Below are 72,089 nucleotides of genomic sequence, written 5' to 3'. Positions count from 1 at the left end.
TATCATGATTCAAAACAGCTTCTAATTTCTCTGGTAGCGAATCAATTTTAACGATTTCAATTATTTATTATTTAGAGTTGAATGAATTAAATTTCTCTCTTTATCTCTCATCAAAATGTTAGGCTTTATTCACGGGGATGTATCAGTTGAATAGAAAATTAAATAGTATTATTAAAAACCGACAAAGATATACCTATAAAAGTGCATAATGTTATGTGATTTATAGAGCTAAAATATAATTGTGTGTACTTTTGTCTAAATGATAAACTGGTGAGTGACCCTAGGTCACTTTAGAAGAATGAAATTTTTAAATTTGTATTTTAACAGTTGAAGGTAGAATCATTTACTGTTTTGGTAGAACTTGTACCTGTCAACTTATAATACAATAACAGGAGAAACACTTTATATAGATTATGAGAAATGCAAATACATTATTGTAACTACTTCATGAGACGAGGTGCCCTAAAGTTTTATGCAACACACAAGTACAGGCTATAGAGGCGCGAGAATGGTGAGCCTGATCGTAAACGACTAATAGACACAAATACGAGACCTCCGCCTCATTGAAATTGCAGAATAATAAACATGCAGTACTTTATGTATACATTTGTAGCAGCTGGAAATTAATGATCATTGTAATGTATTAAATGTAATTACTGTCATGCATATTCATTACTGCGTTGATTTTGAAATGTTGTTTCTACCAAGCAAATACATTACTAAACATTACAGTTTTTATATTACTTTACATTTATTAAAGGCTTCGAACCTTTCGAACTGCCTAACTCTTCTACTAACACGTAATTTAATGAAAATAAGTTAAATTCAATTGAGTTGATAAAATATTAAATTAGATACGTGAGATAGAAGTTAAAAAATGTGAGAAGGAACTAATCAGTTACGTGTTATGTTCACTTTGTTTTTAGTTATTTTGCAGACGTATGTTTTCAGGACGGTAAGAATAATAATAATTAAAAGAACAGTATGCATGACTAAGAGTCAATAAAAAATATATAAACCAAACAAACACAAAATAAAAAATAATAACAGATTAGTTTAATAGGGTGTTTAACGGTTTGCAAATCAATAAAAACTTTAAATTTTATCAACTCATGGTAGCTTAATCCTATTCCATATCCCATACTAAACTTTCTTCTCATAAAATGACTAGTATTAAAAAAATGTTTCTATTATTTAAACTGTGTCAACATTGGTATCATAACCAATAATTTGAGTAGAATTTTATTGAACTGAGGTGCACTTTAAGTAAGAGCTCCCATCCTCCATATTTGGTCAGAATGATCGTTTATACATTACTTACACCTGTAAACGTAGGATACTATTTAGTAAAGAGATAATAAAACTTATGCAATCGTTTTACTTTGAATTAAAAGTTAAGTTATTTTTCATCTCCAGAGTAAGCCTTCATCTCTGTATGAGTTAAACACGAGATAAATCATTCACATGGACGAGGTGAGCCGAGGTCCAGAGCATTATTTCAGACAGTTATGAGGTCCAACGTTAGAGCAGCGCCACGTATAGTAGGGAAGTTATAGCATGACCGGTGGGATGCGCGTGAGGAATGGAGGAGCTGAGCGCGTGAGGGCACAATCTAGAGTAGGGGAGTGAATACGGTGCTACTACCCCTACTGAGAGTTTTCGGCTCCCGGCTCATAGTGGTGGCGGGAGCCGAATATTGTAGTGTTTGCCAACATTTCTAGACCCTTATGTTCTTACCACGGTGGTCTTTTATGATGAGCAATTTAGTATAGGAGACCTTGAGAATATTTGAACATTTCTAGACTCTTTTGTAGTTACGGCGACGGACTTTTATGATGGGGAATTCAATACAGGAAATCTTGGAAATATTGGGACCGGATGTACGTGATCTTAACAATGACTATGTTCTGCAAATTGTGTTCATAGCTCACCTTTCTTAATGAGTTCGCAGTAGAGATATCTGGTGGTAAGAAAGGGTTCTCATAAATTGGGAAGGGGTAGGAATTTATATTATTCTTGATCTCCAACGACGACAACAGTTCAGAATTGTAATTGTTACGCTTTGTTAGCCATTAAAATTCAATGTATCATATACTAACCGTGTAAGCTTCAGGATTTACGATAGTAGATACAATTATACACTACAAAATTTTCAACTGACATAGCCTAGCTGCTAAAATAAAAAATAATATAAAACTGGTTAAAACTAATTTGTCAATATACACAGTAGAATAATAAAAAACTCAGTTTTATCTACCAACTTGTATCAAGTTAATTTAATGATGTATACTTAAAATAACAATAACGCCAACGATCCACACGCAATAGTTAACATAACAAAACCCCGTTGTCGATGAAAATTATTTATTGTTCTTCGAACTACACCCAAATCAAAATTGTCTAGATCATTTTTAGTATGTTTGCGTTTTCTTACTTTGTTGGGCGTACTAAAAGAATTGCCAATTGGACTTATGTTTTTTCCTCCTTCAAAATTCGTCTCAGCGTACTTTCAGAAATTCCAGTTGCAGCTACGACACGCTGTTGAAATTTCTTCAAATGTATAAGTGTGTTGGTTTCTGCTTCCCGTTTCATAAAATGGTAAACATTTGCAATCACTTCTCTTGTTTGGCCGTGTATAACCTTTCTACCTCCAATTTTACTTTTTACATTACGATCCATCACAAACTCTTTACTTAAAACGTAATGAGCACAACGCAATTAATTCACAAATTATATTACAACTCGTGAATTGGCACAAGCGAATGTTTTTTGGGCGGCACGTATAGAAGACTGGTGACCGAAGTTCACAAGGCTAAATACGGCAAACAGCTGAGCCGCTCCACCCCCCCACCACTTTAGTTCCGTCTTTGCCTACGGCGCATCTCGAAGTCACCGGTCATGCTATAACTTCTCTACAATAACTTTGATTGTTGCTGTTCAAGTGTTTTACTGCCTGACCTTTAGCTCAGATGGCAGTGAGGAGTGCAATTTTTCCGTTCCTCAAGTTATAGCATTAGATGAGTTATTATGCAACGGATACATTCAAAGCTTCAACATTATCAATTTACTTTTTCTCCTATAACCTTTCTAGTTTAAAAATAAAAGCAAGAAGTGTGGTTGTATTGTATTGTTGTCATTGGTGCCCATTTAACTATGAAGCTTTCTAAGTCAGTCTAATAGAAGTTTACTTGCATAATTATGAATATAGTGGATAAAAATGTGAAATCGATGTAAGAAGACAAATCACAGCAGGACAAAGTAACAAAAAAAAAACATAGTTTTCCTACTCTGAGCACGACTCTCTGTAAAAAGTAAGACTAATAAACATTTTCCCAAGTACATTTTAAATGCCCATGAACTCATAAGAACTATAAAAATTGAACGTTAAGGAAAAGGAATGAGATCTTTTAATTGGCACGTACTCAATGTGATTGGTACTTTAAGAAATCGTTAAATGTGAAAATTTATATCTCTGCTTATAAAGGCCAATGGGTATGTTTATCAGTTTTCCTAGCAAATTTATACAATATTTCTCCTGCTTTCTACGTTGACTGGTTATTTTTTTTAATGAGATATGAGATAATGATTTATTTTCGATAAATATTTACAATGTAATCATAAATTACTCATTTGAAAATACTAAACCATCTTTTACCAGTTGCGATGGTTTAGCAATACATAAAAAACATAACTTAGAGTCTACCTTTACAAAATAAATAGTGCGACGAGCTCGTGCAACATCTTAACCTGATTTCAGGAGTCAAGTCTGTGATGGTGTTAGATTTAAGACACTGCGGAAGGTAAAGTGGGACTCTATAACATATCGTAGGCGAATTCACTGTAAAAATTAAACGAATAAGTTTAAAATCAGTTAATATACAATACAAATTCAATTTTCCTAATATATTTGCACAAGCATATTTTTGATACAGTATTTTTTGAGCACACATATGATAAGAAGTTGAAGAAACCCCTTATTAAACTTGGTTATAAAAGGACCACCTTACTTATGGAGATTGGATGCAGCTTGTTAAGGTATTGCAATCATATATATATATATATATATATATATATATATATATATATATATATATATATATATATATGTAAAACACTGAGATTCAGTAGGTTCAACGAAGAAGTTGCGTTTCTTAATTCTTATTTTATAATATACTGAGGAAAATGTTTACAAAACTTCGTTATAAACAATATATTAAACCACTCTACAAATCAAGAATATTTTCAAATACACTGCTGACTCTAATACTCTGCCAACAATAACGCTATCAATACACTGTTCAAATGTACTCCAATTCTATGTACAATATATGCACAATCTCTGCTATAAACAATATACTTAAGTACTCAAATATCGTAATTTTTAAGCGAGTTTAATTCTTACATAGTTTTATAAGAACTTAAGGAGTAGTTTTGTTTCAATATAATTGGTCTATAAGTGTTAAAATTGTATCAAAATAGTTTAAACTGATTATATAGAATGTGCAATTTGTTGACTGCATGATTTTGAGGTGATTAGTTATAAAAAATTGTGTATTTTTCTATCCCACAACCAGTGCCTCTTTTCCAAATGGCTACTGCTTGAATGGATGACCGGTGAGCGATTCTGTCCTTGCCTGCCTGCTAGGCTATTGGTGGTGGTTCGTAAGTCACCTCTCTGCCATTGATCCCCAGGTTATGTTAGAGAGGGGTTAAAGTTTAGTAAAATAAGACGTGCTTTAACTTTTTTTAGTTTTACTTTTATTTGATGAATGGTATCCTACGGGTTATCAATCAGCCACTAATATATTAAAATCAATTAATTAAACATGAACGTGAGATTATGGTAAGTCTGAACATATGCTACAAATCTAGTAAGATATACCTCACTTACAGAAAAACCCCTGACAATAATATTTGTTATTTAAGATATTGAGTAATACTTACTTTTAAAAATAAAACTTTCCGTGACTAACGTATCAATAGAGATGGTAGTTTATGAGCGGTGAAGTGGTAAAAATGCAAAACAGCCTAAGCAAACATCACTTTCAAAAGCTAACCAAATCTGCGGGAGCGTGGGTTTGAATTAATATGACGGTTAAAACATCGGCTCAGTCTACAACATTATACACCTGACTGTACTCGGTACGTTTTTATTGTAATTAACAAACAGATCATGTATTTCATGCCAATTCAATCAATCTATGAAAAACTGTCTGTGTCCAGTTGAGCAGAAATAATCGTGAATTCCAAATAATCGACACTTAATTAACACAATAATATCTTTCATAACACACTATCTTAATCCTTTACTGAAGTGCAAGTAGTATCGGCGAAAAGGATCTCAGGTAAGCAACACACAGTATTGGAGTATATAAATTTAATTGAAGTCGGGAAATCGCGGTACTATTAATATTACCTACTGAGTTTAATAGGTTATATAATGAGTAAGCAGAGACAACTGGATCACAGTAATCGCTCCTATATTTTTGTGTGGCTGGTAAAACTGCTTCACTTCCGGTATAAAGACCATCCATTAGACATTAAAAGATGGAATATCTGCCGTATTTGACTCCAGCGAGCTCTTACGTGGGTATACTGTTTGAGTAAAATTAAATTTGTAAGCCTTAGGGTGCCTATTTAAATTAATGTAATGTTACAATAGTGAATAATAAAGTTCTGTTATAATGACCCTTTGTAAGTAATGCAACAACAAAAAGTCAGGACTTTCATCACGTAAGTGTCTAACTCATCTGGTTAATCACTTTTATTTAAAATATAAATATCTCCGCTCGGATTCGCGAAAAAGCGCACTGCGAAGCGCACAGTTAACCCTTTTGGACAAAAGGAGTCCAGCTCCTATATTCTTATAAATAAGAAAATGTTACGCACACAGAGAACTCACGTGATCTGAGCTTGAATTTTGATTCTATCTCGAGGGTTGATTTTCTTTTTTCGTGAAAAGTGGGGTGGGGGGGCGAAGTCCGTACCGATGGCCTGGTGAATGTCCGGTCAGTACTTTTCCTCCTTTCTTAAACGTGATCTTCCGTCAAAAAAGTTGGACAATCACCTTGTGTGATTTCTTCGAATGATATCTGTAAGGGCACTATTTTCGCAAAATCCTCCACTTAATGATGATACCGTGAAATCTGTTAAAATGCAGATGCGTATTGGACTATATGGTTTTGGCTACAAAAACGGATGCTGAATTTTACTTCGTGCATCCTGCGTCAACAGTCATGACCAGTTCTTTATAGATTACGTCGGATTTCGAAGGGTCAGAAGAATGGAATTCGAACCCGTGAGGAGAGCATGAGTGTGAAGAACAGACAATCCAAACCCAGCATGTCACAACGAGCAATAATCGGGGTCTGTCAACAGAACTTGCTTGTTATTATCTTATCACTGGTAGTCCCTAGATCTGGCCGTCGAATTTGGATATGAACAATGTCGAAGTTAAGTATCTGAATTTTACCCTCCATCTACTGAAATGTAAAGAATTAAGTATTTAAGGGAGGTGATAGTAACTCTCACCACCCCTAGACAGTTTACGGGGGTATTTGTACAATATATCAGAATGTTTATTACACAGTTTGCACATGGTTACATGTACTCCATAATTGCCACTTTGTTATAATGTTTCCAGTCGTGACCAACTTCGCGTGTATAAACAACCAACACATTTGCAGCAAAGTAATATCAATCACTATTCTCAGACATTATAACTGAGAAGAGTGTGAAGAACTGCAAAGTGTAGAAGAATGTGAGGAATCTGCCTTGTAAGGAGCACAGACTGCCAAAGCTTGCATGACTGCACACAATGATCGGTTTAATTTCCGAGAATTATTAGATTAAAACAATATCTTTTTATTAAATAATAGCGGTTTAACTCGTGTTATGCTTTCGTTCGTTTTATTGAATAACACAGATGAATTTAATTTTACTGCTATGTACGAGTATGTTTGTTACAGATTTTTATATTAGCGTTTTAGTAATGGATTTTACCTATTGTATGTCTGCGCTATGGTAACATATTATGTTACTTACTACAATAAAATACGGTAATATGGTAATAGAAATTTCTACTATTAAGTGATACAGTACAAATTATTGGTTCCACCAGGGTCCTAGTTTAGAACTTTAACTGCAGTGTGAATATGCTAAACAAGGGTCTTGACTTGTTTTAAGCAATTATTTCCAGTTGCATGTTCGCGTTTAATTAAATAACTCACATCTCACAGGGTAACAAGGTTTCGGACTTTTGACATCATTATTGGCAGAAATTCGTTAATCCTTTCAAACCATTACCATAATTCTAGACCTCATTTGTAATCCGATTTGATATCAAAAGCTGTTTGGAATCAAAGCGTCCTCTTTCAGGACACACAGCTATAAAATAGCTGACCTGTGACATAAAGCTGACAGGAGAACGGTTTATAACGCAATGACCTTTGCTGTGTGCCGGCCTGTCGTGATGTAATACCTGAAATACAAAAATATTTCCACAACTGCGACATAATAAAAAAATATTTTTAACTATTTCCTTTTGACGTTCAGGTGAACGTAAATAGAATTAAAGTAGAATGTAGTTAGTAAAATCAAGCGATGCAAGATATTTATTGAAGGCTAATTTATAGATTGTTATCTACCATCTAATAAATTGTTTCCGTTAGTGATCAACTGTTAATGTTTTAAGAACTCCTTTACTAAAAATAGATGAATATACGAAATAGTTACGTATTTAATGAAGACTTCAATTGCAATACATCCTAATCAAAAGGGCTGTACCTACATAAATTGTTGGCTTTAATTTAAGTTAATTTTTCCACGTGCTATTATATATAATTATATATGTTATAATGCCATTTTAATGCTGATGATAAAAATTAATAAAAACGCATATAAATTCCGTTTCCATTTGTTTAATATATATATATATATATATTAAAAAATAAAATATATACCTAAATAATATTTTTCTGTGTTTTTTCGCATAACGTAAAAAGGCAATTCACTATTATTTAGTAATTAATCTCTAACTGGCACTTCGAAGTTCATTAATATTTGTGAAAATATTAATTGAAACATAAACTAATCATAACTTCGTTCTTCAATCTGTTTACAATATTTAATATTTTATCACTAAAATCTTCATTAGGTTTCGTAATTACATCGAACAAATACATGACAGTACAGGAGTTGTACACTAACACATAAAACTTAGCCCTTCACAGTAAGTCTTGCCTGACATCTGGTCTGGGGAAAATAACGCTGACTGATATATTGAACTTACATAGCCTTACAAAACAGAAATATAATCCTAATCATGAACACAGTGTTTATTACATCGCAGACTTCCCCAAAATTTTTCTAATAAAAATGGATGCTGATCACCACAATCTAGACAACCACGAGTTTCGACCACGAGATCACTAACCACAAAATGTTGACCATGAACCTACCTAAAATAACCAAAAAATATTTATAATAAAACCATTGCTGGTTTAATTTATAGTCAATTAATATAATAAAAACTGTTTCAGAAGAAGGATTCAGAATATGTTACTCATTACTCACTTTAACCGTAAAAAAATGTAAAAATCTAAATTTCTTACTAATTTAGTCTAAAATACATTAGTATTAATATGCTACGTTTACGGAACCGTGAAATTGTAAACAATATGTATAGAAGAATAAATACTTCCAAAGAGTGTAATGCAAATTTTGCCGTAGTGATTGAAGAAAATTAGAATCTCGAAAAAATACATCAAATTTTTCAAAACGTTTCTTGAGAAGGAGCTCTTTTAAAAAGAATATAACATTTTAAAATTTATATCTTCTAATTCAATTCTACAGGATTGTAATATAAATTATCTGCATAGGTAAATTGTGAATTTTGAGATTTTCAATATGCTTAGGAAATAGTAATATAATGGTTTGTTAAAATCAAAGGATATAGAAACCAATGCAGTAATAATATGAATGACTGTAATTGCTGATAATAAATTTATTAATGGGGCATTGTAATGAGTTACTCGGCGAAATTCGCGTAGTTGTGTCCAATACGGTTATGGAAAGAGTAAAGCTCCCAGTCGTGTACAATGTGGCCCACCGTTCTCGCACCGCTATAGTTTGTAGTTGTGTGTTGTATAAAACTTTAGGACACGCCTCTCTTGAGGTAGTTAAACTAACGAGAAATAGCATTTTAAATTAAAATAAAACATATCGACAAAGCCTTTGTGTTAGAAGAGGTAAAATGAAAATAAGGAAAAGTAAACATAATTGTCACTGTAGTGTGCTTTATAAAATATAGCTAACATTGCTTTGTTTATATAACTAGAGTAGCCTGCACGAAAATAGGCTGATGGTCACGTAGATATGAATTCCCCCTCTACACCCCACGTCAAACAGTGTTGCCAGTTTTACGTGTATTGAAAAGTAGTAATCTGTATCAAAGTTTGATGCAATAAACAAATGGATAATTTTATTCATCTGTTATGCATTCATCTAAATTAAGCAGACAATGATTGACTATAGCCACATCATAGTGGATATAGTTGGTGGTCGTAGGATTTCGGACATTTGCCAATGCTATAAAATGTATAGTTTTATACACATTTTTTATACTAGACGAAGGGGAAAGATACTAATCCTTGAAACTTAGTGTTTTACATTATGTAACATATAATGATGGCAAATGTCCGAAATCCTAGTGTCCTGTTAAACCTTCTATCGCCAAACAAACAAAGAGCTGACAATAATCAGTGATATGGCAACACCGAATCAAACATTACTGGACTATTTTCGTGTCAGCTGTAGCAGGATACGATTACCAACATCCTTAAAAATCCGTTGATTTACATACTAGATTAAGTGGTTTTAAAACTTCACTAAGGCTTAATCCTGAGTGATGATAATTATTCTAATAGGACAACAAGCACTATAGGGTGTCTGCCACAGTCAAGTGTTAATCTATAATACAATAACTGTTCAGCTATAATACTTGTAGGACTAAGGAACAACTTGCTTATAAGAACAAATCACAATTAGTATTATTCATATTATCTTGACGTATAATCCTTTTAAACCACTTAGGAGTGAATAAAAATTCCTATTTTTTAATGAATCACTTAAAATTAATTTATAGAGTTAATTGATAAAGCCTCCTCATACCTACTCTGTACCACAACGAAAATATTCAAATATAATAATTTAAACAGATAATAACTTATATTGAAATTTAACGATTTCAACATTTCTGGAGATGATAAAAAAGAATGATAAAATAAAAATATTTAATACTTAATAATAGTAATATATTCATTGGACAGACACTATATTATCTAGAATTTTACAATAAGTGGGGTATGAAAAAGAAGAAAGGTGCAGGAACGTAGTTGATGGTTGTCTTAGACACAAGTCAGTGTATTTAGCTACTCCCGAAGCTTATACTAGCTATGATGAACAGCTAAATACTTTATGTGTCAGCCTTATGTGCGGGTCAACATAATAAAATGAATAGTTCATGGATTATTGCATTCATTATTACGTATTATACTGATTTGTAAAAATATAGCCGTAGAAGTAATTTACTTTATGCGGACAGCTGTTAACAAAAAAGTTGACATTTAGCGTACTCTGAATTATATTAAACCATTAAAAGCTTGAGTAATAAAACATTAACACACAAGTTTGACTCATTACTAAGAGTAACATAGTTAAATATAACAAAAACTTATGAGGGCTGGTGTCTTTCGCCATATTTAAATCCCACATTATGGTATAAAGTTTAAGAAAATAAAACATGAATATCATGAAGTGTAAGAATAATTGTGGATATTTGTAAAAGTGATAGTGGCCTCTTCTCTCCTCCACATATATCAGAATGCTGTACTTTCTTCGGATGCAAACGATGGTCTATAACCCTTTATTTTCGGACGGACCTCCTTTATATCAATCTCAGCTTTCTTTTTCTTCACCCTCCTCCCTCTTCGCTCTTGCCTTTTTTCGTTTTGCAGTGCTGACTGTGTTTATCTTTTGCGTCGTACTATGTAAAACTGGCTAGGTTAGGTGCCAGTCGAAGTGACAGTTATCTTACTTTAGCTCCAAAAAGACTATGTTAAACCTCGAACACTTTACATCATTATTTGTGGAAATAAAGTTATGGAATATGTCCCAAAAGATGTCTAATACTAATCCAAACAATTTTAGTTTTTTCTTTGATTTTTTGTAATTTAGTGAAAATTCAAGCCTTATCATAAGTTAAAGCTTTGCAAAATTTATTAGAAATAAATATTAGTTTATGGAGTATTGCAAATCAATGATGTGTAATGATTTTATGGTAAATTACTATATTCTCGTCAAAGCAAGCGACTAGGTATTGAATTTAAAACAAAACAGCAGTAGTTATTGCAATGGTTGCAGTATAAATAAATGGGTTGTTTCAATTTATATATATATATATATATCTTATATATAATATTTACATATGAGACTTAAGGATATTCCAGTCTCCAGTATTATTGACCTGATACTGGAATTGACACGGCAAGTTAACAGTTATAAATTATGTCAGCATCGCATGAACCTGCCGCCAGCTTTCAACCAATTAGAGCTAATTGGTACTCAATTATTCATCCCAGTCTGGTCTGATCTGTCACAACTACAGTACAATGTTGTTTATGAGATATATATATTTTTGCTTGCTAAAATACTTTACAAAAAAATTGAAAGTATGCAAGTACGTACCAAATTTTGTGTTTAATGTAGACAATCTGTACTAAGCTTTATTAGGGGCGGATAGAGTCATACATTTAAAAGTTGGAAGATTCGTGGTGAATAGCGACCCTTTGCACATCTTCATTCTTTCTGAATTCAAATAATTTTACTACATTTTTATTATTTGTCGTATATTTCGCAATTTACATATATGAAATATCCAACAGTTTTTTGCGTAACAAATAATGTGATAGGCTGTATCTGATAGGATTACATGTTTACGGATACAAGTAACAAACTATGTTTCAAGGAATATAATCTATTCTCTTTTCAGTCGTCTAAAATGTTTAAGTTAAGCACTGTTGATCACTCTAACCAACCTTTACCACATGAAAATGCTTAAAAATATGTTACGTTGAACTTGATTAAATGTTAACTGTGACTGAGGCTTGCAACTAAGAATTGGTCAAAAGAACTATTCTAGTCACAAGATATATATATATATATATATTTTTTTTTTTGTTTGAAAATATAAAAATTCAGATTTAGGTTTTTTTAGTAATACGTTTAGACATAGAACGTAGAACTCTGCTTTGATGCTTTTTCGAATGTTAGACTTCTATGCGCCGCATAGTGGGTCTGATAGATTTGTTGGGAAATCGATGTTCATTTCGTGCTATTGGTATTTTGCAATAAACCGTTATTGTTTGACCATTCACATCAACACTATTCATAAAAACTACCACTCATTTTTGTTATATACAATAAAAACAATTACACAATATTCAGTAACATAACAGTATGTAGTTAGTATATGTAATATAATAATATAATATTATTTTTAATAAATATGTAATAAAACATGCAAATACTTAAAAAAACGTAATGTATTTAGTTGAAGTTCCATGAAATACAGCGATAGGTACTAATATGTAGTAGGTAATTACCTTAGCATTCTGTTATTGCATTCTGTAGTACTAAGAATTTTTTACGTTGTTGACATCCATTGGAGAACGTTCTTTATTGAAAATTATTTTTATATTTTGTTTATAGAATATTATATTTAAAGCTTTGTTAGGTGGAGAGTATTTACAGAGTATACATTCAGGCTTCTAAAATTAGTAGGAAAGTATAGGGAAATATATAGTAGATAAAAAAACATGAAGGGAACGTACCTATGGTGGGAAGAGTTCATTCAATATGAATGTTGAATTTACAAGTCGAGTTCGTCTTCCGCTTTGTGCAGCGTCTGGAATTCGACGTCACACACTCAACTACTGGAATCTGGATGGAAACGATGTAAAGAGTTCGTTTTGAGCTTTTTTGTTCAGACGAACTTGACCAGACGCTGACTAATAGGAAGATGAACTGGGGCTAAAATCAACCTTCTCAAAATGTTGAGCTTATAGTATATTGTGTAAATTTAGTAGTTGAATATATATAAAAGTATACTGTAAAGTACAAATATGTATATATAACAATACATTTACCTATAACTGAATTTGTTTTCAGTAAAGGTATTTGTAATTTTTGAAAGAATACAAATACAACAAATTATCTCCATTGTTCCTTTCTTACCAACTACGTGACAATAAAATATGGATCTATTATGATCAATTTGTATGCCTTATTTTATACAGTGAACATAAGTACTATATTTTAATGAACAGGCAAATGTATCAACAGAAACTCAAGAATGTCTAGAACTATTTGTGTTTTAATTTTATAATATAAATAAAAGGCTCGTCATAGAACTGTATAAAATTTCAAATATCTTCGCATACTTTACACGCTTAACGGATTAAGTTATTATTTCAATGACTGATCATTACCTGTTTTCCGAGGGTATAAAATTAGCGCGTAAATAAAATGATAATGTTCTTATTCAGCGTATTAAAGAATTACAATAAACTCAACAACTTCTCGAAGAAAACTGATCAAAGAGTCTATTTATCTTTGATTCAAAACAGTTTCTATTATCTCTGGTAGCCAATTAGTTGTAATGACATCAATTTTTTTTTATTTGGAATGAATGAAAATAAATTGCTCTCCTTATCTCAAATCAAAATGTTAGGCTTTATTCACGGGGATGTATCAGTTGAATAGAAATTTACAAAATTATTATTAAAAACCGTTACAGGTATACATGTGAAGGGCATAATGTTATGTGATTTATATAGCTAAAATATAATTTCATGTAATTTTGTCTAAATTATAAACTGATCAGTGACCCTAGATCACTTTAGAAGAATGAATTTTTAAATTTCTAATTTAATAGGTGAAGTTCCATAATTTACTGTTTTGGAACTTGTACCTGTCAACGTTTAATACAGTAACAAGAGAAATACTTGATATCAGCGATGAGAAATGCAAATACATTATTGTAACTACCTCAGGAGATGAGGCTCTAAAGTTTTATACAACAGGCAACTACAAGCAACAGCGCTGTGAGAACGGTGAGCCACATTGTAGACGACTGGGAGCTTTACTCTTTCCATAAACGTTAATAAACTCAACTACGCGACCTCTGCCATGTAACTCATTGAAATTGTAATTGTTACATAGTTTTGTAAGAAATAAAAGAGTAGTTTTTGTTTCAATATACAGTATCACTTGTATATAATTATAATTGTGTTTTGTCTGTGGTTGTAATAAATTGTATAAAATAAATTAAACTAGTTACAGATGATGTGCAATTTGTAGACTGGGTGATATTTTTTAAGAAAATTAGTTTTAAAGAATTGAGTGTTTTAATCTATCTCACAAACAGTGCCATTTTTCCAAATGGCGCAGTGTAGCGGGTACGGCGTTAGTCGCAAGGTAGATAGATAGATAGATAGATAAATATCTTTATTGATCTTTAAAACATTTACATGCAATGGATCTCGTCTCAATATGATGCAATTACAATTTGCAAGTTAAAACAGATCAAGAATTACATTCAAATATATATACATTACATATAAACAATGGTAATCAATCGTGCAGTAAATTCATAGTTAAATCACGGGCATAATACCGTTGAATCAAAGTGATAGCTAAAAGCAATAGTTAATAAGTTAAAAATTGGTTTTTAATAATATTAAGTTAAAAAGTTAAGTAGACTAATAGCAATGTAAAAAAACAAACAAAACATGCACCCAGTGCAAGAAATTAATTTAACTTAACATGCGAACGTAACATGGAAATATAATACTTTTAAAATGGTAACATAGGCAAAAAATAATCAAAATAAGCTACAGTTTAGGTAAAAATTTAAATACACTTGTAACTTATATCTCCTCAAACATTAACATGCTAATATAACCGAAGCAAGCAACTTCGAACGTGGCTGCTGCTTGAATGGGTGACCGGTGAGCGATTCCGTCCTGCCTGTCTGCCAGGCCATTGGTTCGTAAGTCACCTCTTAGCCATTGGTCCCCAGGTTATGTTAGAGAGGACTTAAATTCTGGTAAAATAAGACGTGCTTTGACTTTTTTACTTTTACTTTTATTTGACGATTGGTATCCATACGAGTTATCAATCAGCCTCTAATCTCATTACAATTAGTTAATTCAATTAAACATGAACGTGAGATTATTTCCCGGAAAGTCTGACCATATGCTAAATGCCTAGTCAAGTAAAACCTCACTTACATAAAAACCCCCTGGCAATAGTATTTGTTATTTAGGATATTAAGTAATATTTATCTTTACACTTATATTCGCTGTGAGTAACGTATTAATAGAGATGGTAGTTCATAAGCGGTGAAATGATAAAAATGCAAAACAGCCTAAGCAAACATCACTTTCAAAAGCTAACCAAATCTGCAGAAGCGTGGGTTTGAATTAATATGATGGTTTAAAACATCGGCTCGGTATACACAAATTTGTCTCATTATTAAGAGTAACATAGTTAAATGTGACAAATACTTATGAGAGCTAGTATCTTTCGCCATATTTAAATCCCACATTTTACGGTATAAAGTTAAAGAGAAATATACAAACATTATGAAGTGTAACACTAATTGTGGATACTTGTAAAAGTGATTTAGGCCTCTCCTCTCCTCCACACACACATCAGAATGATGTTCTTTCTTCGGATTCAGACGACCAGAGAGGCTCATGGTTAATAAAAGGGATAGCGTTTTGCTGCCACCACCCTAGCTCGTAGGGAAATTTAGAATAGTGGTTGAGAAGGGTCTTGAAATAATTACTCACGTTTCTCCTTTGTTTGAGTCCAATCTATATTCAAAATGCACTAAAACACTCGTAGGCGCACCCAAACTACTATATGTGTACCGGTGTGTTCGCATCTCACTCCACCAAAATAGACTTACTTCACACACTCTACATTGCCAATCCCTCCGCCTACCTCCGAGCCCTCAACTCGACTGCCGACCCGTGCTGACGAGTGCTGACCCTTGCATTTCCTCAGCACGGCCAGTCACCTCACATCACGCGGCTAAAGGGACTTGGGTTAGTCCAGTTAATTTACACACTGTGTAATTACTAAAATACCATCTAAAAATTACTATATTAAAATAGTAGTGTGCGTGCGCGCTACATCACTCTCCCTTTCAGGAAAGATGGATCATACAGAATTTTCATGGTGATACATCTTAGATTCTCAGAATATAACAAACATTTACAATACTTCAAAAAAAAATGTATAGGATAACATTTTACATTACATCATTTTTTCACAACTTAAAAGGACAAAATAATATTTTAGGCTGCGTAAGTTCTTATAATCTACAATTTAATTCTACTTGACATTGACAATCACTTAAGATATACGTCCTCCTAACTACATTACATTTCTTGAGCTTGGCAAGTCCCCACATATTTATAACAAATATAGTCTTTGCAACACTGACCTGACTGGTTCAGCACTACAATGAATTTCACAATACCGTACTTCAAGGCGGGCTTGGTGTATTGAATTGAACAAAGGAAGACTCCTGAATAATTTCTGCGAGCGGAGTTCCATGTTCTACTCGAATGGTTGGGGCTTGCCGCTCAGCAACTGAGGACATCCTCGCACAGGTTGGCATTTTCCTGTGACAAAACAAAACTACGCAAAGTACACTATTCAAAATGAACAAAATAAACATTGAAACTATGATAATGTAGAAATAGTTCAGTGGGGTTTCTATACTTTCTTTGATACTAGGGTACAAAACATGTGTATCATTTAAAAGCTTGTTAAGGTCTAGTTCTATGTGATTATCTTTAAGATTGTCCTTGACTTTTTGCATTGTTTCAAATAACAAGCTACTGTTTTTAAAGATTAGATTTTCTTCGTGAGATAGCAACAGATTAATCTTTGGGATGTGCAAATGGTTAATGTCAAATTTATATTTTATATTTCCTTGAGTCCTCGAGAATAACTTATTATATTTACCAAAGATAGCGCAACTTGAAGCCTGTTTTAATATTCCAGACTTGTTTAAAGTTAATTCTAAATAACCTAGATGTGGTGGAGAGATAACTGAGTTTTCTCCATCAGAACTCCTCATACAGTTAAGTATGACTTTATATGGTTCCTTTAGGCTATAGATCCAATCATTGCCGTTTTGGATCCATACAGGTGAAGTTACATTTATGGTTAAGGTTCGTGAACATTTTTTCTGTGACTAGGTTAGATCCCATGAATAGAGCGAATATACAATCATTAACGCTATGATGCAATACATTTATAGAGTTAGGACACAAATAAAAATGACTTAGTCTACACTGACTTAGTGTGTTAAAATCGATAGGTGCATAATACTGTCTCTCTTTGGAGATCAACAAATAATCAACTTGTACATTCCATTTTAACCAATGTTGAAGGTTTGTTTTGGTACAATGGAATAACTTCTACTTTATAAAGTTCAAGACGTCTGTCTTGCGAACTTAAAGGTACAGTTACGATCAATCTAATTCCTGTCTTGGTGGCTAAAGCATGAGCAGTGCAAAAGGTGTAATACATAAATACGTCCTCTTCATTAACTGGTATAATTAGTTTCAAATGACGAGGTATGACTTTTCCTATGTCAAGCAATATGTTTACAAACTCATGGGGTGGTAGTAATTTGCTGCTTATTCTACCTGTGTTTACTAATTCTAAAGCTTGCCTAAACTCAACAATTCTTAACTTTGCTTCATCTATGGTTTGACCTAAATGACGTGCTAGACTGACAGATTTTAAATGTTTTGTTAATGAACGATGTAGCATAATGTTTTCTTGTTCGAATCCTTGGAGTGAAGTGATTAACATGCTATTTGAATGAGTAAGTTTAGTCATTATCTCTGATATGGCTTTAGTATTTGTTACCATCTTTTCATTCATGTCTTTCATTAAGGTGATTTGGTTTTCTCTAGAACTCAACAGTGATCCGCTAATCTTTTTTATCTCTTCAACTTTACTATTAACTTGTTCCATATCTTCGCTAGTGGGCACACCAAAACAACCATTTCAATGCATATCCTCCTGCATCAACTAGTCCTCGCTTGGAGCGTTCTGTAGGTAGAAGTCTAAATAAGTCACTTACATCGGATTCATACTGGTCTATCCCGGTCTTAATTCTACTATATTCGAAAGCAAAGTCCTCATCCCACACATTTACACTAGTGTTCGTATAATAAACTAAGTCTGTGCACAATGTCTTAAGTGACTCAAGTTCGTCTCTTATTTCTATCATATTAAAATCTAATACAATCTTCCATTCATCCTCGGAAATAATTGTGTCATGAAGTTTCTTGAAAACGATTCCCTGTGTCATTTCATTCTCTGCCATTCCTGTCTCGACAAAGAGTACAAGTATTCCTGAAATCATCATTTAGATCCTAATAATTGTTTACTTCATGAATATCCTGACTTATTCGAATTTATTTTATTACGTACAGCTTGATCTTATGTTTCTTATCTTAACCTGCGTAGATATAACTTCTTTCCTTATAGTGTACTCAATCACACATTTGAATTGTTTGGATCCTTTAATTTGGCTTTTATTCACACACCTTGCATACCCATTCATCAACATTCGTTTCACAGTCATACAACATTCATACTCACGCATACAACCCATTCAATTCGGAGTAACTATTGCATTCTACTTTGTACGTGGTACTCTAAAACATCTTTTACTTACACATCAGACAAGAAGCATAACATACTAACGAGGAATATTTTAGTGTATCATATAACATCCTCAAATAACAAACAATACATAATTATTCAATACATTGCGTTTACTTTTAACTACTAAATAAACGATGCAATACACGTTCACTGTCATAACAATATGTATATACATTCCTATTATTTAATAAACTTCATAGTCTTTGAATCTACACGGTTTTCTTCTATCTCTTATGGATCTAAAAGGGCCTGGTCGCTCTTCTGCGGTTCCTGGGCTTGGTTCTCTCCTGTCTTGTTCTTCATTTTGTCCGGCTACTCTATTGAATGCCTCTTCATGGTCTTCGGTCTCTTCAATGATTTCTTCCTGTTCTTCTTCTTCTGCTACCTGAGCAGCTTTTGGATCATTTTGGCTACTTCCTTGTTCTTGCAACTTAAACTCGGTGACAGGTTTTACTCGATTCACATGTACAGTTACATTCTTCCTTTTAATTCGGAGTACGACATTCAAATCTGATATAACCTTGACAATTGTGTATGGACCTTTCCATGGTCTAGACAACTTCTTCACTCTTCCTTTTTTCACTTGGGGCACGTGAAGGTATACTCGTTGGCCCTCTTCAAATTTATTTAGCTTAGAATTCTTGTCGTATTGTCTCTTTTGCTGGGTTCTTGCATGGTCTTGGCATTGTTGAGACAAATTCCTTACGGCATTCAACTTCATCTTAAGATCTTCGACATAATCAGGGTAACCATCATCTTCTTCTGTGATCAATAGATCATCTTCTAAGGGAGTCTTCATCTCTCTTCCAAAGACTAGCTCAAAAGGAGAAAATCCTGTTGAATCATGCACTTGAGAGTTATAAGCCATATTTACCATTGGTAGGAGCTCGTCCCAGTCTGTTTGATTTCGGTTGACATAATGACTTAGCATTTTGGGTATGGATCTATGAACTCTTTCTGTTCTACCATTGCTCATGGGATGATATGCGGTGGTTTGAAGTTTCTTTATTCTTAGTAGAGCACACATGCTTTTCATTATTTCGGATGTGAAATTTGAGCCTTGATCAGTAATTAATTCACAGGGTACTCCCATCTTCGTAATGACTCTCTGCACAAGTGCTCGGGCTATTGTTTCTGCAGTTTGGTCTGGCAATGCAATAAACTCTCCGTACCTTGTAAAATGATCTATAACTGTCAGTATGTATTTGTTTTTGGAGCTTGTTAGGGGTAATGGGCCAACAATGTCACACGAAATCCGGTATCCAAATTCTGTACTTTCTTGAAATTTACCTAAAGGTGCTTTAGTTTTTCCGTAATCCATTCTTTTATTGCATGGATCACATGCTCTGATAAAGGAGACAACATCTAATTTCATTTTCGGCCAATAAAACTTTTCTTGGATTCTTAACATCGTCTTCTTGATACCTCCATGACCTGCTGTCGGGATATCATGGTGTAAACGAATAACCTTCTCTCTTAACCGTCTTGGAACGACTATCAGTTGTCTGTCCTGCCTCTTTATATAGATGACTCCTTGTGGACTTGTTTTGAACTGAGGGTATTTTTTCAATCTCTGGCACTCTTCATCCTTACATTGATTTTCTTTAATGCTGTCCACATCCAATATAGGTAGACTTTCCACAGTATTCTTGCACACAATTCTGCTCAGACAATCAGCGTTTTGATTTTTTATCCCTGGTTTATGGAATACCTTGTAGTCATATTCAGCCAATTTCAGTGCCCATCTAGTGAGTCTACTCGAAGGATCTTTTAGCGACAGCAGCCATCTGATTGCGCTGTGATCAGTATACAAGGAGAATGATCGTCCGTACAGGTAGCATCGGAAATACTTTACTGCCCATACAACTGCTAAAAGTTCTTTTTCTGTTACTGTATAATTCTGCTCAGCAGAGTTTAACTGTCTTGACGCATAGGCGATAGGGTGTTCTATTCCATTAATCACTTGTCCTAATACTGCGCCAAGTGCAACATTACTTGCATCAGTGCTTAAGACGAATTCCTTGGAGAAATTTGGATACACTAATAAAGGTTCAGTTACAAGGATGGTCTTCAATTTTTCAAATGATGTTTCCGCTTCTTCGTTCCACTCAAACTTTTGGTCTTTTTTGGTTAATTTTGTCAGAGGTTTAGCGATGTCGGCAAATTTCGGTACATGCCTCCTATAGTAACTACATAGTCCTACAAATCCACGAAGTTCCTTTTCATTCTTGGGTCTTGGAAAATTTTTGACAGCTTCAATCTTATTCTGACATGGTTTGATTCCATCTCTCGATACAACATGGCCTAGGAAGTTAATTTCAGACTTTGCTATTTGGCATTTCTTCAACTGGATACTCAAATTTACCTCTTGAAATCTCTCTAGAACTTCACTAAGATCTTTAGCGTGCTGATCAATACTCGAACTGAAGATTAGGATATCATCCATGTAGGGCAAACATGCTTTTCCTTTCAGACCTGTGAGAGTAGTATCAACCAATCGTTGAAATACAGAAGGAGAATTGATCAATCCCATTGGCATGCGTGTATATTCATAATGACCATCAGGAGTACTGAAGGCCGTCTTCTCTTGACTTTCAGGGTGCATTTTTACCTGATAGAAACCTGAATTCAGATCCAGTGCCGAGAAGTACTGACTGCCTCCTAACATGTCTAAAGTTTCATGTATATCTGGAAGGGGATATATTTCCGGAACTGTAATTTTATTGAGTTCCCGATAGTCTACACATAGACGATAACTGATGGTACCATCAGAGCCTGCTTTCTTGGGGACAATGATTACCGGTGCTGACCATGGGGAAATACTGGGTACAATTACACCTTTATCTAATTGTTCTTGTATCAAATTTTGTAGAGTACCTCTCTGTAATTGTGGCACTCTGTAAGGTTTCTTATTGATCGGAGGATGTTGGCTCGTGTTGATTTTGTGAGTAACTAAAGAAGTACACCCCAAATTCTCTATTCCTCCTAAGCTAAATAGACGCTTGTAGCGTTGGAGAACATTTTTTAATTTATTTTGGTCTTCAGTTGGGAGGTGCTTTAATTTTTCTTCAAGTTTTCCATTGAATTCCTCTGTCCTATTTTGTGTTAGATTTACTCGTTTCCATGCTCCTTTATTTGCTTCACTGTGTGGCTCTTCTATTTTGCAGAGCAGCGTATTCTTGTATATCACTAAATTTTCAGAGGTGATATTTATGATTTTGGTCCAACACATTCCTTTATTCACTTTTGAAAGGCTTCTAGCGACATTGATGCCATGAACTTTTACTAACGCTGGTTCTGTAATTACTGTTTTTCCTTCCATTTGTTCCATTTGATCCTTTTTGTTTTTGCTTAATTTTACTTGAATAAGCATTTCTGAACGGGCAGGCACGTTGATGTTTGTGCGACTATACGCTAAAATGTCAGGTATTTCTTCCTTCAGGATTTGTTTTGGTGGATTAAGGTTTGTTGAACTTGTTTCGTGGGAACATTGAACAATGCCAATGCCACTTCTCCTGCTTCGAGTTACAGGGGATTCTCTTTCATGGAAACTGCATGCTATCTTGTTTCCAATACTCAGAGACTTATTCTCAAGGTCAATCACAGCCTTTTTTCGTTTCAAAACATCGTATCCTAGGATAGCAATATAATCTTCAGGGAGATCTGTTGCTACGAAGTCACATTTTAAATCAAGTAACTCCAGTTGCAAGGTCTCTGTTACAGTGCCGTAAACGTTCATAACAGCACCAGTGATACCTCGTATTTGGATTTCAGTTGGAGTTAGCTTGTTCTGAGCCATTGTCCTATCGATCAGTGATACTTGTGCTCCTGTATCGATTACAATGAGACCGTTCACTCCTCCTATGCACCCTTGTACAATTAATTCACTCACATTTTCTTGTGTCAAAGTGGCAACAGCTTTGAAATTCAACTTCGCCTGTCTGAGTCCCGTGTGGTTCAGATTTAATGATTTCTGAGGTTCCCAGCGGCGTGCCTGGGTCCCTCGTTGTGGTTTAACGTGTTCGAAGCTGATCCACGTCCTCCATGCTGATACCCTCTGCTCCTGAAGGTTCCTCCTCTAGCTGCGCCTCTTCCTAATGCTGTATTTCTCATACCCCAACAATTGTTTGCTGTGTGTCCAGGTTTTCGGCAATTTTCACAATAATAGGTAGTTGTTTCACTTTTACTTCTACAATCCCTCTCTTTGTGGCCTTTCTTCTTACATGTATAACATACAATATCTACTCGCCTGGATTGGCATTCTCTGGCTTTATGGCCTGGTTTCCCACAAGTGTAACACGTAGTATCGGTGATCGTTCCAAAAACTCGCCTTGTCTTCTCCTCAAATTCGGATGGTCTTTTCTCTAAGTTGTTTAGAGCTATCGCCGTGGTTACAGCTTCTCTGAATGTTTTAGGGAACTTGATCCTGGTCTGCCGTCCTATTTCACCATTTAATCCTCTTACAAAGGCATCCATGGCTCTTCTATCGGCCTCTTCTCTCAGAATTTGGTTTGCTTCAGCGTTGTTTGTAACTCTTAGAGTTTTATCACTGACCCTTTTTACTCGGTCAGAGAACTGCTCAATAGTTTCTCCTCTGTTTTGTCGTATGCTAGCCAATTGCTCGAAGTAGTAATGATCTGGTAGGCTATCGCCGAATCTTTCCATAAAAGCAGCTTTTATTTCTTCTAAAGTTGTTGAGTTTTTACATTTTTCGTCTGACTTTGCAAACTGTAGAGCACTGCCTGTTAGTTTAAGTTTTAAAACTTGAAGTTTTTGAGCTTCACTCCAATTGCTGAGCTCTCCAATTCCTTCGATGTTGTCAAAGAAGGGGGCGACTAGATCTGCTTTCTCTCCATCGTAATGGGCTATACTTGAGACAAGCTCAAATGACGGCTTGCTGTCTGCAAGGGTCATGTCCATCGGGTACGGAGATGTTTCAGTTTTGTTCACCGCGGAGGTAGAAGCGTTGGCTAACGTTTCATCTAGTGTTACTTGAAGCGACCTCACTTTATTCGATATGGCATCAAAGGCGTCTTGGACCTCAACGGTCTTCCCTTCTAGGTGTACAGTGCCCATCGTTAATAATTTAAAAAAATTTGGTTTTCCTCTTTGGAATACAGTAGCTATACAATTCTCTAGGTTATCAGTGATATTCAATAGTTAAACTTAAACGCTCTAAATGAAATCCCTAAAAGACGTTGACAGCAACAATGTGAATAACTAGTTTCCCTATTTTTCAGTAAAATAACTTTCCCCTTTTTTTTTCAATTTTCGATAATGGATCAATCAAACAATAAAGTTTTTCGATTTCCAAATGATACCAATCACTAATCGGTAGTATTGAGTTATCAATGGATCAATAGTCTAACAATGCCTCGATATACAAGTATATCAATACTGTAATGTGACTCAATACAGCTGCAATAATATTAAATAATCGTATTTGTTATATGATATACTATGTGCTATTACTTATATACTCTAATAGTTAATCACATTAACTGATATCACTTTGTTTTCAGTATAATTCGAAATTTACCCTTTTTATAAGTCAGCAACAAGTTACTTCCAACAATTATTGCTATTATACTCTTTTACACTTATATTAAAATTTCTACGGGTTTCTTTTTGTATACAGATATTAATGAATTATCAATCAAATTGAACAGTAAGCTAATATAGAATCATTGGCATATCCCTATTTCCAAGCAAATGATTTTAATCAACACGTTATTCTGCTTATATTTACGCTGAAAAACATGATGGACTGAATGCCCTGGAGGTGACGACCTGACATGGAGGCTTTGGCAAAATAAAATACTAGGATGTTATCCTTTTAATTTCTCTTATTTAAATAATTCTGAATCTGTTTGTCAATAAAGAAGTTTAATGCTTAAAGCCTGGCCTCAATGCTGCATTCACCATTTATTTCCAAAGCATTTTGAACCATATTATTTAACCAACTATTTACTAATAATACGTAGTCTAATCTTAGGTTTCGCCAATGATTTAATTTAATTTAATTTAACAAAGTTCCCACTGCTCACCAAATAGTGACAGGGCTGCCATCTCGAAGGCTGTGGATGATCGTGACTGCGTTGACGGAGATGACAACATCTGCGTAGACAGTGGTCGGCAGTTGGTAGTTCCGGTCTGGATCACTGGATGTCCGGTGACGTATGCCCTCCTTGTTCCTTTCTATGTTCTATGATGACGTATGATGATGGCGTCCAACTTCCGCTTCATAGTGTAATGGCGTTGCACATGGTGTAATAAGCACACAGAACTAATCCAAGTCCATCTTCGTTCATATAAGTTGAATTTACTCGAAATTTAGAAATATAACATTGCAATTAATTTGTAAATGAATTTAGAATAGTAGTTATTTGGATAATGGAGTGTAAACTGAAATGTTCTAATAATTTTCTCAACCACGTGGTACACTTCTTTATTTCTTTTAGAGTTCTTTTAAAGTTTTGAAATCATTTTGAAATAATTTGCTGGTTTAATTATCGTATCCCACCGCTGCCACCACTGTAAGCCCTCCGATATTAGCCAGAGAGGCTCATGGTTAATAAAAGGGATAGCGTTTTGCTGCCACCACCCTAGCTCGTAGGGAAATTTAGAATAGTGGTTGAGAAGGGTCTTGAAATAATTACTCACGTTTCTCCTTTGTTTGAGTCCAATCTATATTCAAAATGCACTAAAAACACTCGTAGGCGCACCCAAACTACTATATGTGTACCGGTGTGTTCGCATCTCACTCCACCAAAATAGACTTACTTCACACACTCTACATTGCCAATCCCTCCGCCTACCTCCGAGCCCTCAACTCGACTGCCGACCCGTGCTGACGAGTGCTGACCCTTGCATTTCCTCAGCACGGCCAGTCACCTCACATCACGCGGCTAAAGGGACTTGGGTTAGTCCAGTTAATTTACACACTGTGTAATTACTAAAATACCATCTAAAAATTACTATATTAAAATAGTAGTGTGCGTGCGCGCTACATAACCCTTTTTTACGACGGACTTCCTTTCTTTTAAACTAATCCTTCTTTTTCCTCGCACTCCTCACTCTTCCGCTTTTGCGTTTCTTTCGATTTGCAGTGCTGACTGTGTCTATTTTTTACGTTAAAACTGGCTTACCTTATGTGCCAAACGAAGTGACAGTTACCTTAATTTAGCTTTATTAAGACAATGTTAAACCTCGAACACTTGCCATCATCATTTGTAGAAATAAAGTTATGGAATATGTCAAAAATACATAATAATAATCCAAACGCTTTTAAGTTTTTTCTTGGATTTGTTTATTATTAAGGAAAAACTCAAGCCTTATCATACGTTGCCTTGGCCAAACTATTTATAGATAAATATCAGATTATGAAGTATTAGAATTCAGCGATTTGTACTTAATTTTATAATTATATTGTAAATTTGTATATTCTCATCAAAGCAACCGTCGAGATATTTAATTTTAAACAAAACAGCAATAGTTGTTGCAATGTTGTAGTATAAATAAATGAATTGTTTCGATAGATATAAAATACTGAAACCCTCCCTCCACTAACATAAAATCAGACCATTACCTTAACGTTTGACAAACAACAGATAAAGAGGTAAGATAATTATTCTATAACAAAAGCATGGACTTATGGACTTTCCAATTTTTATTCATTATTATTATTTTATCAATTATTATTCTATTCCAATCGAATAAAAAAAGATTAAATAAAAGTGCAAGAATATTTAAAGTAATTATTAAAGATGTATGATGAATAATTACGTAGAATATCTAAATATCGTAGAATTATTTTAATAACTCCAATGTGGAAGTATTGTATTAATTGTTAAATTTAAACAAATTAAATAACCAATATTCAACTCAAACTCACTATAACCGTGCCACGATTACACTGATACTACAAACAAACTAACTTCATGTTATGACGGGATATTTATAATTCTGCAAACTTTCTTTGTTAACCGAAATGTTTAAAACTATACTTTGAAAAATGGAACATATATCTAAAACTAAGCCTTACAGAAAATTATTTGAGAAGCTCACCAAGTCCTATTTATATACTGGTAAAATACAGTATTTTCCATTTTCTTATATTCAAAAACGACTTTTCTTTTCTTACAACAAAGACAAACACAATATGTTTTGTGGGTTTATAAGTAGGTAGGTACAAATTTAAATTTAATGTTTAAAAATACTAAGGAAAGAAAGCAAAATAGCATTGACACTGATCAACAGTACTGTCATCATAAGGAAAACATGTAAAACGTGGAGAAGTCTCGAGTGTCCTTCATCACTATGAGATGGAGGGAGAAGCTCGTAACTTGTTTGTTTGTTTGTTTGAGAAACATTGCGACTAAAGTGTCGTGTTGCCCGCATACAAATGAAAGCGAATGTTCACTTATCCACTACGGGTGATATTCCCATCCAACTCTCTGTTATATTTAACTAGTAGTTTTCCGACGCAATTTCGTAGGCTTCGCACGTATACCTTGTGTATCAAATACATACACGTATACGAGTACATATCCTTTATCGGTGAAAGAAGGAAAAATCCACTATGGTACAAAAAATACCAAGACCGGAATGTGCATAAGTATACTCTATAAAATAAACCCAACATTGACGTCGGAAATATATTTAATTCGAACCAGAAGCCCTTACATACGCGTGTAGCCCTGGAGAACTGCTAGTGTATGTAGGAACAGGATGACATTGAAGTCTTAGAACGACTTAATAACTTTTAACAGATAAGAGATATCACAACCACATTTGACATACCGTTACTGGTATTAGTAAGCTACTTTTCTGTGTACAAGGTAATCGGATGTCATCTTTAGGGGACGACCCGTCGAGGGTAAGATGAAAATCTTTTATTACAGTCTATGCTGAGTTGTATATCATTTAAAATATCTAGTTGAACTGAGAACAGTGCAGTAAACCAGACTTTAAAAGGTTGATCCAGTTAGAAGAACTAAACCTTGTACTTGTTATACGTATACATATCCTTTATGGAGAAACAAGGCAAAATCAACTATGGCACAAAACATACCAAGACCGGAGTACATTAAAATGGCCATTAACATACTCTACAAATAAAGCCAAAATTGTCGTCGGAAATAAAATTCACTGGCACCAGAAGCGCTCATACACGTCATATTGCCAACGACCACATGGGAACATCTACTTTGAAATTAGTTCACTCAAATAAGAATTCAAATTTTAGCAAGTAAAGCATTAGTTATTTTCTAAGTACAATGTAAAAAACATTTTTAAAACATCAAACAAATTTCGTACACAGGTCTGGAATGTCTACTTCGGTCAATAACCAACAAATTTGAATGTTACAATCTTTTTAACATATAGCAAAAGCCAGATAGTTACTTTGTCTTTGGTATCTGCATTAGGATATTGGTCATATTAATATTGGATCAAATGTACAGTTAAAAGTACTCTACTTATTTGATGTTTCTTATCTGGATATTTGTTTACATTGTGCTCAACGGCAGTTTAGAAAAGGTTGAAATAATAAATGTTGTTACTATCAAGCTTTTTCTATACTTTGGGATTATAAATACCGTATAAAAATGGAAAATATTGGTTGAATTAATTAAACATTAGGTTGTGCTGTGCCAAAAAACGTTTAAACAGAATAGATTTTTTGACAGGTTCTTCCAATTAATAATACTTGCAACTTTAGGATCAAGGTGAGAAAATGTAGATATTAGTGGAGCGTAACTCAGAGGAGTTTCGAAATAAGGATAGGCCTATATGTTACCCAGAGACCGTAAGAAAGTCCACGTAAAAGTAAAAGTCAGTACAATCTGTACAGTAGTTTTACGTGATTGAGTAACAAACAAAAATACGGGTACTTTCACATTTATAATATTAGTTAGGGTTGTCAGACTATCAATCGAATTATATTGTTACTAGGATGTTTTTAATTAATTGCTACAGGAATGAGATAATGGTTCATGTATGAGGACTGCACAGTAGGACTTCACATATTCGCGTACGATATTTTCACAAACCGACATTACTAATCCATATGAAACTCGTTTATCACCGTTAAATGACGGCCATTTTCTCAGGCTCGCTTAAATGAATTTTACTCTAATGGAAATGTGCTGTCAACAATAGAATGAATACTATGGCTACTATGGTTTTTGGCTAATAAATCCCGCTTTCATTCGCCCATTTGAAAATTTAGAAACTTGTTTCTATAGGACAGCTCTTACTTTTGTCTGCCAAAAGGTGCTCTAAATACATCTAAAACATCAAAAGAATTATAGAAGAAGGCAGTAGATTTAGGGAGAAACTAAAAAAATATAAATTTTAATTTTAAAACTAAGCCAAAAATTTGAAACATGCAATGTTTATATTTTTTTCAATTTGAATATAAACTAACGTTTCTTCTTAGGAGGGTTCACTTCTTGCTGGTTTATACTTTTCAGTTGAACTTACACTAGGTCCAGCAAAAACCCATGTAACATCTGGGGGAACCTGGATAAATGCAGGGTCTACTCCTGGGAATGACATTTCTTTGATGAATCTCCATAGGCTTTAAGGCTGTTGCTAACCTAGAGTTAAGGGCGTGCAACCTCTGATCGCTTTGACTAGGAGGATGCTACAGAGGCGAATCCCCTTCTTCCAAGGAGGCTTGACTGAGCTTAATGCCCGAAGTTCTTCCTTATGAATCATCAGGGCGGTCCCTACCACCAACCTTATCCATCCAGAATATACTTTCACTCTAGAAGCAACGCAAAGGTCCTAAGTGCAATTTCTCAGTTTGTTGTCATAAAAGAACAAACAAATAATAAATAATAATTGACAGCATTTTAACTTACTAGTACAATGGCGGCACGTGAATAAAAATGACGTGTGAAAAGGGTATATTGCCAATCTTGCCTTGTTTGTCAGCTATGGTGATCATTTTATTCTTACTATTAAGTTGGTTATACTTGGGCCAGCAGTTCATCAATATTCCACATAGGTTTACTAAAATTGGACACCGTACTACCAGTAAACTTGGTAAAACAGTAGCGTCATTCAATTTTATACTAAATTTTAATTTAAACTACACTCTTAATAAGGCTATACATTTATTTGTAAAACCTATTTTAACAAGGTTGTAGCTTATAAACCAGTAAGTTAAAAAATTACCCCAAGTAAAAACGTTTCAAATCATTTTAAAGATGCAGCTAAATATTGGGTCTCGCAATGTTTTGTAACTAGCCACAATATTCAAACATGACGAAACAACTTTTAATTTATATTTTTAATAGGCACTGAAAAATAGGGAGAAAGTCCCCAATCATGATTTTCTTCACGTTTAGCGTTTTAGATATACCAATGATAGCACAGTTATTATAAAACAATATACAGTATCCAGAAATATATTTGATAAGGCGTGTCAGATATTATATTGGTTAACAAAAATGTACGTTTATTTACATTGAATTACATATGGTAAGGTAATCACCAAACTATTACAATAATAATAACATTCATATTTAGAGTAATATGTGAAAAAGCTGACTACTTAATACCTCTAATACAGCAATCGATTTGTTGTAGCTGGGAGCTAAGTAATTAGTGAGATTCTGTTATTATTAAACTCTGTGCCAATTAATATTAGAAAACAGATACTAAATTATTCATGTTAACAACTGGATCACTTTGAATTATTCAAGAGGTTCTCGTCACCAAATGTACATGGAATAAACGTCTACACATTACATTGAAAGTTATTTTAACCAGCTATTTAAATATAATTTTACTTGAAATGTTTTCGTTGTGGTCCACATAAACTTATTAGGTATAAAATTTAAAAGTTTTACGCAAGCATTAATTTGTTATCTTTACAGCAACTGTCCGTGGGGAGACTATAATTAAGTTTGTCTTATTACCCCAATAAAAAAACTATATATGCATGTAGCTCTCGGAAATCTACTTCGACCAAAAAGTGTCTATTTCCGACTCTTGTAATCTACTTTCAGTACTTCCAATGCAGTACCTAGTTCAGTTTGTCTTGTTGACCCGATGAAGAAAATATACATACACACATACGGCTGACAAGCCTATTGCGGGTTAGGGGAAATCTTATTTACTTCCGGTATATACACCGGAAGCTTAATAAGGGGGAAATCCTTATTAAGTTTATGCCATATTAAAAAATAATCTTTTATAAGGTTTTAGATAAATAAATCAAGTTTTCGGACTTTTGTCTGGGAAAGAATGGATTGTTGAAGCGATTGTTGAAGCATGTTATGTCTTTGTTTTGATCATAAGCCACATCACATATCACAATGTCAAGAAACCCACTAGTTTAGAGTACTTTATGTTTTTACACTCACAGCTTTGTTCATTAATTTTGGTTTTATAACAATGTTTAAATAGTATTTATAATGAACTTGTTATTTGCTAATCGCATGACACTACTGATGAAGCGCTTTATGCTTAATATTTTATATAATTTAGAGTAAACAGATGTTTCAGTCAATTTGTTGAACTTATCTATTCAGCTTACTAGCTGAAAGTGTTAACTTAGTATCAGTAAAATTTGGATTCAGAACATAAATGCTAAACTTTTTTTCAAATTCCACAATAAGTCACATAACTTTTCTAATCTTTCTCTTCATATAAACCTTCCAGGACCTCAATGAATATTTTACACAAAAAAATTAGCTGAATTTGTAAAGCATTTCTCGAGGTTAAATATTACTTTTTATTTATAACACTTACTAAAATCTAATCCGATCATGAAAAAAAGTTTTTTTCAACAGGGAATTGCGTGCGAAGCCGCGGGTAACTGCTAATATTTTTGTTAGTACTTATAAAAACTTTTTATCTCTTGAAAAATTATACCTATACGAAATAAGTAATGTATTTAATTCCTATTTATTTCCTTGAACTCTGTCTACTATAAACATAGACAGAAAGCTATAATTGTGCTTATAATCTGTATCAGGTTAAATTTATCAATATTATACTATTAATTCAACCATATAATAAAAAATATAACTATGTCCAATATTAAGTGCATGAATATTTAATCTATAAAACTGGCGGTCACATATGTATATTTTCATACATTGCAGTGGATATAGTGTATAGTTAGTCATTTAACGGTGAGTGCAACCCAGATTGTTAATCAGAATTCCAATTTAATAAAAGCAAGACTTAATTAGGTCAAATGAAGTAATTTTCTCTAATATATCAAGTGCCCTCAACACTGCAGAAACACGTTACAGTTTCTCAGTTTATATCCACCAGTCCTCCATAAAACGCATATTTGCTGACGAACAATCAGTTTTATAATTTAATCTAATTTACAATCCATCACAACTGTACTTAAGTTTCTTTACATTCACCAATAACACAGTATCTCAGAGTGGAGTAATTTTAATATTGTATAAAATGCTTGAAGATTTAAATTATAATAAATGAACCAAATCTAACTTTGTACTGTCCAAGTTTGAGTGAGTGGTTTTAATATTTCATAACAGTAACTTTGTCATTTCATCATAAACTACCGGGAACTTTTAATGGTTGTTTCAATATTAGCAATAAGAAAATAAAGAAACAAGAATTTATGTAAGACTTAGGGTAAATTAATTAAAAGTTTACGCCAGAATTGTTTTATTTGCTCTACTCTGATTCAGGTTGTGAACAACTTTAATCTTCTTATAAATTTAACAAACACTTATCCTTTATTATAAATAAAGCGTAAATTCTTCTCAGATGAATTTTTATTTCTTTTACTGTTGAACATCTCAATCTGTGACAAGGAAATGGAAGAGAGAATTTTAAAGTCCTAAATTATCCTCTATAATAATGATATACTTCATTTCACTTTTTGCAAGGAATTTGTAAATTGATATTGGTAATCTTAAACTGAAAATATCTACTGTTATTATTGGTACTGTCCTTTAGGCCAGTCTCCCTCATGTTTTCGGAGTAAAATAGATACCGATCCTAATCCATAGGATACATTTTCAGTAGCTGCTTACATCGTGAACATGTTTATTTAGTTGTTATGGTAATATTCTTGATCTGATAAACCAAATATATCCAATATTATCCCCACATTAGTTTCACCCTAATCAGGAACTAACCAAGACGAAAATAAATATCATGTAAAAATATTCCGAATTAAAAAAAGTTCGTTAAGTTCGTTTTGATTTCTTTTATTTTCTTTTATTCAAAAGGGAAGACATTTTTATCTTACAAATAAAAATGAATCGCAAAATGGGTTTCTAAGCGCTAATCTTGAAAACAGCTGTATCAATTTGGCTAATTCATTTGGAAAATATTTGTTGAAATGCGAGGAAGGTTTATAATATAAGAAAAATCAAATATGCCATCTGGAGTATATTGAAATTCAGGAAAAACTGTATTATTTATGTTTCATAATCCAAATTTAGCTAATACTAAACAGCTGTAGATACTTTCAGTTCAAGTTCTAATTTAAATATTTATAAAACCAACCTTAATGAACATAGCTGTGAATGTTTCCACATACGGTATTCTAAATTGGTGGGCTTCCTTGATATTTTGATATGACATTTTAACAGTGGGTCAAGGAAAACAGAAATGAACACTAACATGCCTCAGTGATCCATGCTTTCCAAAAATATAGTCCATAAACAACAATTTGGTTACAACTCATCTGTAGTAAAGAAAGAACTAACCATATTAGATTTCTAGCATGAGCTCCTTTGTCCAAAACAAATGTGGGAGAGAATGTTTATTATTTTTGGCTGCCTGTTTGAGATTTTATACCACACATGTTCTTATTTTACCTGGAAAAGAGAGGGCTAAGGAACATTCTTTAATACTTTGCCTAGTTAAGATCGGCTTGAATGTTGGGTAATGGTTGGGTATTCGGGCTCCTTCTGGTTTGAGACAGGATCGCTAGACGGACACTTATCTGATGTGCAGCCACTCTCAACATAGTTTTAGTTGGTTGGGCTTGATCTTGTAACAACCGCCTCAACAACCAGTCTCCACCATTGGTAACGTCAATATTATCATAGTTTATTCTAGTCTATTCGTACTTAACGGTATTTATTTCCCGTACTAAAAATTCAGCTGTGGAATTCATTAGAATGGGCTAACTATTTCACTTCACAAATAAAACATCGGAATATTTAAAAATCTACGGCAGCGTTCTCAATCCACTAATAATGTAATTTTATATGTTGATTCTATACGTTAAAATCGCAATTTTATGAATACTCAAAGCTGTTTCCAACTTCAAATCCACAATATAATTATTTAAAATTTAATTCCCGTTGTATACAAGTTCAGTTGGTATCCCTGTTTGAGCGAATCTCGGTACCAACAAAGCCGGGATTACATGGATTAAGGTTGTAAGCTACTTACGTGGTTACTCGCGTTGTTGGGCTCATTTCGCTCGTAATGTTTTTCAATGTTCTTTGGTTTTCTGTATCAGATGTAATATCCGGTGTGTCCGAGGGACCAACTCAACTCCCTTCAATTTATAAGTTATACTTGGAAATCTCATTACCTCCCAGAACATTTCCTGTAGAGATTTACTATTATGTCACTTCATGTACCGCAATGGCGCAGAAGTGTAGGTGATTACTTTTTCTTCGACCTCATGGAAATTTCCGCCCTTGTTTGGAACCCGTGGGAAAAGAACTGTCTTGTCGAGCTGTGGCTAACCTTTTTTCAAGAGATATGTATAATAATAATCCACTTGTATAAAATGTCAGTCTCGATTAAGTGTTTTCTATAAGGAAGAATATGAAGAGCTTTAATATTTTGTGAAATATTAACAGTTTGGATTTTTATTGACCATCTTAGCAAATTCGTAGTAGGAGCAACAGATTAATAACAGGAATTATAAATATGAAAAACGTTTATACAAGTTTTGAAATTTTTTAAAAATTTTTTAGAGACTACTATACTTTGACAGCACTTTCTCCATAAAACATGACCCAGATACATTGGTTTTGTTTGTGTGTGTCGAGTGAAGCATTCTCCTGATCAACAAACTTATCCCCCGCATGTTTCCACCCCCTTTCTAATAAAGCGACACTATAACAACTTTACTAGTAATTATTTTGTACCCACAATCAATTACAGCTTAATGAAATAATATTAATAAATGCTTATGTGCTTATTTATTAACTTGAATTTTTTAACTGTCCAGTACATGAAACAGAACTATTTTGATTTCAATAATATAATAAATAAATATCAATAATATTGTCAAGGAGCTAGTTTTTGAGGATTTAAATCATGTCTGGTATCAAATATTGACAAGAATTTAAGATAGCACAAACGGATATATGACCATATAATGTCAAATGTAAAGAGTGAAACAATTGTACGTGAAAAACCAAGCATACACCTGAAAATATTAAGCAGTTTAGAGAAACACAAAACTTAAAGGAACACGAACTTGAAAAATTTGTAAGATGAAGTTTTTAATAATCTGGGACAACCATGTATAGAAAGTAACGACCATGTATCAATTAATTTAATGTTTACAGTCAAATTTTTCGAAATATCTTGGAATACATTTTACAATTATTTAATATAGCTTATTACATAGTTTTATACATTTACTGATGCTACACTGTTATAATTTCTTTTAGCGTTTATTCAGTCAGTTACAGAAATAATTATCGCAATATCAGTAAATATATTTGTCTGTTAATAAGCTAACCTAATAAAAAATTCATAACATCAAATCTTATCAATAAAACCGTCATTTACAGATTTAAAAAGCATAACAAAAGCTGAATCATCACAAATATGCCCAGATCAGTATTGTTTTCTAGACGAATCTTGCGGTATAAAGCGCAGCAATCTTAGAACAGAAACATGAACTAGGATTTAGAGATAAACAATAACTGTCCTGGTGTTATCAAAAACTGCAGTAGCCGAAAAACAAAGTTATAAAATGTACGTCTTAATTAGTGAGGACATGTCTGATTTAATACTATGGAGCCGCTTTTATACGCGTTGATAAAAACTTCGAAAGGTTTCACAAGTAATTACCAAAGGTATATAAGAGAAGTTGTAATTCTGTGAATAATATATATTTACGTAAAATATTTATCTAAAATTATTTAAAAATTCATGTTTACCATTATTTAAAAGGCATAGACATTGTGAAGGGCACTATACAGTTTGTTGTGTTCTGTCCATTTTTTAATGAAATTAATAATATTGAGCGCTTTTATTCTTACTACATAAATACATTCTTTTTATAGAGAATAATCTTAAATTCAATTCAAAACTGTTGCAAAAAGCGTTACATCCAAATTAGAGTTACTATTAAACAAAAACTGCGAATATGTTTGACAAAAATCCTACGGTTGATGTATGTGTTAAAAACCTAAAAAACGAACTAATTTTCTTGTTCACGTTATAGTTTGGTCATAGTGTATACAAAAACTAAACCTTTAAAAAACCAATAGATAAACTACTGAAAACGAATATGTTTACGGGATTAAACGTAAAGCGAACAGTTGAGTCGGTGTTTAAACCGGCGCATTAATTCAAACCCACGCTCTCGTGGTGCTGATTCGGTTGGCTTTGGATAATGATGTTTGCCCGAATTAACCTCGCCCGCAGCAATTCGGACAGGATTCCGTCACCTCACGGTAAGCCAAATTAAAACGACCCCCTAAAGGCGGCAATCCTCATTAATCCATCTTGGTGAAACACCTCATTCGTTTGTGTGAACTAGGAATACGTTTTATAACTTTCAATTAACAATTAAAAATTTTAATAAACAAGTAACTTTGTATGTAACTTAGTATGAAATTTTCACAAATACAAGAAATCAGATACACCACTGAACAGAAAAACATCGATATCATATATCATATTGCCGTAAATTCTTTGTGATATAAGCGACAATTACTCAGTAACATAGTTCATCTGCACAAACTACACTCGTTAAACTACAATCATTAGAATCTGCTGTATATGATGGACATCATTGAATTTTACAGCCATGTGATGGTAGGACCTCTTTCTGTCATTGGTGGTGTCCGTGCTCCCTCTTTCGTCATGTTGATTTCGAGAATGGCTTCTGAGTTCAATTCTATCCTGTCATGAATCCTCTCCAATATCAGATTGAATGGAACGTTATTATTGATTTTGATAGATTTGCAATAAACAAGTTTACTAAGACATATAATTAAATAATAAATTATAATATGTGATGTGGGAGGATGATATGTGATATTCGTCCTTATATTTTATGCCATGGAAATGATGTAAATAATTTTGTATAATGTTGGATAATATTAGAGCCGATGTCCATTTGCTCTGTCTGAGCACATGGATTTAACGTAGATTTGAAATCAATTCAGATTTATTTTTGATATACGGATGACAACCGTAATGTGAATTTATCAAAAAGTTTAAAAATACAAATATTATTTTCTCAGATTTATTTTTAATTTTCTTTGTTCTTTAATTTTTTTGTCACTAAACAACCATTTGTGAATCTCAAAAATGTATAAATGGCAACCAAATTTTGACCGAGTAAAATGCCATTTTCTGAAACGCAAAATTTAACTAAGAGGTACATTTTTCAAGATTTTGAATTCAATATTTTGTTTTTATAATTAATAATATTTTCCCAAAATGTTTGCAGCAAAAATAATGCTTTTAAAATGTATATAAAAGTTTAAATTAAACTTTATTTTTTAATGCTTCTTAATTTTTGTTTGGAAAAAGGTTAACTTTTAAAACACTACAGAATAAATTCTACAAGCATTGAGGATATTCCATTTTTTGTTTTTTTTTTTTTACTTTATAAACAATTTTGGATGAATAAACTACGTTTATTTCACTTGGAATGTTCGGTTTGCAGAAATCAAAATTTTATTTTTAATGATGTTATATGTCTGAGTTCTTCAAAATATTTATACAAGAAATTGTGATAGCTATCGACACATTTCTAACCATCTAACTTCTTAAAAATTGTAACGTAAATTCTTAAAGCGTATTGTTTTATTTTATTACTCAATAAATGGTATTTAATTTGTTTTTTATTTTTTTTATAAATGAAATTACCGTACATGTTTAAATTACAGTAATTTCTTACTTGAACATATTTTAATAAAATCCACATAACCCTGCCAAAACTTTGTAAAGATCATATAACGCCACGTGAAGAACAAGTGTTGCCACAGTCCATTACTCTCAGAGCAATCCCGGAGAGCAAGACAAGTTGGCTAAAAGTGTGTCAATGTAAGGTGTTTTGTTAGGCTGGCTGTCATGTTCGCTACATCCTTAGAGGGTTGTTCTAGTAAAGTGTCTTGAAGTGTTTGATAAAGGCAAAGCAAACACGAATAAAATTATATCCATGTAAAAATTCGTTACAATGAATTGGTTGGTGATATACACTAAATGTACACGTAGACAGCAAATATTTTACCACATTTCAATTAGTTTGTGGTATTAATTATTAAATTTAAAGTTAACTACGATTAGTAATAATTAATCTATAGCTTATTTATTTTGCTAACTAATTTGAATTGATTTTCGTTTCATTTCAAGTCATGCACTACAAGCTGTTTTAAATATTACTTACGATGTTTGATTAACTATTAATGCAAACTAAAAATTGTATGTATGAAAATATAATTCAATTCTAGAACACAAATTTAAATATAAACCAGAATTTTAAACCATTATCAGTAAAAATTTAAAGAGTTAAGTTAGATTGAGCTTTCTCCATATGATGCTGTACACAGATTGACTCCTGGAATCTGGAGTCATATTTGCCTGGATAGTTCCAAATATCACGGTGACGAACAAGTCAAAATAAATTTCTAGATAAAAAAAACACCTAAGACCAAATAACAATGCTTAATTAGCTGAATATAGGTGTAATCTTGGTTGCTCCACCGTGCTCCTCTCAATTGAGCACCTGATGAGACAAAGAGAATACCTTCTCAGATGTATTCTGCTTGAGAATGACTCCAGATTCCAGGAATTAAAATTATCAGGGATAGCGTTAGATTTCAGCCAGACGCTGCACTAAGAGGAAGATGAACTGGAGCTAACTAAACATTCACAGTGGATTCACACTTCTCACCATAGCCGCACCATCTCTAATACATTTATTTATAATTCCGTTGCAGTTAGTTGAATAGGAATCATATTTTAAATATACAGGATCTTGTTACTCGTTGTTGCCAAGAAGTTTTATAATATATTTTCTGATAAAAATATCAGCATTGCACTTTGCCTAAAAGTTTGTATTTACAGCTGCCAACATGGAGATATGGCAGGTGTTTTGGGTCAGGGCAACATAGCAACGATGAATAGGCAATTTTATATAACATTAAAATAACAGATCTAACTGACCTGTTAAAAGTCGTTAATAGTAGTCGTATGTTTATGTTTGGATACGTAATGTTTATTATAAATGTACAAATTATATATACGAAAAACAAACATATCGCTGATTCAATTATGTATAGGAATATTCTCGAGGCGCTTGAGAAATTTCACTTCTATCTTTCACACTGTCACGTCATGTGTGTCACTAAATGGGATTTGGCTGAGGGCTAGTTAATATTTTTACATTGGTATTATGGGTAACCATGGTGGCAACGAGAAGACAGCAGAAGAACTACATTTAATTTGTTAAACGATATCAATATCAAAAACTAAAATTCTTACGGCCGTCTCTAAATGAAATACTATATATCAAGATTCTACTGAGAAATCTTAATACTAATAGTATTATTGGTTTTATACCTAAAGAAACTGTAAAAGGACTCTGCAATTTAGATGAGTGAGTAGAATAATCCAAGATGAACCCAACGCCAGGAAAACTGAGGTCGCACCTCAGAGATCGTTGGATGTAGTTAACGATGTGCGGGCACGGGGCTCCCGTTACCGCTAATTGTAAAACGATGCTCTCGGCCTTTCTTAAATTACTAATTGCGTGTCGCGTGCCTGCTTGATCATGTTTTAAAAATTTTGATCTCGTCACATATTCAGCGTTTCTAGATTTAATATTTCAGACATATGCCTCAGAATGTCGCGCTTATTACACTGAGAGGACAGTCCAAGCTGAATTGTAATACCAGTTGCATTTTAAAAAGGCTTAGTTTTACAATTCACTATTGTTATTTAAACTCCTAAGAGTCTAGTGCTTTACCACTTTACAGGACACTTTTTCAAAACGAAACCCTAATATACAGAGAGACGAAAATTATTATGCTGTATTGGACCCTTTGTCTAATTAGAAGCAACGGAAGCATGAAGCTTTGTCGAAACTACTCAATTTGTCTTCAATCTGTTTGTATTTTTATTTTAAGGGGATTCCAACTTGATATTTTTTTAAATTTGTGTTGTTTAACAGTTTTGTTGATTATTATGCATTGAAATCCCTTCTTTTAAATGGTACATTAAATTTGGTTCCATCTCATTTGAAACTATAATAATATGTTTTGGTTATGAACTACGTCATAATGTTATATATTGGTTCTGGAAAATGGCAAATAGTGTAAATATAGCTTATCTGTATTATACCAATCACACTATGACCATAAAAATCTAGGGGTTAGTAAACAAGTGCGCAGAAGGGATGGGGCCGCCGCATGTAGTACACACGCGAGGCCCTTACACGCTGCGCGAGTAAGACTAACGCGCGTGGTAAATATCAATCTGCACTTTATAAACAATCGTAAGTAACTATTATGGAAAATATGGTTGGTTTAAGATTTAACTAACAAAATTTCTTAAATTTGTAAAACAATAAGGTGGACAAATGACATGTTAAAATTGATATTTTATCGTGTCATCTGCATGCTTACTGTTTGTCCAGACCTATTGTGAGATTACAAAGGATTATAACTGTATACTGGTTGTGGATCGTAAAGTAGAACCACTATATTCACCATCTCCTTGCTATGCTTGTAGAAATATAGTCAGGAGTTACGGAGGAGCAGTTGGAACTGTGGGTGGAAACTTCTGGTTGTGCATGAGTAAAGTTCGGATGAGTGTCGCGCAAGATTAGTCATAAGTCCTTTACACTTAAACCACTGTCCATACAGAACCTCTAGCACCTCGGTACGGAGCTGATAGGTTGAAAGCTATTAAAGGACTGTGGAGCAAACTGGAGGATCGCTAACGACTGATCGGAAAAGTACGTCACCAGAGCGGCTAGCCTTCTCCTGCCGCTCACACTCCTGTGATTTTTAACCCGTATGGTGGTGATCGTTTGTTAGAGCCAGAACCTAAACATATAACGTAAATCATATACCGGCCAATCCATCGTTTCGATGCTCTTTAGTGTTGTTTTCAGCTGTCGCATTTTGTACCCTGAAGTTACCCTGCCCATAGTGTGCTTAGGCGTCTTCAGAAAATGAACTGATACACTTGTGAAGACTTTCCTTCACAGGCGGAAAATTAATCATGTGTTTTCTATTTAACAGTGTTAGTAGGTAAACTTTAATTCTGAGCGTTAGTGAAGAACTCGAAAGGATAAATGTCGTCTGTCTATATGTCTGTCCATACTATATTTCAATAACGAACTGACATATAGACTTGAATGTTTGCACGAAGCTTCATTTATATATATATATATACACATGGCAACATTTGAGTTTGATGATGCACCTTACTCCATATGAATGGCTGAGCGCTACGAACAGTTTTATATTGGTCTTATAGGTAACCATGATGGCAACGAGAAATCTATGCATAAACAAGGTTGGAAAGCTACATCGCTTGTAGCGTAACAGGTATCTAGGTTGCATGCTAACTGTCTAGGGGTGACATATTTAAAATTTTATTTTCAGATTTTATAAAGTCTCTAATTTCAATTATTGTCCCATAGAGTAACATACACAATCATAGAACTCGATGATGCTTATATGCAAATGAAGCCTCATGTAGAATTTCAACTTTATAGGTCAGCTAGTTTTGAGACACTGTGAAAAATAGACTGACAGATAGTCAGTCAGAAATGCATGTTTCCAGTTTCTCTAGTGATAATCTTTGCTTACGCTCAGGCAATAAATTGGTACTAACAAAACGTACCAATCATGTGACGTATTACTATGTGCGTGCACGTGTGTGTTTAGACATGTGAAATTTTAACATTTAACACAGTAATACTATATTTTGAGCTATAGAAATTGAAGTTTTGCTCTTATCAATCAGCGAAGTCTGTTACGTGACTCGTGGTAAACAGTCTTAATATATTTGGAAAAAAACTGTTATAGAGGCTGGAAAATTGCAAGGCTTGGATTAGATACTTAGAAAAAGAGAGATAGACTAATTACTTTGTTTGTTCCCAGCGTCTGGTCAATAGATTACCGTTAAACTAACCATTTGTTAGTATTCATTTGAAATGTATTAACCGTTTACAATTGACATGAATTGATCGGCTGCCTTAGAACCCTCCATTTCAAATCAGCTAACCAAATGGCTTTTGTTTAAAGTTTGCTTTTTAAGGTTGAAGTGTTGCGAAGGAAACAGGATTTTTCCGGATATTTGCCATAATTCTGTCGTACAAGAAATCACTAACACCAACTGAGATGCAAAAAATATAACAGTCACTGGTTTTTGTATTAATGACTGATGAAATATTTCCGGAAAACCCTGTTTTCTTCATATCGAATTCCAATCAATGAATAGTTGCCACGATAATTCCTCAGTTGCCTTTTCCATTGATCGGTTAACTTAAAGTTATTTTCGTGAACCCAAATTTAGTCCATAACTTGGTTATAGTTGAGAATTACTTTTAGTGCATGAGCCAGCAAAGTGGACAGCAATACCATGAGGAAAGTGAATAAAACGATGCTATCATTAACTTTACTTGTGATTGCTCAAAATGAACTGTTCCCTTGTTTTCATGGTTTTAAAGTAAAATGCTATCTCCTAGTAGACTCGCTGTATATTCAAATTAAACTTACACTTAATACGACAATTAAAAAACATACATTCTTTGGAAAAAATTATAACTTCTCCTCCCTTACAATTAAAACTTCTAACTGAGATAAACATACATTTAAGATGCAGAATGGCTAACATTGAAAAGTTGGTTTCATTTATCTTGATTATAACGTGACTGTAAGAAGCTCAGAGGCTCCTTTACTGTTAAATATATTGCGTCGTTTAGTTATACAGCACTGTGAGGTTTCTACATCTCCGTTCCTTGAAATGTTTAAAATTTCCTATTTAACTTTTCATTTTGAATTTGTCTAAACTAAGTAATAATAGTAGTTAAAGACCTATTTTCCACTTCGATTATATAATTATAAAGGGTTACACCTAAAAATGCAATGTTATGAAGACGCCAATAAAAGGTTATATTGCAATAATTTTAAACTACCTCAAAAATGTCATGATCACATTAAATTCTACACGATATTTCGTAATGATATATTTACAAAACTTTAAGCCGCTTACAAATTTACGCATGACGTGAATTTTCTCATCACTTTGGCAAATAAAAATGTTTTTTTATTTGTCCAAGTTGCTTTTCATAATAACCACGAATGCAATTAAGAATGTACAAACGAGCAATGCCTAACTATATAATAACTTTATATTCCCATAAATCAACAATTCATAACATTTGATTCATGGAATGATCTTGTTATAAATGGCACAACAACCTCACGTTCATACTTCTATTCATATTTATAGCTTTCAGGTTTTTCGTGAGTATGGGAAGTGAACTTATCAATAAAATAATTGTAATAACCTTCAACGATCACTAAACATTGAAGTGGGTACGAATTTAGCATATTTTGTAGAATTCAAAATAATTATAAATCCAATTATTAATGTACTTCCCACAAAATATGCAGTATAGTAATAATTTCACTCATTTCGACGTTCCCAGGGCAAGTTCTAGGGCGATACATACTCGATGTAAGCATTTTATAAAAGGTTTTCAATATTAAAATTTATTAATAAAACAATGGAAAAAATTGTTGTGATAGTTATATTATGGAAAGAAACCGTTAAACTAATGACATCATTTTGTTGATAATTAACATTTATGTCAATCTTTAATTGAACAATAAATGGTATGTAAAAAGTATGAAACATTGTATTACAAAGTAACATTTGCAAACTCCCCGTCAACGACCTGATATTTTGTGTGACATATTAATTACAATATACAATACTGTTTGTATGATTAATTCAGTAGTAATTTCGTTACTAGGTTATAATTCTAAGAAATATTGATATTGATTTCTTATAACCACAACAACCGGACGACGTTATGATAAAAATTAATAATAAAGTTGTATTATTATTCCTATCATAATAATGTATATTAAATATTCTTTTGTAATATATAACGTTTGTGTACAAGAAGCAGAACATTTGTAATTACTTCTAAACATAGCTACAAAAGCATTCATCGTAATTAATCGGTTGAGCATTAGTGAAGCTTAACTTTTCGCAAGATATATCGAGGACGGAATAAGCTTTTTGTAAGGTTCATTTCTAAATAAACCAGGATGAGGTCCATGATATTGTATGTCTCCCTGCGGGAAGTGGCTGAGCCTTAGCGAAGTTTTCACTGAGAGGGAATATATCGACAACGAATGGACTTGAAGTTTAATGTAACATCGACTTGTATGTACGCAATATAGATGTCCTTACAATATTCAATGTACCCTAACTGGCAAGGCTCCGTCAAGGATAAACGTATTGCTTTCAAAGAGGGGAGGATGTCCGGGAGTCCTCTTAGTATGACCACTCACACGTGTGAGTATTGAGTATTAAACGTTTTTAGTACTTATTTGCGTCATATAGTTCAATGCAGCTCTTAGGACAACATTAACAACAACAATGGTTTTGTTGGGACGCACAAGATTCAACTAGGATGTCGTCGAAATAGCGTCAATAGTTTAAAATTTTAGCGACACTGTTGTGGTAATAGTGTACCACCTTATAGTTGTAATTTACTCAAATTAAATCTCCCTACACGATTAAATTAATAATTAATTATTAATTAAAATTTGTTATAAAAATGTAGGACAGCCTATCAGTTTTAATTTCAATATTTTTAGTTTTATATATACCCCAAAGCAACCATTTAAATTGAAATATTTTATTGCAGTATACAATATATGTTATATGACAAAAGTCTAGCATTAGTATAAGATTTTGGATTTATACTACAGTTTAACGTTGACATATACAATTTTGCAGTCATTCATTCGAGTCATTCCCCAATTTTCACCATATTCGACGCTCGGGTCAGTTTCGAAATGAGTGCTCAAAATGACATCAATGCTTAAAACCGTTTTAACGAGTTTTTAACACCCTAAGCGTAGGTGCATTTTAATAGAAGCTGGCAGTCTGTTGATAACATGGACATCTGCTTGTAAAACAAATTTTCAGAAATTAATGTTCTGTGTCTACCAGATCGGTAGTGGTCTCTGCCTCATATTTGTAAAAGTCACTGTCCCTAATCAGGGTACATACAGGGTACTTCAGGTCATACAGAATGAAAGTATTTCCATGATGAATATACTGGTTAGAGTCAACAGTTACAAGTTTTAAAACTAAGTTTTGGTACGCAATACCAAAATATTATAAGCTTTCTTTGTAAAGACACCATTAGATAGAATATTTTCTAAATATTTAAAAATGATGGTAATAGTATTGGCTTAAATATGGGGATATATCAAGTATGCAAGGAAAAGCTGTAAAAACGTATTGGGAGAGTTTTACATGCAGGATTTTGCACAACATCCATCGTGTTTATTTATTATGCATTTTTCTTTCATTAAATATGGACACCTTTTTATTGTTAGTCTTTTATCATTACTATGGTTACTTTGAACATCTATTTCAATAATTACGGACATTTGACGACAATAAAATAGATGTAACATTGCTGTTGTGGGTTTAAGACTATTTGCTTTACTCTTTTAATTCTGTTTAAATTTCAGTACAATATTCTACTTAAATTAAATTATATTTCACGCTACAAAAAAATTTAAAACAAAATTTACAATGAAAAAATATTAAAAAGAGTGACGTTGTATGTGGAACTATTTATAAGATGTGAAAACGTCTGGAGAATCCGTCATCATTGTGAAGAGATGGAAGACGCTCATTACTCGTTTGTCCATGAGAAATATTGCGTCTGAAGTCTCATGCAAGTCGCATACAAATATAGGAGTCCCAGTAGTTATTACCTTTTGTGGTTGTAAAATAGCTTTTTTCTTGAAATGTGTTTAAGCGCTGTTTCCATCCCACACCGTGGGAAATATAAATACAACAGTTTGTATCTTGTATGGTTAAAAATGAACATCATTCACAGCTTAGCTACAACTAAGCTGCTTGGATGGTAGCAAAATGAAGAATATTTTTATTTCTGTATTGCAATTATAATAGTGTCCTATCTGGAGAATTTGCCGTCGTTAGAGCGTATATGTTACAAAAATAGAGAATAAAGAACAAAACTTCTGATATTCGTATTCATGGAACTATAGGCTTAATATAACTATTTAGAACTAGAACTTAAAATTTAACGAAATAAAAGGGAATGTGGATGGAGTATTTATATTGTCTAACCTATATATGTATGCAAGAATATGGGCAAAGGGTCTTGTCTTCAACTCCTTTCCAACTTAGTGGAATCTAGTGGATGACACTTCCGTTTCCTTAACTTATGTAGTTACTAAAATAAATGATTTTTTACTCTCATAAATAGCGTTTTCATTTCATTAGCTTAACCATATAGGTGAAAGACAAAAACTAAACACTTGTGTGTCATATTGTGTCAGAGTTTCTGAGACGATAGAACAAATCGCATTGGTGGCCTATGAGGATTTGTTAGCCGCATGTTTTAATAAAGTGAGATATCAATGACCTCTCTTACTTAGTTTGTAGACGTAATACTGGACAATGTCTTGCACAAATTAACATAACTAGTTTGCATTCACTATTTGTCAAATTTAAAAGACTACCATTTACTTAGATACTTCCAAAGTCAATTTGACTTGGGTGCAAACTAAACGTCAATCTAAAGTTACGTGTTCACATTGACCTGTTCCTTTTTTTAAGTTTTCGGTTAGTGAATGCCCATCCACCTCACTTAAATATAAAATATTGAAATCCGTAAGAAAAGATAACCGATATTAGAACACGATGGCAAAAAACCGGGTTTAGGCTTTACTCAGACAATACAAAATTGATAATAAAAAGGGCTTAGTTTTATTTTTGATCAATACTTTGCTAAATTTTACGCCTGAACATTTCTAAAAGTTTTCTCTGGCACCGGAACCTAATCTCTGATCCTATGACACTAAAGCCCAAGCACTAGTTACTCTGACACTGAAGCTCGAGCGTCAGCACTTCAGACATCGAAGATTGAGCAACGGTACAACTTGAAGATTGAGCAACGGTACAACTGGTATCAAAATCCAGTCTCTGATCTTATCACACTAAAGCTCAAACGCTACATACTATGACACGGAGGCTCGAGCGTCGACACTTCTGACATCGAAGATTGAGCAACGTTACTACTGGTACCGAAACCCAAGCTTACTGTGACACTGAAGCAAGAGCGTCGTCATTTCTGACATTGAAGATTGAGCAACGGTACAACTGGTATCAAAATCCAGTCTCTGATTTTATCACACTAAAGCTTAAGCGCTACATACTGTGACACGAAAGCTCGAGCGTCGACACTTCTGACATCGAAGATTGAGCAACGTTACTTGTACTACTGGTACCGAAACCCAAGCTTACTGTGACACTGAAGCTTGAGCGTCGTCACTTCTGACATTGAAGATTGAGCAACGGTACAACTGGTATCAAAATCCAGTCTCTGATCTTATCACACTAAAGCTTAAGCGCTACATACTGTGACACGGAAGCTCGAGCGTCGACACTTCTGACATCGAAGATTGAGCAACGTTACTTGTACTACTGGTACCGAAACCCAAGCTCTGATCCCATCACACTAAAGCCCAATCGCCACTCACTGTGACAGTGAAGCTCGAGCGTCGACACTTCTGACATTGAAGATTGAGCAACGGTACAAATGGTATCAAAATCCAGTCTCTGATTTTATCACACTAAAGCTTAAGCGCTACACACTGTGACACGAAAGCTCGAGCGTCGACACTTCTGACATCGAAGATTGAGCAACGTTACTTGTACTACTTGTGCCGAAACCAAAGCTCTGATCCCATCACACTAAAGCCCAATCGCCACTCACTGTGACAGTGAAGCTCGAGCGTCGACACTTCTGACATTGAAGATTGAGCAACGGTACAAATAGTATCAAAATCCAGTCTCTGATTTTATCACACTACAGCTTAAGCGCTACATACTGTGACACGAAAGCTCGAGCGTCGACACTTCTGACATCGAAGATTGAGCAACGTTACTTGTACTACTGGTACCGAAACCAAAGCTCTGATCCCATCACACTAAAGCCCAATCGCCACTCACTGTGACAGTGAAGCTCGAGCGTCGACACTTCTGACATTGAAGATTGAGCAACGGTACAAATGGTATCAAAATCCAGTCTCTGATTTTATCACACTAAAGCTTAAGCGCTACACACTGTGACACGAAAGCTCGAGCGTCGACACTTCTGACATCGAAGATTGAGCAACGTTACTTGTACTACTTGTGCCGAAACCAAAGCTCTGATCCCATCACACTAAAGCCCAATCGCCACTCACTGTGACAGTGAAGCTCGAGCGTCGACACTTCTGACATTGAAGATTGAGCAACGGTACAAATGGTATCAAAATCCAGTCTCTGATTTTATCACACTACAGCTCAAGCGCTACATACTATGACACGGAAGCTCGAGCGTCGATACTTCTGACATCGAAGATTGAGCAACGTTACTACTGGTACCGAAACCCAAGCTCTGATCCTATGACACTAAAGCCCAATCACCACTTACTGTAACACGGAAGCTCGAGCGTCGACACTTCTGACATTGAAGATTGAGCAACGGTACAAATGGTATCAAAATCCAGTCTCTGATTTTATCACACTAAAGCTTAAGCGCTACACACTGTGACACGAAAGCTCGAGCGTCGACACTTCTGACATCGAAGATTGAGCAACGTTACTTGTACTACTGGTACCGAAACCAAAGCTCTGATCCCATCACACTAAAGCCCAATCGCCACTCACTGTGACAGTGAAGCTCGAGCGTCGACACTTCTGACATTGAAGATTGAGCAACGGTACAAATGGTATCAAAATCCAGTCTCTGATTTTATCACACTAAAGCTTAAGCGCTACATACTGTGACACGAAGCTCGAGCGTCGACACTTCTGACATCGAAGATTGAGCAACGTTACTTGTACTACTGGTACCGAAACCCAAGCTCTGATCCCATCACACTAAAGCCCAATCGCCACTCACTGTGACAGTGAAGCTCGAGCGTCGACACTTCTGACATTGAAGATTGAGCAACGGTACAAATGGTATCAAAATCCAGTCTCTGATTTTATCACACTAAAGCTTAAGCGCTACATACTGTGACACGAAAGCTCGAGCGTCGACACTTCTGACATCGAAGATTGAGCAACGTTACTTGTACTACTGGTACCGAAACCAAAGCTCTGATCCCATCACACTAAAGCCCAATCGCCACTCACTGTGACAGTGAAGCTCGAGCGTCGACACTTCTGACATTGAAGATTGAGCAACGGTACAAATGGTATCAAAATCCAGTCTCTGATTTTATCACACTAAAGCTTAAGCGCTACACACTGTGACACGAAAGCTCGAGCGTCGACACTTCTGACATCGAAGATTGAGCAACGTTACTTGTACTACTGGTACCGAAACCAAAGCTCTGATCCCATCACACTAAAGCCCAATCGCCACTCACTGTGACAGTGAAGCTCGAGCGTCGACACTTCTGACATTGAAGATTGAGCAACGGTACAAATGGTATCAAAATCCAGTCTCTGATTTTATCACACTAAAGCTTAAGCGCTACATACTGTGACACGAAGCTCGAGCGTCGACACTTCTGACATCGAAGATTGAGCAACGTTACTTGTACTACTGGTACCGAAACCCAAGCTCTGATCCCATCACACTAAAGCCCAATCGCCACTCACTGTGACAGTGAAGCTCGAGCGTCGACACTTCTGACATTGAAGATTGAGCAACGGTACAAATGGTATCAAAATCCAGTCTCTGATTTTATCACACTAAAGCTTAAGCGCTACATACTGTGACACGAAAGCTCGAGCGTCGACACTTCTGACATCGAAGATTGAGCAACGTTACTTGTACTACTGGTACCGAAACCAAAGCTCTGATCCCATCACACTAAAGCCCAATCGCCACTCACTGTGACAGTGAAGCTCGAGCGTCGACACTTCTGACATTGAAGATTGAGCAACGGTACAAATGGTATCAAAATCCAGTCTCTGATTTTATCACACTAAAGCTTAAGCGCTACATACTGTGACACGGAAGCTCGAGCGTCGACACTTCTGACATCGAAGATTGAGCAACGTTACTTGTACTACTGGTACCGAAACCCAAGCTCTGATCCCATCACACTAAAGCCCAATCGCCACTCACTGTGACAGTGAAGCTCGAGCGTCGACACTTCTGACATTGAAGATTGAGCAACGGTACAAATGGTATCAAAATCCAGTCTCTGATTTTATCACACTACAGCTCAAGCGCTACATACTATGACACGGAAGCTGGAGCGTCGATACTTCTGACATCGAAGATTGAGCAACGTTACTACTGGTACCGAAACCCAAGCTCTGATCCTATGACACTAAAGCCCAATCACCACTTACTGTAACACGGAAGCTCGAGCGTCGACACTTCTGACATTGAAGATGGGCAACGTTACTACTGGTACCGAAATCTGAAAATATGAAGCTAAGCTCTATGTACCATCAAAAAAATATCTAAATATTAATTTGATGTACGGTAATTTTAATCGAATTTTAATTAAAACAAGTGTACAATATAATATGTCGAATTATTCTTCACAGTGTTTATATTATAACTGAAATATTTATCAATAAATTAGAGTTGGTACTTGACAATAGCAAGTGTTTGCTTCGTGTTTAACTACACAATTGTAGCTGGGGGCTGCGTAATTAGTAGCATACTGTTGGTATATTAGTAATTAGTGTTAGCTAATTGGTATTGAATAAATCCTCTTTAAGTGAACCTCTTCACAACTGGAACGCACTCATTTAATAAAGAAGTACTCGTAACCTAAAGGATGTATCTATACTCATTTAATAAAGAAGTACTCGTAACCTAAAGGATGTATCTATAACACTTATTACTGGATTTCAAGACATTCGAAAATAGGTTTATCTGACTTTGTTTCAAAAATACGATTTTGGAGAAGGCGTAAATTAATCCGAGGATATTACAAAATTTGTTATCTACATAGACAATTTCCGTTTCAGGGCCAGTGGAAGCTCGTGATAAGTCGAAGAAACCTCAAAAGGAAGTACGCACTAATTGGGTTAAGTTATACTTATTTCTATAGATAAAACGTACTCCCTTTAAGAGAAGATTTTTTTTTTAAATATCAATCTAATAATAGTAAATATATTCTAGTCTTAATTATACTTACTGGTACATGGACTTGGGGTTCCAGTTTAAAAGAGATAAATTTAGTTAGCGTAGGTCTGGAATGCAAGGAATGAACAACCAATGTCTAGGTCTGGGAATTGAGAGTTCTCAAAAATAAAATCTGATGATTGAGAAGGGGAGGTAGCTAGTTTTAGGACATTTAGTGGGTAAACCCCGTGATTAAGATTTAGTTGGGCTTTGGTACGTTTACTTTATTTCAATTTACCGGAGGATCGCGTATTAAATTGCATGAATAAGAAATATTGAATACTCTAATTTAAAATCAAACAATAAATTAACGCTTTGCTTGAGATATAAAGATGTTCTGTTTAGAGAGAAATTGGCAAAATAGATACCTTTCTAATGTCATAAAAAGCGCAAGATACATGGTACGAGACATCTTCAGTCAGAAACCGGCGACAAAGAAAAATTAACGTGCACGTCGATTTTTTAACAAAGATTAATTAAAAGAACACACAACATTACAATCATGTTTTAACCCAAACCACTCTTACGCAAAATCGTATGAAAACCATACTAAACAGTTGGCACTCAAGGCCAAAAATAAATACAGTATTTACAATAGCTGCTGCAGTATAGAATACGTAAGCGGAACAAAAGACTACTAAATGTGAATGTTGAAGGACGTAAATATATTACGAGAAAAGGATTAGCGAAGAGTTAACATTACTTCTGACCTGATAATAAGCACAATAAAGCGGATAAAGCCAACTTACTACCACCTCAGAAGAGAATTTCAAAACTTGAAGGAGTTTAGTTTTTATACATAGGCTATCAGATACACCACTAAGTCTAACTACTGTTGAAGTTTGACTGAGCAAACTTTTGTTACCGATATTAAAAAAAACCCGTAAACCAAAACATTCAGACAAACCTAATCCAATAAAATTCGAACACATACTATGACCTTGATATTAATGAGAGGAACGCGACTGTTTTCCCCCACTTCCAGCTGTCTCCATCCGTTTCCTTTTTAAATATGTCATACATATGTTTATTAAAAACATCCTTAAAATGGAAAATGGTAAAGTCGTTGAGGTCAACTCTGTTTTTACGGGCCTAAAGTCAATATGGTCTCCCGTAAAATCGACTTTTAAATAATATTACTTGATAGCTCAAAATATGCTAGGTAATAGCCTCCAGTAAAATCCACTCTTAAATAATATTACTTGAAAGCTCAAAATAGCCTCAAGTAAAACCGGCTCTTAAATAATACTTGATAGCTCATGAGCAAGGTCAAAGTAGTGTTTTAAAACCATGTAGTACTTGCTTAATCATTTTTTAAAACGGTGCTTCACTGCGACCGGCCCAGTTCAGACCGACCTGGACTACTAAAGCCTTTATCCACCCTCGGTCGGCTCTTACAAGAGCTGTGCCGGTGTCCATCCGGGCCGGTCGCAATGAGCGAATAAAGGCTTTAGTAGTCCAGGCCGGTCTGAACTGGGCCGGTCGCAGGGGGTACCGTGCGTCATATTGATTTGCGTTATTCTTGATTACTCCGTCGATTCTATAGATATAGATTAACTGGAAATTCCTCCCAGTAGCCAATTCAGAATCTATAATCACCAGCTAAAAACACAAAACAGCAGTGAAATAGAAAATAAGTAAAGAAACTTACATAAAACTACTTAAATAGGAACCTTTGATTTAATGTAGTGTGAGAGAATATTGTTGGAGCATAGCGGCGAGTGACATGAAAGTGCATTTAGGCTAAATAGCTTCATTATGCAGGCAACAATGTGTCGCGTCATGAAACGTACGGTACAGTGTGCACAGGCCACGTGTGTTACCTTCTTAGTGTTTACTGTGAGCAATGTTTGATTGTCGCCATATTATCTTCCTTGTGAAATCAGTCTCTTTGGTATAATTGTGTTCTGTTGTATCAATGAAAAAATAAATACAAAGCGCAAATTGATTAAATCAAAACTAAGATATATTTATTAATAAACTCTATAATAAAAATGAACGGTCATTGTTCGATATTCCCAAGAAAGGTAATGACTGATTTACTGATAAATATTATTAATGAAGTAAAAAACAGAGTTATGATTAGTTTATATATCAATGATTATTTTCACATATATGTGTCAATTTTCAAATGAAACTTAGATAAACAAAATTATATAACGTAAAAAGATGGGTAAATTGTTGTATAACTGCTAAATGGATTCAGTAATGAAAAATAGTGAAAACAGAATTTAAAAATAATAAAAAAAAAAAAAAAATAGAGTGAAGAATACTTGATTTTATGTCTCAGTTTAAATGTTTCATTTACAAAACAAATCTACTGTGTGTGTGTGTGTGTGTTTAAAAATAAAAAGTTCTCTGTAGGGAAAATCTATAATTAATCTCATTATTTATCACCAACATACAGAAATAATATAAAATGTATAATAATATGGGAACATTTTTATAGCCGAATATGTCGTCATAATGTTTATTGTACGTACGGTTTTATGTATTCTACGTAATAAAATAGTCCAGGACTTTTATTGTACGTCGTTGTACCTCCAGCTTGCACTGGTTATTTTCTTTTAAAAGGAACTTTTCAAATTTAACTGTGTTAGACAGGAGAAGATTGGAAATACCAACTATTAATCAACGTTAAAGTAGAATTGTTCAATTCTCACTATCATCAGTATTCAATAGCATATGTAGAAAATTAATCTTGAATTATCTTAAACAAATAATAGTTTAATCGTGATTCGTATACATCTAAAGTTATAACTATAATATAAGGGAATCCTAGAACTGGAAATCAACATTATAATGTCGATCTGACACTCACGCGTTTTGACAGTTTGTATTGTACACACATCAACGCCCTCACCACTATTTAGATACAATGTTAAACAGAAAGGATTGCAAATTTGAATATAGAAATTTGTTTTGTTATTTTGGCAACAGTGATGTCACGGTGACGTTACAAAACTTGCCTTAAAGATCATCTTTATCTAGCCATTTTGAAAATTAGGAATGTATTGTAAGTATGGTTTATTATGTTGATTCATAACTTAATTTTAGGCTAAACTATGCTAAGTTTTACTACATTGTGAAAATATTTAGTGTAAAATTTGATTTAATTTAAAAAAATAATCACACCCATATTACCAAATTTATTTTTTATAAATAAAACAATTTAGAAATTTAAATAGGTTATTAACTCATTTATTGTTTTGTATGGCATATATTCACTAAAGTTTTGTGAATTTTAGAAATATTTAGTGTAAGAATTATATTTTGTACATATTTGAAATAATCGTACTTATAGTAACTAATTTAGAATCTCGTGTACTACGTGTGATTGTATATATATATATATAATTAAACATTGAATCACAAAAAGTACTTGCTCCGCCGGGAGTCGAACCCGGATCTCTCACTTGCCGGGTGAATGTGCTACCATTACACCACATAGCGCTTACTTTTTCCGATTCAATTATTTTGTATTTGGCCGTATCTGTCACATATGCGTTTAAATAAGCAAACTAACATATGATCGGAAGACCAAATACCTGTCAAACGACTTTTATTTACATTAAATTGCCATTTATACAATTTAATGTATATATATATATATATATATATTATAGTATATACATACACAATAATATACATTTATTATATATACTCGTATATATAGTATATAACTTTTCTTCAATAGAACCTTGATAACATTATATATTTTCTGAAAATAGATAAAATTATTATAATTTTATAATATTATCAAACTTAACCAGGGGAAGTCCCACCACTTTTCAAAAAGATTAGAAAAGTAATTTTTATGGTTTATAAATAATATTTTTATTTCATAATTGCCTCCACATTTTTCTGAAAATAATGTATCAAACAAGTTGTTGTAAAATTGTATGTTTTTACAAAATGTTTAAGGACGAGTACGAAACACTACAAAATTGCCTGCCGTCTGAGGAAAAATGGCTCCCAGTTCGAAGGAAGCAAATATTTTATACATTCTGTTGCTTTTAAAGTAGCATTTAAAAAAATAAAATCTCTTTGAGTTCACTGACGTAAATTATTGATTTCGATAGCAGAAAATATATTCTGATTTAAGTACCGCTCACATATCGCTACATCGTTCCATTGTACCGGCTAAATTTCAGGTCTCTTAATTTTCACCATATTTAAGCTTATCTGAACATAAGCAACGAAAATGTAATAAATATGTAATAAATATAAGTTATTTGGGTGCTGTTTAATGTATATTGTTATACTTCGTATGTACAATACGTGACACATCAGAGTTCATTGAACTGTAAAACTTTCCTATCAGCTTTATGACACAGGTCGGCAATATAACATTGTGGATGCGAAAATACGAGCTTTGGTGTTAAACCTTTTTTCATGCCAAACTAGATTTGAAATGATAATTTGAAATAATAACAGGATTTTGCAGATCTGACAGTATATTTTATAAAATCTGTAGCACATAACCATAGCAAATCGTAACGTTGATTTATTTATTCACGAGTATAGCATTACTTTTTTTATGGCACCGTGTCAATTTGATTATTGATTTATACACTCAGGCTGTAAAGGAGATTTTACGTAAATAGTCACAAAATCAAGTAAAGAGTCAATCATTGTAGTAACGATAAGCATACACGCCCGCAATATTTTAACTCTATATTAAAAAAATCTTATATATTGCGTCATATGGACTGCATTATTGCAATGCGACATAATAAATAAAGTACAATCACAGCTGTGTTATTTAAGAAGCCTTTTTATAAATTACTCCCAATTACAATATGAATTTAAAAGTGCCTTTGTTTGTTTTGTTTCACGCGTTAACTATTCAACCGACTGTACTGATATTATACACTGACATTCTTATCGTCCAACTATGAACAATGACATCATATTTACCTGATGTATGCAAACATATAGGGGACGATCATATTACATCATAAGTGCTTTGACTAAATATTTTACGGACTTCTATTTTTGTAAATGAAGGTAACAGCTAGTTATATATGATGCATTAAAGTTAATTTTAATGCGAGTTAAAGTATTAAAGGACACAAAGAAAATATAAAAAAATCATTACGAATAAAACCTCTATTATTCTGAACTAAGCAAAACCGAAAATTTAGCTGACCATTCTGTGCACTGCCACGGCAGGCTTGGCAGTATGGACGCGTTATAAGATAAATTCCTTACATTCGTCTTCACTTCGTAGGAGCCTTCTTAATTTAGAGAGATAATTCATTAGTGGCCTCATCCATAAAGTTTGCACTAATTGAATTACTTATTAATAATTATAAAGTTATGACATTTATATAAACTGTTAACTGTAGAATACATGTATCAATGTGCGAAATTTGTGGGAAAATGTTTGGAAAATTAGTTATTAATTACATAGATATGTACGTAACAAAAGACTGTACAGCTATTCAAGCGTTGGGAGGAGCTACAAAATTACAATTTACTGACTTCTGTACTCTTAACAAAATTGTGTTTGGAGCTTAGATATCTCACTCGGACTGAATTTACAGCACAATCCAAGAACAAACTTACGAACTTCCACTGAAGTTACATTGCGCACCACCAGCGGATTCTGTTGATTATTCCATGTTATTACACTCAGTAAAATGTATGGGTTTGAATTGAAATTGATCTTTACACTTATAGTAGCCACATTCGATACACTGTTAACTGATTTGCAAGGATATGGTAACCACGTGTCGCGTAGCAGGCTTCGCTGGGGTTGCATGCAAAATTTAAAGCTATAGTGTTTTTATGTACCGTTTTACTGGCACATGAGGGGTTAGCTTTGAAATTTAAGTTTTGTGAAGGTTCAAAAAGGAAACGAAAATCTTCTGAAATTAATAAAGTTCAAACTAAAATAAAAATTCTTCTTGAAAATAATCACTGGACTTAACATTAAAATAAAAACTTCTTGATTACTTTTAAGTTCAAACTTGTAATATATTCGCCACTCAAAAAATGTAAAAAATTTCTCACACCTAGTCTTTTATTCAATTTTCAAAATTCAAAACTTTCACACTCTAATCAGATCTGGCAATTCTTAACTTTAATTTATCTTCAAAATTCAATTTTATTCTGTTACTAATTTCTTTACTTTACTTTAAATATCAACAATATTTGTATTATAAAAATTATTCTGTGTTAGAGAATTAAAATTACTTCTTTTCAGTGTTAGAGAATTAAAATTACTTCTTTTCAGTGTTAGAGAATTAAAATTACTTCTTTTCAGTGTTAGAGAAATTAATTGCTGAAAGTATCTGTAACAACCACAAAACTCTTTTAGTATTTTTTACATAAAATTTTATATACATGTGCTCACTGCACCAAAAAGTTTTATATTGCACAGATCAAAATAACAAGTTCCTAACTTCCCAATACATTTGATTTTTAAAATATTTCTTTCCCCAAGATTATCTAAAATAACTAAGAATGAATATTGACTGGACTCCAGTTAAAAGTTCACTTACCCGCAGGTTTGATGAAGATTAGCAAGAAACAACTCTACACACTTTCAAAGGCTTTAATCGTTACCACTACTACAGATCAACTGAGACGGGAGGTACGGTACGTCTACCTCACCCCACCACTCAATTTCGTCATCAAACTCTCCCATCTGCGATGCGCGCCTCGCTGATAGAGGGTTTTTTGTACTGTCCAGTCCTTATCATTCTTCTGGGCCTACTCCTTCCACCGGTAATCCAGTTACCCCAAAATTACTATTTAATACAATCGGTACAACATGTCTCTGGCAGACGAAAATATAAGTTGTGTCTCCTCTACTAAGTCTTCAAGAATGCTCAGTCAAACTCTATACTTGGATATGACTCATTATAGAACTCATTCTCTGCAATGTAGAAATTATGTTTTATGCAAAATTCAAAGCAAAGTCTACAGATGATTTCTTTTGAGATATATTGCTACATAATATATCTTGACGCTTTCATTCAATGAGTTAGGTTTCAGAGCAGAGTTTAAATAATACAATTGCAATTGAGATGGGGAGAGTATTACAACGCAAGAGTATGTGAAATCAGATCTTGTCACAAATTTGTAACATGGAATTTTAATTTATTACTTTTTTTTTTAAATATATGAATATTTGTTATGTGTCACGTATTGAAATATTACACGACTGTACTCAAATTTATTTATTTGATATTTTTACGTTCCCATGATGGTTACCCATAAACAATCTAAAGATATTTGCTTACGCAGCCAAATGCGAGGGAGTGACATGCACCACCATCGAACTAGTTTTGCTAATACATGTAGCTTCGAGAAACATGTAAGCCTATTGGTCAGTTCGTTGTCGAAATATCGTGCGGACAGACAGACAGACAGAAATATAAAATTTTCCAGCTTTCGCTAACACTTAGAAAATTTGCTTGATCTAAGGAAATCAGGTCGGGAAGATAGCGATTTCCTTTTAAAAATCCATTGCAACGTTTACTATCATTCTCCTTTGTCCTAGAGAATCATGAGGTACGTACCTCCTCAGTACATTGGATGTGAGAGAATGATCACTTCAGTCTAAACTATTGAATGGTTCAAAAATGTCTGACAAACACAGACCCAAATAATAAAGATGCTCTACATGCATAATGTTGAAGAATAGTCTCACCTTCACCGGAAGTTAGTGTACTTTTGCGCAGCCACATAAAAATATGGGAGACTTTTTAATGGAGTTGTCATAATTACGCTCTATCATAATCTATTAAATTCCGAAATCAAATTAATTTTCTTGATTTCCGGGCTTCAGTTGTAAAATGTTAAACCCGTAAGTCTTTTATCTCTTAAACTACAATTATTACGATATGTTGTCTATAAACATTTTTTGACGTAACTCATCGAATTGGTAGGCTACCTATTTTCGTTCTACGATATATATTGATTTTGATTTTTTACTCTGATGAAGAAAATACATGCATACGTAAGCTTCAAAAGACTACTTTGGTTAAAAAGCATCTATCTTGTGTACTTTTTCCGGTCTAAGGAGAAGATTGTGCCATATCTTTGCTTTTTTAAGCTACAGCAAAAATGCCACACAATGTCAAGGGGGCGAACCAGTTTCGATTACGTTATGTTCAAACATTCACAGATTTTTCATTGAGATGGGTTACATAACAGCGGTAAAATAAAATTTTAAATGAGATAGTAACTCCGTCTTTGCAATATGCATTACACTACTGATCAAGCATTGTATAATTATTTAATATTTTCACAAATTTAAATGTAAGTGTTAAATCAAGTGTTTTTACCTCTTTAGTGAACTTTAGCTGAAAGTGTCAAAAGCTGTTTATAGTCAGTTAACATTGGATTACAGTACGTTTCATAAATAAAATAATTATTTTCCTGAATTCTTAAATATTTCGGCACATTTTCTCTATTTTTGTCTTCATCAAAACCTTCGTTGGACTTCAACATATATTTTTAAAAATAGCCGAACTGGTCCAGCCGCTCTGGAAAATAGGAACAATACCTTTAGGAATTCATTATTATTTATAATATTCCTTCCGAGCCAAATTAGTTTAAAGGTTAATGGAAAGAAACTCTTTAAGCTCTTGTCAGAGTATTTATATTTTTTCTTTAAATAAGTAACCTAAAAGTGAGAAATCTGACGATTGAAGGTCTAAAATCTAAAAGCAAGTTTAGAATATGATTTGTCTTAAGTAAACTTCATTAGAAGTATTTAAAACTGAATGTTTATTTTCATAATAAAAAAAATTCAATGCCAATTTAATTAAATGGCATGTATAATTAGTTGGAAACACATAACCTGAAAATAATAAAATTAAAATTACAGATTGTACAACAGTATTTTAAGTTAATTTGAAGCATAAATGGAATTGAAGCAACGCTCTACCTTTACGTTTAATATCCATTTAGTAAGGTAACAGTTATCAGGGAGTAGTGATTATTTGTGCTGGACTGGACATGGACCGTGTTTTCATAGCTAGATTGAAATGGAATTAAACTCAGGATCTGTTTGTTCATTAAAGCCAAAAACTGTCGAGTATAGTCAGTTGTATAGGTGAGTTTGAATTGACCGAGTACAGTCAGGTGTATAGGCAAGCTTGTGTCGACAGAGCTGATGTTTAATACTATTAATTAAAATCCACGCTGAAAAGTTGGTTGGCTTTTGAGAAAGATGTTTGCTAAGGTTGCTCGGCATTTTTGCCACTTCATGCTTACGAACTACCATATGTATTAGTAAGTTAGTCACAATAAATGTTAATTGTAAAAATGAACGTGAGGTGAGTGTTTCTCGACTGTAACATTAGGTCAGACTGTCTATCTGTTTTTTCCCACGAATACGTTTAATTAATTGTATTACCTGATTGCCGTGTTATTAGGGGCTGATGACTAACTTTTAGGGATTCCAATATATGTTCAAAAGCTATTAATTAAAATAACACATTTCTAACAAAATCTGAATTTTAAAATTGTTTAAACAATTTCAACAATTTCCACATTTGCCATCGTCCAATGGAACAATCAGTAACGCTATGTTTCGAGATTTGCAATCTGATCTTTTATTCAGATAAATAACTAAACCTAATACATAATTACAAACTAGGTTAAAATAAACAAATCATAACAAAAACGTTGTGACACGCGTAAGTCAGAAATCACACGTTATGTGTCAACTTCACTAACTCTAAAACATGCTGTTAGGTTTTCATATTTAGTTATAATAATTAATCAAATTTTACACATTAATATAGTCTTTTTACTAATAACCAGAATTGTATGCTATTTAGAACTGCTCTTTGCCCACCATGCTCGCGCGCGCACACACACACACACACACACACACACACACACACACACACTCACACACACACATGACATACTGAAAATAAATAAATAAATAATTTTTTCTAAACGTTCCAGTAGTATGATAATGGAATTTGTTATTGCATTCTAGAGTGCAAGGATGTTATTACATGGTTGACATCCTGTCGCTGATCAGTGACTCAAAGTCACTTTAGTGGAATTAATTTGTAAATTTCTATTTTAACAATTGAAGATAAAATCATTTACTGATTTGGAACCTGTCAACTTATAATACAGTAACAGGAGAAATACTTTATATTAATTATGAGAAATGCAAATACATTATTGTAACTATTTCATGAGACGAGGCGCTCTAAAGTTTTATGCAACCCATAAGTACAAGCTATAGAGGCGCGAGAATGGTGAGCCTCATCGTAAACGACTAATAGACACAAATACGAGACCTCCGCCTCATTGAAATTTCCCAATAATAAACATGTAGTGGTTTATGTATACATTAGTAGCAGGTGGAAATTAATGATCATTGTAATGTATTAACAGTAATTACTGTCATGCATATTTATTACTGCGTTGATTTTGAAATGTTGTTTCTACCAAGCAAATACATTACTAAACATTACAGTTTTTACACACTTTTTCAAAATTAAAATCAAAACTACTGCTAATTATACGAGACACTACTGCTCTTGTATAAGGCTTTAGTTCGGCCTAATCTGGAATATTGTACTCTTGTTTGGTCCCCTCATTACGCATCTCATATTCACAAACTGCAGAGTATTCAAAACAAATTTTGCAGACTTCAAGGAGTCCGGAGAGGTGCAGCCTATCGGGAGGTCTCTGTCCCCGCACTTGAGCAGGAATTTCTTCTGTCTACGCTGGAGTGCAGAAGGAGAATGTTTAATATTGTTTTCCTGCACAAGCTTATCAACAGGGCGATCGATTCACCAGAGCTTCTGAATAGGATATCCCTCTTGGTGCCTGCTGGAACCAGATCCAGGAATATGTTTTCAACCTGCCACCACTCAAACAATTACAGCTACCACGGTCCTATTGCTCGACTTCATAGGCGTGGAAACAGCATTCCTTCCGATGGTGATATGTTTTATGACAGCATCGCACAGCTTAAAAAGAGACTGCAACAGGAATGATTGATAGAGTTTTTCCCCCTTAATATCAGTTGGAGATGATGTTTGTGATTTTTTCACTATTGTAATATTATTTCACAAATCTTAACACTTATTTATTATTCCACTGCATAATCACTACTTTCTGTAATTTAATTAGTTGTTATTTATTTTGTTGATGTTATATTTAAGTTGCATGAAAATGTTCTAGCAGAGTAATAGTTAAATGTGTCATGCAATACTTGTTATTCGTTTATTGTTAAGTATTGTTAAGTTGTTATTGTTATTGTTGAGTATTTATTGATATTTATACTATGTTATATTTGTCAGACCTATTGCACATTCTGGTTTTGTAAAGCTATCATTGCTAGATATAGCTGCACGTACTTATATTGGTTCATCTCTTATTTAATTTAGTTATAATGATCGTTGTGATCCAGTTTTGTTGACCTGTCTAGCTTTAATGCCTTTGTCCGTAGCCATCTTGCATTGTTGCTTTTTTTGTTTTTCATTTTGCATAAAAACTGTTGAATGCTCTTTTGTGAAATTATTGTATATTGGCGGATGCCGTTGAAATAATAATAAATAAATAAATAAATAAAAACTCTAAAATATTATTTTACAGGCCTTCGAACCTTTCGAACTACCTAACTCTTCTACTAACACGTAATTTAATGAAAATAAGTTAAGTTCAATTGATTTGATAAAAATGTTAAATTAGAGAAATGAGAAGTAAAAAGGTTAAAGAAAGAACTAGTTAAGTTTTATGTTGTGTATATTAAAATAGGCCAATGGGTAACTTTATCAGTTTTTCTAGCAAATATATCCAATATTTCTCCTGCATTCTACGTTGACTATATATATCATTAATCTTAAGTGACTTAAAGTCACTGGTCAGAAGAATATGCAAGAAAAGAATCACTTTTTTAGACAAAAGTATATGCAATTCATATCTACACTGTACTATATTGTGAATCATGTAAATGTTTAATCGCCTTTGCATTGAACACTATCATTTGAGCTATATATTTTTTTTTTATTAAATAATACATTAATTTATATCCTCAAGAGAGATCTAAATTGATAAATTAAGTTGTCTGCTGATGTTTTTTAATGTGTTAAAATATAATAAGGAACCTCCAAACAGGCTTAGCCTTGGAGGCCCTATATTTTCTCATTTATTGTAACATATAGGCCTAAGCGCATTTAGTTGTAGGTTATTTTTTAACTATAACTTTAGTTTATAGGTATTTTGAAGAAGTAATTTTTTATTTCCAGTCTTTTGTAATGGTGCAGTCAGACCTGGCAAGATTTAGGAAATTATAACTCCATTATGTTAATTTACCTTTATGTATTGATGTATGTATGTAGCCTTGAAGAAAATGAGAAAATAAATCATTCTTTATTCTTTTGTTCGTAAGGCCTTTATCAAATTATTTTGCAACTGATAAATATCCGCGAATAAAGCCTCATCTCACGATCAGAGATAACCACAGCGATTTAAAGCAATTAGTGTTTAAGCTATTAAGAAAGAATTGAAATCGTTACTGCTGATTCTCTATCATTAAGCTTAGTAAAGATGTTAAGTTTAGTAAAGATAATTGACACAACTTTAAACCAAATCTAAAGAAACTCAGTTGTTTCCATCTAGAATTTTCAATTCTAATTCTTAATTTTGTAATATACTGTTGAAAAATTAGAATTAATTATAATGTTGTGCGCGCAAATGTTATTACCATATTTTACTAACTATACAGTGGTGGTGACATTGAACGTGTTATTAAATTTTAATAAAATATGTATTACATTTTCTTACAAATTTATTAAATTTGTTTTTGAATAAAATACCGTAACGAATCCATGGTGGGAAGGGTTGATTCAATGTGAATGTTTGCTTTAGCTCCATTTCACATTCCGTTTAGAGCAGCGTTTGAAATCTGACACCGTACATACTTGACTCCTGAAATCCTGTGCACCTGATGAGACAATATGTGTTATCTTAATTATACGGGATGGTTGCTGGGTTAGCCAGATATAGATCCTATGTAGCCTACGTTCTGATGACGAAGGCATGCAAAACAATTGGTTTTAAACGTCTTCGTCGCCGTGTGTTTTTTTTATCTATGTGGACTCCTGATTTCAGGAGTCAAGTCTGTGATGGTGTCAGATTTCAGACACTGCGGAAGGTAAATTGGGACTCTATAAAATACCGTAGGCGAATTCTCTGTAAAAATTAAACGAATAAGTTTTAAAATCAGTTAATATACAGTACAAATTCAATTTTCCTAATATATTTGCACAAGCATATTTTTGATACAGTATTTTTTGAGCACACATATGATAAGAAGTTGAAGAAACCCCTTATTAAACTTGGTTATAAAAGGACCACCTTACTTATGGAGATTGGATGCAGCTTGTTAAGGTGTTGAATCTATATATATGAGATTCAGTAGGTTCCACGAAGAAGTTGCGTTTCTTAATTCTTATTTTATAATATACTGAAGAAAATTGTTACAAAACTTCGTTATAAACAGTATATTAAACCACTCTACAAATCAAGAATACTTTCAAATGCACTGCTGACTCTAATAATCTGCCAACAATAACCCTATCAATACACTGTTCAAATGGACTCCAATTCTATTTACAATATATGCACAATCTCTGCTATAAACAATATACTTAAGTACTCAAATATCGTAATTTTTAAGAGAGTTTATTTCTTACATAGTTTTATAAGAACTTAAAGAGTAGTTTTGTTTCAATATAATTGGTCTATAAGTGTTAAAATTGTATCAAAATAGTTTAAACTGATTATAGAGAATGTGCAATTTGTTGACTGCATGATTTTTGAGGTGATTACTTATAAAAAATTGTGTATTTATATCTATCCCACAACCAGTGCCCTTTTCCAAATGGCTACTGCTTGAATGGATGACCGGTGAGCGATTCTGTCCTTGCTTGCCTGCTAGGCTATTGGTGGTGGTTCGTAAGTCACCTCTCTGCCATTGATCCCCAGGTTATGTTAGAGAGGGGCTTAAATTTTAGTCAAATAAGACGTGCTTTAACTTTTTTTTTAGTTTTACTTTTATTTTGACGAATGGTATCCATACGGGTTATCAATCAGCCCCTAATCACATTACAATCAATTAATTCAATTAAAACATGAACGTCAGATTATGGTAAGTCTGAATATATGCTACAAATCTAGTAAGAAATAACCCAATTACAGAAAAAACCCTTGACAATAATATTTGCTATTTAAGATCATGAGTAATACTTACTTTAAAAAATAAAATTTGCTGTGACTAACGTATCAATAGAGATGGTATTTTATGAGCGGTGAAGTGGTAAAAATGCAAAAGAGCCTAAGCAAACATCACTTTCAAAAGCTTACCAAATCTAATATGAGCTTACCAAATCGCGGGAGCGTGGGTTTGAATTAATATGACGGTTTAAAACATCGGCTCAGTCTACAACATTATACACCTGACTGTACTCGGTACGCTTTTATTGTAATGAAAAAACAGATCTTGTATTTCATGCCAATTCAATCAATCTATGAAAAACTGTCTGTGTCCAGTTGAGCAGAAATAATCGTTAATTCCAAATAATCGACACTTAATTAACACAATAATATCTTTCATAACACACTATCTTAATCCTTTACTGCAACGCAAGTAATATCGACGAAAGGGATATCAAGTAAGCAAACATACAGTAGTGGAGTATACAAATGTAATTAAGATCGGGAAATCGCAGCGGTACTATTAAATATTGCCTACTGAGTTTAATAGGTTATATAATGAGTTAGCAAAGACTATTGAATCACAGTAATTGCTCCTGTAGTTTTGTGTGGCTGGTAAAACTGCCCCACTTCCGGTATAAAGACCATCTATTAGATATTAAAAGATAAAATATCTGCCGTATTTGACTTCAGCTAGTTCTTACGTGGGTATACTGTTCAGTAAGCAGTAAAAATTCAATTTGTAAGCCTTAGGGTGCCTATTTAAATTAATGTAATGTTACAATAGTGAATAATAAAGTTCTGTTACAATGACCCTTTGTAAGTAATGCAACAACAAAAAATCAGGACTTTCATCACGTAAGTGTCTAACTCATCTGGTTGATCTCTTTTATTTAAAAATATAAATATCTCCGCTCGGATTCGCGAAAAAAACGCACTGCGAAGCGCACAGTTAACCCTTTTGGACAAAAGGAGTCCAGCTCCTATATTCTTTATAAATAAGAAAATGTTACGCACACAGAGCACTCACGTGATCTGAACTTGAATTTTGATTCTATGTCGAGGGTTGATTTTCTTTTTTCGTGACAAGTGGGGTGGGGGGCGAAGTCCGTACTGATGGCCTGGTGAATGTCCGGTCAGTACTTTTCCCTCCTTTCTTAAACGTGATCTTCCGTCTAAAAAAGTTGGACAATCAACTTGTGTGATTTTCTTCGAATGATATTTGTAAGTGCACTATTTTCGCAAAATCCTCCACTTATTGCTGATACCGTGAAGTCTGTTATAAGGCAGATGCGTATTGGACTATATGGTTTTGGCTACAAAAACGAATGCTGACTTTTACTTCGTGCATCCTGCGTCAACAGTCATGACCAGTTCTTTATGGATTACGTCGGATTTCGAATGGTCAGAAGAATGGAATTAGAACCAGTGAGGAGAGTATGAGTGTGAAGAGCAGACAATCCAAACCCAGCATGTCACAACGAGCAATAATCGGGGTCTGTCAACAGAACTTGCTTGTTATTATCTTATCACTGGTAGTCCCTAGATCTAGCCGTCGAATTTGGATATGAACAATGTCCAAGTTAAGTATCTGAATGTTACCCTCTATCTACTGAGAAGTAAAGAATTAAGTATTTAAGGGAGGTGATAATAACGCTCGCCACCCCTGGACAGTTTACGGGGGTAATTGTATAATGTATCTCAGAATGTTTATTACAGAGTTTGCACATGTACTCCATAATTGCCAATTTGTTTTAATGTTTCCAGTCGTGACCAACTTCGCGTGTATAAACAACCAACACATTTGCAGCAAACTAATATAATCACTATTCGCAGACATCATAATTGAGAAGACTTCTGCAAAGTGAAGAAGAATGTGAGGAATCTGCCTTGTAAGGAGCCCAGACTGCCAAGTCTTCATTGACTGCACTCAATAATCGTCTTAATTTCCGAGATTATTTATTAAATTATATAAATTTATTTTATTATATAATTGCGGTTTGAATCGTAAAACTTTTGTGCTTTTATTCGTTTTATTAAATAACACGGAGGGATGATTTAATTTTACTGGAATTTATTTCGTTATACTTGTTTTATTAGCGTTTTAGTTTCACCATCTCGGTTTCACTTTGAAGACATTACATTTCAAAAACAAAGAGCCGGGATTTGTAGCATTTAGGCCAGCTAGTGATTTTACCTATTGTATGTCTGCTATGGTAACATATGTATGTATTTACTACAATACAATTCGGTAATATGGCAATAGTAATTTCTACTATTAAGAGATACAGTACAAATTATTTGCTCCGCCTGGATTCTAGTTTAGAACTTTGAACTGCAGTGTCAATATGCCAAACAAGATTCTTAACTTGTTTTTAGCAATTATTTCCAGTTGCATGTTCGTGTTTAATTAAAATAACTCACATCTCACAGGATAACAAGGTTTCCGGACTTTTGACATCATTATTGGCAGAAATTTGTTATCCTTTCAAACCATTACCATAACTCTAGACCTCATTTATAATCCGATTTGACATCAAAAGCTGTTTGGAATCAAAGCTTCCTCTTTCAGGACACACAGTTATAAAATAGCTGACCCGTGACATAAAGCTGACAGTAGAACGGTTTATAAACGCAATGACCTTTGCCGTGTATCGGTCTGTCGTGTTTTTAATACCTGAAATACAAAAATATTTCCACAACTGCGCAAATATAAAAACAAATATTTTTTAACTATTTCTTTTTGACGTTCAGGTGAACGTAAATAGAATTAAAGTAGAATGTAGTTAGTAAAATCCAGCGATGCAAGATATTTATTGAAGGCTAATTTATAGATTGTTATCTACCATCTAATAAATTGTTTCCGTTAGTGATCAACTGTTATTTTTTTAAGAACTCCTTCACTAAAAAAAGATTAATATACGAAATAGTTACGTATTTAATGAAGACTTCAATTGCAATACATCCTAATTTAAAGAGTTGTATCTACGTAAATAGTTGTCTTCAATTTAAGTTAATTCGTTCACGTTATATTCTATAATGGTGATAGTAAATGTTAACTAATTAATTAATATATATTTTAATTGAGTGATTTTACAGATTAACAGTCTGTGTTATTCACTATGTAGATTACAAGGTATTTTGATCAATTTGGCAGTTGCATTAGTATTAGTTTTATTAACTATTTATATATTCTGTCTGACACAGCTCTATTGCGAAACAAAAAATACTATTAAAAGAAAATAATCAGTAAAATCTGGAGTTACGATGACATACAATAAAAGAAGCTAAACTAAAAAATTTGGTGAAGCTATGTGCTGATTTTTTGTGTGGAAAAAGCATAAAATCTGTATAAGAGATATTTGGTTAAAATTAAGTCTTTAGAATAAGACTATTACAGATTTTCCGTCTCTTACAATTTTTATTTTGAAACATATGAACAGTTCATTTGTTGTTGCTGTATTTGTTATGCTAAGCATATAAAACACACTGAGACACACACGTAACGCCTATAAATTCTGTTTCCATTTGTTTAAATATATATAATAAAAAATAAAATATATACCTAATTCATATTTTTCTGTGTTTTGCCGCATAACGCAAAAAGGCGATTCGCTATTATTTATTAGTTAATCTATAACTGGCTCTTGTAAATTAATCAATATTTGTGAAAATACTAATTGAAATATAAACTAATCATAAATTCGTTCTTCAATCCATTTACAATATTTATAACTTTATCACTACAGTTTTTCATTACCTTTCGTAATTACATCGCTGTTCGATGTAAATCATTTACATCACGTAATTACATTCGTGTAGTTATCAATCCACGATGGAAATATTACAATATAATAACTTAAACAGATAATAACTTATATTGAATAAATTTAAGAAACGAATTCAACATTTTGGGAGGTGATAAAAAGAATGATAAAATAAAAATATTTAATACTTAATAATAAGAAATATATTCATTGGACAGACACTATATTATCTAGAATTTTACAATAAGTGGGGTATGCAAAAGAAGAAAGGTGCAGGAAACGTAGTTGATGGTAGTTCTTAGACACAAGTTAGTGGTATTTAGCTACTCCCGAAGCTTACACTAGTTAGCTGTGATGCACAACTAAATATCTTTATTTTGTCAGCCTTATATGCGGGTCAGCCTAATAAAATGAATAGTTCATGGATTATTGCATTCATTATAACGTAATTATATTGATTTGTAAAAATATAGCCGTAGAAGTAATTTACTTTATGCGGACAGCCTTTAACAAAAAAGTTATCATTTTAGCGTACTCTGAATTATATTAAACCATAAATGACTCATTATTAAGAGTAACATAGTTAAATGTAACAAAAAACTCATAATTATGGTATAAAGTTAAAAAAAACATGAATATCATGAAGTGTAAGAATAATTGTGGATATTTGTACAAGTGATAGTGGCCTCTTCTCTCCTCCACATACATCAGAATGCTTGTTCTTTCTTCGGATTTCAAACGATGGTCTATAACCCTTTATTTTTCGGATGGATCTCCTTTTCCTTCGTTTTGCAGTGCTGACTGTGTTTATCTTTTGCGTCGTATTATGTAAAAACTGGCTAGGTTAGGTGCCAGTCGAAGTGACAGTTTATCAGCTCCAAAAAGACTGTGTTAAACCTCGAACACACTTTTACATCATTGTTTGTGGAAATAAAGTTATGGAAGTTGTGAAAGATGCCTAAATACTAATCCAACGATTTCAATTTTTTCTTGGATTGTTTTGGAAATGTAGTGAAAAAACTCAAGCCTCATCACGTTTAAAGCTTTGCAAAATTTATTAGAGATTGAATTTATTAGTTTTATGAAGTATTGTAATTCAATGATGTATAGTTTAGTGATTTTATGGTAAAATGTCAATATTCTCATCAAAGCAACCGACAAGATATTAAATTTTAAACAAAAACAGCAATAGTTATTGCAATCGTTGCAGTATATATAAATGAGTTGTGTCAATATATATATATATATATATATATATATATATATATATTAATTTCAATAAACATTGAATCACAAAAAAAGTACTTGCTCCGCCGGGAGGTCGATGCGTTTATTTAATCATATCTGATCTTATATACATATCATCACCCATCTTACATATCTGATCACCCATTACACCGGCAAGTGAGAGATCCGGGTTTGACTCCCCGGCGGATCAAGTACTTTTTGTGATTCAACGTTTATTGAAATTAAATAAAGGCTATTACCATTTATACAGTTTAATGTTAATAAAAGTCGTTTGACAGGTATTTGGTCTTCCGATCATTTGTTAGTTTGCTTATTTAAACGCATATGTGACAGATACGGCCAAATACAAAAATAATTGAATCGGAAAAAGTAAAGTGCTCTGTGGTGTAATGGTAGCCACATTCACCCCTGACAAGTGAGATCCGGGTTCGACTCCCGGCGGAGCAAGTACTTTTTGTGATTCAATGTTTATGGAAAATGAAAATAAGGCTATTGCCATTTTATATATATACTATAACTGTATAAATGGCAATAGCCTTATTTAATTATAATCTTATAATATATTTATTTATATTGAAATATAAATATAAATATTGAAATGAAATAAGGCTATTTGCCATTTTATATATATAAGATACTGAAAGCCTCCACCAACAAAACATTAGACCATGAACTAATCATTTGGCAAACATCAGATAAAAAAGGTAGGATAATTATTCTCAAACAAAAGCGTATAAGACTTAAGGATATTCCAGTCTCAAGTACTATTGATCTGATACTGGAATTGACACGGCAAGTTAACAGTTTATAAATTATGTCAGCATCGCATGATGAGCCTGCCGCCAGCTGTCAACCAATTACAGGGGCTAATTGGTACTCAATTATTCATCTCACTCTGGTCCGATCTGTCACATCTGCGGTGCAATGTTGTTTACGAGATATCTATATTTTTGATTGTTAAAATACTTTACAGACAAATTAAAAGTAATGCAAGTACGTACAAAATTTTGTTTTTTAGTGTTGAAAATATGCACTAAGCTTTATTAGGGGCGGATAGAGTCATACAGTTAAAAGTTGGAAGAATCGTGGTGGATAGCGAATCCTGCAAAAAGTGACATTTGCACGTCTTCATCCTACCTGAATTAAGGTTATTTAATACATTTTTATTATTTGTCGTAAATTTCACAAATGAAATTAATAATCCAATATATTTTACGCAACAAATAATGTGATAGGCTACATCTGAAAGTATATCAGGTTTCCTTCCGGATACAAGTAGCAATCTACGTTTCAAGGAATATAATAAACCTATCCTCTATTTCAGACGTCTAAACAACTCTTGACCACTCGAACCAACCTGTACCACATGAACATGCTTAAAAATATGTAACGTACAGCGTGATTAGATGTAAACTTTGACTGTGGCAGCTTCA

The sequence above is a fragment of the Homalodisca vitripennis genome, chromosome 8 (assembly GCF_021130785.1).
Source record: "Homalodisca vitripennis isolate AUS2020 chromosome 8, UT_GWSS_2.1, whole genome shotgun sequence".
Taxonomy (NCBI): domain Eukaryota; kingdom Metazoa; phylum Arthropoda; class Insecta; order Hemiptera; family Cicadellidae; genus Homalodisca; species Homalodisca vitripennis.
The sequence above is the reverse complement of the archived record's forward strand: the minus strand, read 5'-3'. Positions refer to the sequence as shown.